The sequence below is a fragment of the Aegilops tauschii genome, chromosome 7 (assembly GCF_002575655.3).
Source record: "Aegilops tauschii subsp. strangulata cultivar AL8/78 chromosome 7, Aet v6.0, whole genome shotgun sequence".
Classification (NCBI taxonomy): Eukaryota; Viridiplantae; Streptophyta; class Magnoliopsida; order Poales; family Poaceae; genus Aegilops; species Aegilops tauschii.
The window spans coordinates 159388465-159460553 of NC_053041.3; the positions used below are offsets into that span (position 1 = coordinate 159388465).

The following is a 72089-nucleotide window of genomic DNA, read 5'->3' on the forward strand; positions in this document are numbered from 1 at the left end:
ACATAGGTGGCTGGCGGGTGTCAGTTTCTCCAACTTTAGTTGAACCGAGTGTGGCTAAGCCCGGTCCTTGCGAAGGTTAAAACAACACCAACTTGACAAACTATCGTTGTGGTTTTGATGCGTAGGTAAGAACGGTTCTTGCTAAGCCCGTAGCAGCCACGTAAAATTTGCAACAACAAAGTAGAGGACGTCAAACTTGTTTTTGCAGGGCATGTTGTGATGTGATATGGTCAAGGCATGATGCTATATTTTATTGTATGAGATGATCATGTTTTGTAACCGAGTTATCGGCAACCGGTAGGAGCCATATGGTTGTCGCTTTATTGTATGCAATGCAATCGCCCTGTAATGCTTTACTTTATCACTAAGCGGCAGCGATAGTCGTAGAAGCATAAGATTGGCGAGACAACAACGATGCTACGATGGAGATCAAGGTGTCGCGCCGGTGACGATGGTAATCAGGACGGTGCTTCGGAGATGGAGATCACAAGCACAAGATGATGATGGCCATATCATATCACTTATATTGATTGCATGTGATTTTTATCTTTTATGCATCTTATCTTGCTTTGATTGACGGTATCATTATAAGATGATCTCTCACTAAATTTCAAGATAAAAGTGTTCTCCCTGAGTATGCACCGTTGCCAAAGTTCGTCGTGCCCAGACACCACGTGATGATCGGGTGTGATAAGCTCTACGTCCATCTACAACGGGTGCAAGCCAGTTTTGCACACGCAGAATACTCAGGTTAAACTTGCCGAGCCTAACATATGCAAATATGGCCTCGGAACACTGAGACCGAAAGGTCGAGCGTGAATCATATAGTAGATATGATAAACATAGTGATGTTCACCATTGAAAGCTACTCCATTTCACGTGATGATCGGTTATGGTTTAGTTGATTTGGATCATGTGATCACTTAGAGGATTAGAGGGATGTCTATCTAAGTGGGAGTTCTTAAGTAATATGATTAATTGAACTTAAATTTATCATGAACTTAGTACCTGATAGTATCTTGCTTGTCTATGTTGATTGTAGATAGATGGCCCGTGGTGTTCCTCCATTGAATTTTAATGCGTTCCTTGAGAAAGCAAAGTTGAAAGATGATGGTAGCAATTACACGGACTGGGTCCGTAACTTGAGGATTATCCTCATTGCTGCACAGAAGAATTACGTCCTGGAAGCACCGCTAGGTGCCAAACCTGCTGCAGGAGCAACACCAGATGTTATGAACGTCTGGCAGAGCAAAGCTGATGACTACTCGATAGTTTAGTGTGCCATGCTTTGCGGCTTAGAACCGGGTCTTCAACGATGTTTTGAATGTCATGGAGCATATGAGATGTTCCAGGAGTTGAAGTTAATATTTCAAGCAAATGCCAGGATTGAGAGATATGAAGTCTCCAATAAGTTCTACAGCTGTAAGATGGAGGAGAATAGTTCTGTCAGTGAGCATATACTCAAATGTCTGGGTATAATAATCACGTGATTCAACTGGGAGTTAATCTTCCGGATGATAGCGTCATTGACAGAATTCTTCAATCACTGCCACCAAGCTACAAAAGCTTCGTGATGAACTATAACATGCAAGGGATGGATAAGACGATTCCCGAGCTCTTCGCAATGCTAAAAGCTGCGGAGGTTGAAATCAAGAAGGAGCATCAAGTGTTGATGGTTAATAAGACCACCAGTTTCAAGAAAAAGGGCAAAGGGAAGAAGAAGGGGAACTTCAAGAAGAACAGCAAGCAAGTTGCTTCTCAAGAGAAGAAACCCAAGTCTGGACCTAAGCCTGAGACTGAGTGCTTCTACTGCAAGCAGACTGGTCACTGGAAGCAGAACTGCCCCAAGTATTTGGCGGATAAGAAGGATGGCAAGGTGAACAAAGGTATATGTGATATACATGTTATTGATGTGTACCTTACCAGAGCTCGCAGTAGCACCTGGGTATTTGATATTGGTTCTGTTGCTAATATTTGCAACTCAAAACAGGGACTACGAATTAAGCGAACACTGGCCAAGGACGAGGTGACGATGCATGTGGGAAACGGTTCCAAAGTCGATGTGATCGCCGTCGGCATGCTACCTCTACATCTACCTTCGGGATTAGTATTAGACCTAAATAATTGTTATTTGGTGCTAGCGTTGAGCATGCACATTATATCTGGATCTTGTTTGATGCGAGACGGTTATTCATTTAAATCATAGAATAATGGTTGTTCTCTTTATATGAGTAATATCTTTTATGGTCATGCACCCTTGACGAGTGGTCTATTTTTGATGAATCTCGATAGTAGTGATACACATATTCATAATGTTGATACCAAAAGATGCAGAGTTGATAATGATAGTGCAACTTATTTGTGGCACTGCCGTTTGGGTCATATTGGTGTAAAGCGCATGAAGAAACTCCATACTGATGGACTTTTGGAATCACTTGATTATGAATCACTTGGTACTTGCGAACCATGCCTCATGGGCAAGATGACTAAAACGCCGTTCTCCGGAACTATGGAGCGAGCAACAGATTTGTTGGAAATAATACATACAGATGTATGTGGTCCGATGAATGTTGAGGCTCGCGGCGGATATCGTTATTTTCTCACCTTCACAGATGATTTAAGCAGATATGGGTATATCTACTTAATGAAACATAAGTCTGAAACATTTGAAAAGTTCAAAGAATTTCAGAGTGAAGTTGAAAATCATCGTAACAAGAAAATAAAGTTTCTACGATCTGATCGTGGAGGAGAATATTTGAGTTACGAGTTTGGTCTACATTTGAAACAATGCGGAATAGTTCCGCAACTCACGCCACCCGGAACACCACAACGTAATGGTGTGTCCGAACGTCATAATCATACTTTACTAGATACGGTGCGATCTATGATGTCTCTTACTGATTTACCGCTATCATTTTGGGGTTATGCTTTAGAGACGGCTGCATTCACGTTAAATAGGGCACCATCGAAATCCGTTGAGACAACGCCTTATGAACTGTGGTTTGGCAAGAAACCAAAGTTGTCGTTTCTTAAAGTTTGGGGCTGCGATGCTTATGTGAAAAAGCTTCAACCTGATATGCTCAAACCCAAATCGGAGAAATGTGTCTTCATAGGATACCCAAAGGAGACTGTTGGGTACACCTTCTATCACAGATCCGAAGGCAAAACATTCGTTGCTAAGAATGGATCCTTTCTAGAGAAGGAGTTTCTCTCGAAAGAAGTGAGTGGGAGGAAAGTAGAACTTGATGAGGTAACCGTACCTGCTCCCTTATTGGAAAGTAGGTCATCACAGAAACCGGTTCTGGTGACGTCTATACCAATTAGTGAGGAAGTTAATGATGATGATCATGAAACTTCAGATCAAGTTGTTACTGAACCTCGTAGGTCAACCAGAGTAAGATCCGCACCAGAGTGGTACGGTAATCCTGTTCTGGAGGTTATGTTACTAGACCATGACGAACCTACGAACTATGAAGAAGCGATGGTGAGCCCAAATTCCGCAAAATGGCTTGAGGCCATGAAATCTGAGATGGGATCCATGTATGAGAACAAAGTGTGGACTTTGGTTGACTTGCCCGATGATCGGCAAGCCATTGAGAATAAATGGGTCTTCAAGAAGAAGACAGACGCTGACGGTAATGTTATTGTCTGTAAAGCTCGACTTGTTGCGAAAGGTTTTCGACAAGTTCAAGGGATCGAGTACGATGAGACCTTCTCACCCGTAGCAATGCTTAAGTCTGTCCGAATCATGTTAGCAATTGCCGCATTTTATGATTATGAAATTTCGCAAATGGATGTAAAAACTGCATTCCTGAATGGATTTCTAGAAGAAGAGTTGTATATGATGCAACCGGAAGGTTTTGTCGATCCAAAGGGAGCTAACAAAGTGTGCAAGCTCCAGCGATCCATTTATGGACTGGTGCAAGCCTCTCGGAGTTGGAATAAACTCTTTGATAATGTGATAAAAGCATTTGGTTTTGTACAGACTTTTGGAGAAACCTGTATTTACAACAAAGTGAGTGGGAGCTCAGTAGCATTTCTGATATTATATATGGCTGGCATATTGCTGATTGGAAATGATATATAATATCTAGATAGCATAAAGGGATACTTGAATAAGAGTTTTTCAATGAAGGACCTCGGTGAAGCTCCTTATATATTGGGCATCAAGATCTATAGAGATAGATCAAGACGCTTAATTGGACTTTCACAAAGCACATACCTTGACAAAGTTTTGAAGAAAACCAAAATGGATCAAGCAAAGAAAGGGTTCTTGCCTGTGTTACAAGGTGTGAAGTTGAGTAAGACTCAATGCCCGACCACTGCAGAAGATAGAGAGAAGATGAAAGATGTTCCCTATGCTTCAGCCATAGGCTCTATCATGTATGCAATGCTGTGTACCAGACCTGATGTGTGCCTTGCTATAAGTTTAGCAGGGAGGTACCAAAGTAATCCAGGAGTGGATCACTGGACAGCGGTCAAGAACATCCTGAAATACCTGAAAAGGACTAAAGATATGTTTCTCATTTATGCAGGTGACAAAGAGCTAGTAGTAAATGGTTACATTGATGCAAGCTTTGACACTGATCCGGACGATTCTAAATCGCGATACGTGTTTACATTGAACGGTGGAGCTGTCAGTTGATGCAGTTCTAAACAAAGCGTCGTAGCGGGATCTACGTGTGAAGCGGAGTACATAGCTGCTTCGGAAGCAGCAAATGAAGGAGTCTGGATGAAGGAGTTCATATCCGATCTAGGTGTCATACCTAGTGCATCGGGTCCAATGAAAATCTTTTGTGACAATACTGGTGCAATTTCCTTGACGAAGAAATCCAGATTTCACAAGAGAACCAAGCACATCAAGAGACGCTTCAACTCCATCCGGGATCTAGTCCAGGTGGGAGACATAGAAATTTGCAAGATACATACGGATCTGAATGTTGCAGACCCGTTGACTAAGCCTCTTCCACGAGCAAAACATGATCAGCACCAAGGCTCCATGGGTGTTAGAATCATTACTGTGTAATCTAGATTATTGACTCTAGTGCAAGTGGGAGACTGAAGGAAATATGCCCTAGAGGCAATAATAAAGTTATTATTTATTTCCTTATATCATGATAAATGTTTATTATTCATGCTAGAATTGTATTAACCGGAAACATAATACTTGTGTGAATACATAGACAAACAGAGTGTCACTAGTATGCCTCTACTTGACTAGCTTGTTAATCAAAGATGGTTATGTTTCCTAGCCATTGACATGAGTTGTCATTTGATTAACGGGATCACATCATTAGGAGAATGATGTGATTGACTTGACCAATTCCATTAGCTTAGCACTCGATCGTTTAGTATGTTGCTATTGCTTTCTACATGACTTATACATGTTCCTATGACTATGAGATTATGCAACTCCCGTTTACCTGAGGAACACTTTGTGTGCTACCAAACGTCACAACATAACTGGGTGATTATAAAGGTGCTCTACAAGTGTCTCCGAAGGTACTTGTTGGGTTGGCGTATTTCGAGATTAGGATTTGTCACTCCGATTGTCGCAGAGGTATCTCTGGGCCCACTCGGTAATGCACATCACTATAAGCCTTGCAAGCATTGCAACTAATGAGTTAGTTGCGGGATGATGTATTACAGAACGAGTAAAGAGACTTGCCGGTAATGAGATTGAACTAGGTATTGAGATACCGACGATCGAATCTCGGGCAAGTAACATACCGATGACAAAGGGAACAACGTATGTTGTTATGCGGTCTGACCGATAAAGATCTTCGTAGAATATGTAGGAGCCAATATGGGCATCCAGGTCCCGCTATTGGTTATTCACCAGAGAGGTGTCTCGGTCATGTCTACATAGTTCTCGAACCCGTAGGGTCCGCACGCTTAACGTTCGTTGACGATATAGTACTATGAGTTATGTATGTTGGTGACCGAATGTTGTTCGGAGTTTTGGCTGAGATCACGGATATGACGAGGAACTCCGGAATGGTCCGGAAGTAAAGATTGATATGTGGATAATAGTGTTTGATCTCCGGAAAGGTTCCAGAATCCATCGGAAGGGGTTCCGGATGATTCCTGAAATGTTTGGGCACAAGAACACTTTATCTGGGCCAAATGGGAAAGCCCACGAGGTTTTTGGAAAGCGCAAAAGGAAGTTTTGCGGAGTCCAGGGGCCCGGGCGTCTGGCCCTGGAGTCCGAGAAGGACTCTTGCCTTTCGGGTGAAACCGACTTTGTGGAGGCTTTTACTCCAAGTTTCGACCCCAAGGCTCAACACATAAATAGAGGGGTAGGGCTAGCACCCAAGACACATCAAGAAACACCAAGCCGTGTGCCGGCAACCCCGTCTCCTGTAGTTTATCCTACGTCATAGTTTTCGTAGTGCTTAGGCGAAGCCCTGCGAAGATTATTCTTCACCAACACCGTCACCACGCCGTCGTGCTGCCGGAACTCATCTACTACTTCGCCCCTCTTGCAGGATCGAGAAGGCGAGGACGTCACCGAGCCGAACGTGTGCAGAACTCGGAGGTGCCGTGCTTTCGGTACTTGGATCGGTCGGATCGTGAAGACGTACGACTACATCAACCGCGTAAATATAACGCTTCCGCTTACGGTCTACGAGGGTACGTAGACAACACTCTCCCCTCTCGTTGCTATGCATCACCATGATCTTGCGTGTGCGTAGGATTTTTTTTGAAATTACTACGTTCCCCAACACTTCCTCCATTGTTGTACCATCATATTCAGGGAACCCATGGCCAGGATAGTTGTCGTCGTCCTCTTCTTCTTCATTGTCTTCCATCATAACCCCTCTTTCTCCGTGCTTAGTCCAAACATTATAGTGGGGCATGAAACCGGACTCAAACAGGTGGAGGTGAAAGGTTCTTGAGTTAGAGTAATTGTGATCATTCTTATAGCCAGCACATGGACAAGGCATAAAACCATCTGCCTGCTTGTTTGCCTCAGCCGCAATCATAAAAGTATGCATGCCATTAATGAACTGGGGAGAGCATCGGTCATCGTACATCCATTGCCGGCTCATCTTCATTACACAACACCGAAAAGATCAAATTAATACAAGTTCATACATAAAGTTCATACAACACTTAAATGCAACATACAGATAACTCTCTAGCCAAAGCATTTAAATGCAACAACAAATGCGATCAAGATTGCAATTAAGGTGACAATTGATCCAACAGCATAATGATACCAAGCCTTACTATCAATGGCATATTTTCTAATCTTTCTAATCTTCAAGCGCATTTTCTCCATCTTGATCTTCTGATCATCGACGACATCGGCAACATGCAACTCCAATTCCATCTTCTCCCCCTCAATTCTTTTCAATTTTTCTTTCAAATACTCGTTTTCTCTTTCAACTAAATTTAACCTCTCGACAATAGGGTCGGTTGGAATTTCCGGTTCACATACCTCCTAGATAAAAATATCTATTCCAACTTGATGGGCATAATTTGTCATGAACATGAAATGCAACAAATAGTTTTAAAATAGAATATACCACATCCGAATTATAACACGGACGAGGGCCGACGGGGACGGATATCAAAACCATGGCACTATGTATAACAAACAACGTACGGGTAAGATAATTATACAAGTAACTATATATCTAAATCACACAAACATGATTTTTTTTATATAAAAAAGATAAGAACAAGAGGCTCACCATAAGGTGGTGCCGGCGACAGGGTGCGGACGATCGACGGTAGTTAGGACGAAGACGGGAAGGCACTAAGTAAACCACACCTACATATGCAAACTAAGAGTTATTTTAAGCTCAAATTGCATATAAATCAAATAAACTACCACATATAATTCCTTCTAAATTACTAAAACCCACAAATTAATGACTATATAAAGCATTGCAAGAGCTAATCTACCAATGAGAGATGAAAGGACAAATTTGCTTACCTTTGTGATCACTTGAATGGATGGGGGCCTTCAAATCTTGACAAAATTTGGGCAAAATGTGTGATGAGCTCGAGGGTAGAGGGGAAGAACAGAAAGGAGAGGGGGAAGGGAAAAAAACAGAGCGAGCTCGGGTGGACGAAGGGTTTATATAGGTCGTCCTTTAGTACCGGTTCGTGGCAAGAACCAGTACTAAAGGTGCTGGAGGGCCCCAGTCTGACAACATCCTGCCAGCACTCTCTTTAGTACCGGTTCGTGGCACGGACCGGTGCTAAAAGCTCGGCACGATCCGGCACTAATGAGAGCGGCCCGCCTAGCCGTTGGAACCGGCACTAATGGTCACATTAGTGCCGGCTCAAGTACAAACCGGTACTAATGAGCTGAACATTTGACCCTTTTTCTACTAGTGTATGTTATGTATATATATATATATACATATACCTCCGTCCAGATTTACTAGTCCCCTCATATTTTGAATAATATAATGACCTTGATTATAACTAATAAAATATATGTTATACGTAGCAACAATATTATCATTGAAAACTACATTCAAATATGAATCCAACAATATAATTGTTTGTGACATGTATTAATAATTTACTAGTCAAATATGGTCAAACTTGAACACAAAATACGACGAGGACTAATAAAGCCAGACAGAGATAGTACATCACATCCATGAATGCATATGTGATGGGCTATGTGCACATTAATTCGAAAGCCTTCTATTGGCGATCCACTATCTGTAGAAGTCATGAGTGACTCGGCGTTCACCTCTCTTGTGGTGATCCCTAGAGTATGACCTCCTATTACTCACGACGCCCGGAGGGAAGGCAGCGATCGCTCTTCCCCCCCTGTGCGCGCCGGCAACGCGGAGAAAGGGGGTCCCAGCTTGATAATGATGGAGCTCCATACCTCGCCTGAGAATGGGCAGCTGTCTCCGGCGTCGTCGAGCATAGTGGGCAGTTTGGGTTGTGCGGGATACCCTGTTTAGCCAGATTATCAGCCGTCATGCACCACCCCCGGGTAGCAAGCCAGAGGAAAGTTTTGGCACGCGGTGCCGCCTTGGCAGACCAGATGAGTTCCTTATCGTTCGTGCGTAGAGCTCCCTCAAATTGGCAACGGTAGGCTGACCTGGCGGTGTAAGTATCGTCTACCGTCCACTTCCAGCGAACCGAGTCACTCGCCTTGTTGGTGAAGTTGATGCCGGAGGCCATCTCGGTGAGGCTGCAGAGCTATTGCAGCATGACAGCAGAGGGGTTGGCCTTCAAGACTCACATCCATCTGTTTTCGGTGAGTGCATCGCGCAAACAAATCCGACGTTTTGTGCAATGGTGGATCACCTCCGGCCATCGGTCGACGGGGCGGAGCCTATTGGACCAATGCGAGTCCCAGAAAGAGGTGAGTCTGCCATCTTCGATTATAATGGTGGTTGAGGATCTGAATAACTCCTCGGCCGCCCTATCTGGCAGAAGAGGTATGCCCTGCCATGGCTTGGTTTGGTCCGTCCATTGCAACCAATGCCAACGGCATCTGAGCACTCTGCCTTGACGTGCTATAAACATGATGCCAAGGCCACCAAACTCCTTGGGGCGACAAACAGATGGCCAGTTCACCAAGCACTTCTTGGCCGCTGCATTTTGATCTTGTGCCCACAGGAACCCACGGAGCAGCTTGTTTATTCTTTTGATCAGCCAGACAGGGGGGTCCAGCGCCATTAGTTGAAACACCACCATGGAGGAAAGCGTCGATCGGACAAGTTCAATCCGGCCCGGCAGGCAATATGCTTTGCTTTCCATCCCCCAGCGTCGATCGGACAAACTCAATCCAGCCCAGTCCAGCGCCAAACTAGATTTCCATATTGATAAGTTATGATGAACTTTTTACGACCTAACTTGTACTCCCCATGGTAATATATGACCCTTTGTGGTCTGTGCTTCCAACAAATTGTGTGACTTGTGCAGCTACTGTTTACAATAAGTTAACTTGTATATTTTTCTCTCTCAAATGGTCCTATTTGTGCAATATGAACGTAGAAGTGGGACTTGCTCATCGAAAGTTCGAAAGTAAGTTTTTGTAAGTTATTGGATCTTGTATATCATATAGCATGCAAGTCAAATATGCATGTGGGCATAGCTAGCTAAATCTAAGCTGGCCGCGTCATGCATAGCATGTTGCTGTGACCAATGGCGGGTAATGGCAAGGGGGAGATGAGGACGGCCGGTAAGTCAGTCAATCGACGAACAATTCAAATTCATTCGGTCATGCATCTTCACGGACTACAACTACTTTGCATCGTTGCTAAGCCACCGGCCGGGCCATCTCGTTTGGCGCTCTCATGGTCGTGCTCTGTTAAGGCGGGTTACCCGGGCCATGTTCGCTAAGCGTCGTTTCATTAAGATTTCCATGTCTTAGGATCTCATTAACCCAGATTCTTTTAGATCACCGAAGGTTATCTTGTTCCATTATCTCTGAAACGACGTGTCCCGTTAATCTGTAGCCCAGTGCCAGCGGGAGACAAACTGTGATGTTATACAACGACAAACGGAGATCATATACCTTAGAGGCTAACTTGTAGCTAGTCTCATATTAGGCCTCTTTCGTTTCATAGAATCAAAATATTGATTATAGGAATATAGAAAAGTCTTCGTAAATGGGATGACATGTATCTCAATTCTTATAAAACAAAAATCATTTGGTACATACGATATGAATATTTTTTAGTACGTCGTAGCTATTTTTTTTCTTTTGAAATGTGAAGGATAGAAACCAATTCACATACAAATAGGAATCCATTCATAGAAAGCAAATGACTCAAAGGAATTTTTTTCTATAGAAATCATATCCTACAAAATTCATGTAAATAAAAGGAGGCCCTACACTGATGTACTTACTCCCTCCGGTCCTTTTTACTCTGCGTTTTAGATTTTTGTCCAGTCAAACATTGTAAACTTTGACCAAATATATATACTATGAAACTACATTTCATAACAAATCTAACAATATTGATTTGCCATTGTAAATGTTGATGCTTTTTTTTATATGTTTGGTCAAAGTGAAGATACTTTGACTTTGGACAAAACTTATATGGGGCTGTTTGGTTTAGAGCCGTGACTTGCCCGACCAAAAAATTGGTCGTTGACTAGCCTGGTGGTGGCGATTGGATCGGATCCAAATAATTGGCATGCCAGCCCCGCCTCAGCCTTCCCTCCTTCTTTTGCGCCAATTAGTTGGCAGAATCGCGGGCGAGGGAATCGTTCGCCAATTTTCTGGCTAGCCAACAGCGCCAACGATTTGGTAGAGCTGAGATGGGCACAAACCAAACAGCCCCTATATGCAAACTAAAAAGGACCGAAGGAAGTACATAAAATAAGAACTTTTTTTAATTAAGCAGCGGCATGTATAGACCGAGGAAAACACACTAGTGTTTCCAAATTAAATTTGATTATACTCATTTGGTTTTTCAGGCAAGGTTCATTTTTTATAAGGATTATATTTTCATTAGAGATAAGTCCACTGTACAGCTTTCAATTTACCAATATGTTTAAGACTCAACCCTGAACTCTGAAACAGTGATTGACTTACTATCCTATAAGTGGACTTGTCTCTTTTCATTCCGCTAAAGATGACTTGATATCCTTGATCAGTTAGGTCTCTGTGCGCAGCACACAATGACACAAGAAAACAGTGCTGCCATACATGCATTTATGTAGCATGTAGCTGCGCCCGTGGACCTTGGCGAAGAAATAATTTACTGAATACCACTGAAAATAATACATCACACTACAGTACATAATATCAGACAGAGATGCAGTGCAGTTGCAACAACTAATTAAGAATCAACTAATGCTAATTGGGGGCGTAGCATTTCTTCCTGATCTCTCCCTCGGCCCCGGTGAGCACGCCGACGTCGCCCATCTTGATCATGGACGCGCTGAAGTCCTTAAAGAACTCGCCGTCGAAATTGCCGGTGGCGATGCGCTGGACGTAGTCCCTGGTGCTGGTGTCGAAGAGGAGCGCCGAGTCGGAGCGGAAGAGGCCCCTCCGCTTGGCGACGTGGCGGTAGTAGCTGGTGTCGAAGGTCTTGAAGCTACCGGGGTCCATCTCCGACAGCATAGTGCGGTCATCAACGCTCTTGCACTTGAGCCTCAGCTTGTCGGCGTACTCGCTGTCCAGAGACGGGTCGACGAGGCCATAGGCACCGTTCTCCCCGGTGCTGTTGTAGAGGCGGTCGGCGAAGGACGGGCAGTGCGCCGTGCCGAGCGTGTGGGCGCCGGAGAGCATGACGAGGTCCTTGAGGTCGAGGCCCTTGGAGGCGAAGATCTTGGCGAGCAGAGGGACGTCGCCGGAGGCCTGGGGCAGCTCGTCGCTGGCCTCCGTGGCGCTGGACACCCTACCGTCTCGCCTGCCCAGCGCCACTGGCCAGAAGGGTCCCTTTGCCAACACGACAGCGTCGCGGGACATGAGGGTGAGCACGTCGGCGCAGGAGACGATGCCCGGACACGCGGCCTCGAGCTTGGCCTTCACCCGCTCCACGGAGCCGAACCCACGCAGGCTCTTGTTGGGCTTGGCGTCCTTCTCCGCCACGTTGCCGTCGGTGGATTCAAGCAGGACAGAGGCGTCACAACCCTGTAATTTAATTTGCGTTGCATGCACGAACATGTAAGCATATATTTCATGTTCAATAGCAGCATAACAGGCTAGGCAAGTTACGTACCCTGACGAAGCAGTCGTGAAAATGGAGACGGAGGAGCGGGCCGGCGAGGCTGGGCGCGGCGGCGATGATCGTGGCCATCTCCTGGCGGACGATCTTCTCGGCGTCCGGGCATGTCTTGCTGTAGAAGCCGATCTCCAGCTGAGCCACCGCTGCCGAGCTAGCTGCTGCGAGAACCAGCAGGGCCAGAGGAGCAGCAAAGACCTGATCGCCATGGACCTTGGCCAAATTAAACGATCAAATTAAGCTGCAGTAATGAGGCTACAGACAAGAATGTAGTTGAGTGATCTACTCCTTGCAACTCCCGGTACTTATAGATGTCCGGTGACGTAGACTTGGGTGCATGGTGTCAGCGTGACAACCTGGTTGCCGCGTATGCATGCATGGGCTAACTTCCGCCTCCATACAACCGCCTCAATTATCTCCAACGTACGCAACCGCGGCTAAGCGAACCAGTCAATTAATGCCGAGGCCAGTTCATGATCAATGTGTCGTCAATGGTAACATGCTACTATGCTAGTATGAATCTATCATCTGTCTCTTCACCGGAAGGGGACGCAATGATCTGATTAGGTTAATGATTTCATCAAGAGAATAATCTCACATGTAATTGGCCAATCATTTGCGTAGGCTGGAGTGTTCTTGACGGGACCACCCTATCCTGTATGCAAAGTAAAGATCCCAGTCGTGCGGTGATCACGTCTGTGTCCCTCCTACTCACGGGGCAGAGCCAGAGCCTCACACCAAAGATCATAAGCTTATTTTCTTGCTACTACCTCGGTCCTGGTTTATAAATGACAAACCATTTCTTCAACAATATTTCCAGACAGAGGCAGGACGTAGCAAAAATAATATCATTGAAAACTATGTTTAAATACGAATCCCACGATATAATTATTGATGACATGCCTAACATTTTGTTAGTTAAATGTATATATGATCAAAATTTTGCACGAAATATGAAGGGGGCCAATAAAGTAGGATGAAGGTAAGTAACTGGTATTTCCCGACAAGTCAAGCAAATTCCAACAAAGCATAACCCTGTGGCCAGGTACTGGTGAGGCATCACAATAACGAACCGGAGTTAATGAACGACGACACGTTGCCTTGACTGGTTCTGATGCCAAGAGGTGGGGTGTCGGGGTGGTCGCCGACGTTCGGCACGGTGAAGTTTAGAGGGACACCGGGGATGATCATGAACCGGCTCATGAAGTGGATTGAGCAGGGTGGGGAGGCGGAGCACCCGCAGCAGCGCCAATGGTGGCAGTGGGCGGGCTTGCGATGGGTATGAGGGAAATTCTTTGTGGGTTTCCATTTTGAAGTCCAAAAGAGTATTCAGGTCGGGCTTCCATTTGTCAGGCTTTCGGGGCAGGCTTTCTCGTGTGCGTAATGCAAAACAATGTTGGGGTCAGGCTTGGGCTTAAGGAAATAGTCATATCCGTCCTGGCCTGACATATGATCAGGTTTATATGATGCATGTAAAAATCTGACATGCATGTGGCTTCCTGTAGAAAAAAAACTCTGCATGCATCCTGGTTAGAGCAACTCTAGCAGATGCGGTACATCCACACCCCCCTCCCCCCCCCCCCTCCCCCGCCGCCCAAAATAACCGCCGATATACGGTACTTGCATGAAAAAACGTCACGAAGAGGTACAGTATATCGGCCTGAATTGTAACTTTTTTGCGGGGAGCTCTAACAATAGGCCCGCAACTACTAAATCCCCCTCACCCCCCTCCCCCCCCCCCCCCCCCCACACCCCCCGCCCCCGCCATTTTGCCGCTCACCGTATCCCTACCCATGACTTGTCATGAGGGAAACTTCCTCTCTTCCGCGCCGCCACTCCATGTCGCCACCATCGCAAATCCATCTGGCCTCGCGCCGTCTCGCCTCGCTGCCCACCCCAATTGTCGCATCAGCCCCGACCAGCGTTTTCCAAGTGTCGACGGTCCAGTAGGCGCCGCCTCGCTCCCCGGCCGCTCCTGCGGCCGTGTTGCCGCCGCCGTGCCTACTCCTTGCACCGCCAGCATGAAGCGGAAGTGGCAGGGCAACCACATCATCCATGGAGCCTGGCCACCACCGCACCAACTTCCGCCGTGGCCCGCTGCCGCCTCGTCCCCCGTCGCTCCCGCGGACATCTCCATCCCCTCCGGGGGACGACCAAAGACGCAAGTGAAAGGCCCCAAGAAGAAGGCAGTGACGGTGCGAGGACGGGCCCCGCCTCCACCCCTTCCAGCCGGCAATGTACCGCGAGATTTGATCATGGCTGGAAGTGCTTTGATCATATTTTTATCTTTTTTGATTGCACATTCGTAGGGATAACCTTGCTACCTCTTGATATTGCGCAATATTTTAGATGTGAACCATTGCGGATGCCTATTTTATATGAATTCCGTGCATCAATATGAATTTTAGATCATGTCAATATTTGTTCGCAAAATATTTGCGGTACCGTGAGGGCTCTGGCACGGAACAAATATTGTAAACTCGTAGTATTTGTTCCTCCAGAATGTTCGCGCAAATATTTTTGCAGGCGCCCATATAACGTTTGTGCAGGTTACGATTATAGCGCATCTGCTAGAGTGCTTTTCTTTACTATGGCCGGCCATGCACGCTGATGTCGGCTCCTGATGGCAACGGGCGAGGAGGCCGGGTCGCCGGGACATAAATCTTCACGCCAAACGACGGATGATTCGTTCATCCGGTCATGCATCTGCACGGACCAGAACTACTTTGCATGACTAAGTAGCAAAGGCACTAAGCAGCACGTACGCACGCCATTGCTGGGGGCCTGAAAGGATGAGTTGCCGTGTCTCCACGTTTCAGTGCGGCATGCGAAGCCTGTTCGAAGAGATCAATCCTTCAGGGATGCAAGCTGCGTGCACAAAGAATGGTTCGGTCTACTTGTGAACACCATTTCTTTATCCAGATGGCCGGAAATTCGTTAGTTGTACACATTTGCTTTCTAGCATTTGCAACAGAGTTTTATATTTATTAAATATATTAAAGGCCTGTTTTTGGATTATTTTGGAGCTTATAGGTGCAAATAAGCTCAAGTTGGAAAGATGTGAAAGTTTCCAATAGATTTATTTTGTAGACCTTGAGATTAAAAATATCGCTCTTCTCAGCAAGTGGGTCTATAAATTACTCACTGAGAATGGAGTATGGCAGAAAATCATTCGCAACAAGTATGTGGGATCCAATGCCATTTCTCAAATTCATTGGAAACCTAGGGATTCACATTTTTGGAGTGGTGTCATGAAGGCCAAGAATTCCTCTTCCAATTTGGGACCTTCTTGGTTAGGGACGGTGCTCAGGTTCGTTTCTGGGAAGATACCTGGCTAGGGAACACTCCCCTAATGGTGCAATATCCGAGCTTGTACCGGATCGTCAGACATAAATTTGTCACGATCAAACAAGTATTAGGACAGGAAAACCCCGATATTTCGTTCCGTAGGGATCTTTTGGGCACTCGTCTGACAGCATGGAATGAATTACTCACTCGCCTGGAGGACATTCAACTGTCAGATGATCCGGACACTTTTCGATGGAATTTGCATCAGAATGGCAAATTTTCGGTCAAATCCATGTATGATGCAATGGTTCATTGTGATGTTCCTGTAGATAACAGAAAATTGTGGAAGCTAAAAATTCCCCTAAGAGTGAAGATTTTCCTCTGGTTTCTTAACAAAGGAGTCATCCTAACTAGAGATAATCTGGCACGACGAAACTGGCATGGTTCCAAGACATGTGTCTTTTGCCAACATGACGAGTCTATCAAACACCTATTTTTTGAGTGCAAGTTCGCTCGGGCAGTTTGGGCTATGGTCCAAGTAGCTTTGAATTTATACCCACCACGTAGTGCACGGAATATGTTCGGCAACTGGTTGCGGGGTATAGATAAACAATTTTCTGCACACATTCTTGTGGGAGCTGCGGCCTTATGCTAGGAAATGTGGCTTACCAAGAATGATGTGGTTTTTAACAATACATGTGTCTCATCTCCTATGCAGGTTATTCATGTTTGTACACGATGGCTCCGTACTTGGTCTATCCTGCAGAAGCCGGAAGACAGGGATATTTTTATGATGGCGTCTACACGGCTGGAGCGTACGGCCAGGGAGGTTTTCTACCCCATGGATGGCGGTGTGATTTACGGATAGGATCTACCGCTCCTTAGGCTGGACATGATTTATTGCTTGGCACTGTATCAAATTATTTTATTTTTAGGGTGCTTTGGATTTTTTGGCTGTGTGCATCTAGCTATGCAGAGGCCGGGCTTTCTTTCGATACGATTGTATCACCTCGATATATCTATTTAATGAAATGTCCTTTATCGAAAAAAAATGACACACAAGTACATAAATATGACACTACTTTGGTGGAAAAAACGGTAGGATCGAATATTTTGGTGGAAAAAACGGTAGGATCGAATATATTCACTGGTAGAAAATGGGCCTTAAGTCCCGGTTCGCAAAGGCCTTTAGTCCCGGCTGTGCAACCGGGACTAAATATGCGCGACTAAAGACCCCCCCTTTAGTCGCGCCTCTTACGAACCTGGACTAAAGGCTTTAGTCCCGGTTCTCGTGGCTAACCGGGACTAAAGGCCTCCTCCGCAGGTTTAGGGTTTTAGCCCCCCTAAACCTGGTTTTTTTGTGAATTTTTTTTTTTATTTTCAAATTTCTGAATTATTTTAACCTCTAATCTCTAATCACCACCCCTCATCACTGCTCAATTTATCCTCTAATCTCTAATCACCCCTCATCATTCCAAATCATCTAACTTCCCGGACGGTCACCCATCCTCTCACTACTGCAGCCTGAGCACGCTTAACTTCCGGGTTCTATTCTCCCTCGTTTCCAAGTCTGCACTTGTAGTTTTCCTGACAATAGTAGGATGTCAATTCTATTAACCCTCAGGAATTTAACTTGAGCATGAAGTGACATATTTCACTGTTTGAGTTTGAAACTATTGTTTTAAAAAACAATAATTATTTAGTAACACTAATATTTCTGAAATAATTAGTTTGACCATTGTTTGACCACTGTTTGACCACAGTTTGACCAGATTTGACCAAAATTTAAAAAAACTGAAATAATTATTTAGTAACACTAATATTCTAGAATAATTAGTTTCACCATTGTTTGACCACAGTTTGACCACAATTTGAAATTTTTTGAATTTTTTGCCTCTCCAGATCTTAAAAGCCCCGTATCTTTTTTTCTGTTAGGTTTTTGAGGATTTTGAAAAATGTTTAATAAGGTTACCCCGGTTAAATTCGGATGTAACTTTTCGAGTAGATGATTTTTCATATAAAAAACTTTTTCATCCGAGTTCGTATGGAAAAGTTATGCCCATTTTAAGAAATTCCAGAGAGATTTTGCAAATAAAGTCGAAATTCATATTTGTTAATTTTCCCAACAACTAGACCACATATCACATGGAAACTTTTTTTTTTTGACATTTCCATCATTTTCTTTTGTTTTTTATAAAACTGAAAAGGCGATGGGGGGGGGGGGGGGTAGAGTTTGAAAATGAGGCCTCAAATCCCATTAGTCGCGGTTAGCCAGACCAACCGGGACTAAAGGTCTTCGGGCCATTAGTCGCGGTTGGCCAGACCAACCGGGACTAAAGGCCTAACCTTTAGTCCCGATTGGTCTGGCCAACCGGGACTAAAGGTCTTCGGGCCATTAGTCCCGGTTGGCCAGGCCAACCGGGACTAAAGCCCCTCCCGTCCGCCAGCTGTCGACCGAGCGCGCTGGGCCTAGATAGTTGGTCGCGGGTCTCCTCCCGAACCGCGACTAAAGACCCCTTTGGTCGCGGTTCGATTATTTTGGGGACTAATGGGGGCGTATGGAAGCCTCTTTTTCTACTAGTGATTGTTAAAAATGTGTAATTCAATATTCATTAAAGTACATAAATATGACCTACTTTCCGCTCGGCAAAGCCTAGAGCATACCAGCGCACCACGTGACACTCTTCGCCAAGTGTCCAAAATCTGACACTAGGCAAATACATGCCGAGTGCAGCTTGCAATGTCACTCGTCGAAGCACATTGCACAAAAGCCTGGTCGGGAACGTGTCATGCATCACCTCTTTGTAGAGTGTCAAGAATACGAAACTGATCAAACATATGCCGATTGCAACCTGCAATGAAACCCGACAAAAGTGTGACATAACGCGCCAGTTGGCGTGACATGTCCACTTGCCAGGTGTCTAGGCCTCGGCGCTCGACAAATCGTGCTATGGTGCACCAATTGTTGCCACATGTCCACTTTGTCGAGTGTAACACTGGACAAAGCAGTGCAAAACTGTATCTTAAGAAAAGGACGGGAGAGAGGCTAACACACTGATGCAACACAAACATACATGTGATCGAAAGTGCCTTTCTGCTCCCGAGCTCATTTGAGCTCGGTGAACAGTAAAATCGAAAAAATGCAAAAAATGCCAAATTTTTTTTGAGAGAAACATTGACAAAAGTTCTAAGTGCCTGCAAAAATTCATCATGAAATCACATTCCTGTAAGGCGTGGCAAAAAAAACAAATTCAGTGCTTCAAAATGCTTTTGAAAGTAGCTTTTTCAGAGTACTTTTTTGTTTTTTTTTGCCATGCCTTCTAGGAATGTGATTTCATGACGAATTTTTGCAAGCACTTAGAACTTTTGTCAATGTTTCTCCAAAAAAATTTGGATTTTTTTGAATTTTTTTTTGATTTAGTTTTGATTTTACTGTTCACCCGAGCTCATTTGAGCTCAGGTGCAGAATCTCCGCGTCCACATGTGATGGCCTTTTGTAGGATGAGGATGGTTGGAGAAAAGGGCGGGGGAGAGGTGGCGAGAAAACATTTGAGAGGAGAAAATTGGTGGTAGAGAAAGGGCGGGAAAGAGAGAGGGAGAGAAAACGTGGGAAAGAGGGGGGGGGGGGGGAGGGAGGGTGGCAATAAGAGAGGATGGGGGGAGGGGAAGTGGCCAAAAATAGTCGAAAAAGCATGGGAAAAAAGGGGGAAAAAGGCAAGCAAAGTTTTCAAGCACACCACAAATGTTGCACATCTTTAAAAAACAAAATTGAAAAAACATTTGCCAAGTGCCGCTTGACAAACACTCGGAAAACAAGGCCATGCCTCCACCTCTCCGTTAACCGTGGCGAGTAGAGACACATGGCACAACCTTTGCCGAGCGCCTGGACCTTTGGCGAGTGTTTTTCCAATGCACTGGTTTAAAGGGTTTGCCGAGTAACCGACATAAAACAATCTGCATACTCGTCAGTTTTGTTAGTGACAGTAATGTCATTGTAGGCTAGTAGTTGCGCGACTGTGTTCAACCAACCGCCTCACACGCACAGGTGATTCCAAGGCGATCTCTCTGCCTCCTCTCTACACCGGCGAGGTTGTGGGTCCTCGGCCCCTTCGGCTGCCGCTCCGGCGCTGCAAGGGACCGGGGACCCTGGCGACTTTGCTTCGGCGACTAGATAGGGTAGGTTTAGTTTTTCTCAGAGACGTTGCATCAGTGATGGGATCAGCGCGCGTCAGAATAAGATGGCTCCGCTTCTTCCCCACTCTGTTGGTGCTTCAATCGGCATCGTCTGAAAGCAGGTAGCCCCTGTGTCTGTCGGACTTAGGTTTCGTCGATGTTAGGTTGTGCTGGCTGGAGTTTGGCGTCCTCTCGGCGACGGGCGACTACGTCAGTTTGTGCAGAGTATGTGGGTGTCTTGGAGTGTGGTGTGCGGATGATGGCTTGTAGCGCTCCTCTTCTTCTCCAACCAAGTTGGATGAAGACGACGACATTGGGATCTGGCAGACTTGGAGATGATCTCGGGCCGATCGTGCCACAAAGACTCGGTTTCAACGTCTTTGACGGGCAATTTAATCGGCTCACAAAGTAGCATGGTCTGCAGTGAAGTTCTTCCAGATTTTGGTGTGGAGGTTGCTTATGTCTTTCTCCGGCGGTGCCACGGCGGCGACGGCTGGCGACGCATGATGAGTAGGTTGGGCACATGGATCTTCGACGGTCAAGATGTAAATTTTATATTTCTGAGCTCTCTTGTGGAAATCTTCAAGACACTTGGCGCTTTGTTTGTCTCTTCCAGTGACCACGCACGTACCCATTGTAATTTGTTTGTTTAATGGACATGTGGTAATTCTCACAAACAAAAGTCTTGACAATTTGAAGATAAAGATATCGATTGAATGATTGTTAAAGAATGTTTTTATACCTCAATGTTATTACTGACGATAATAAATCATACAACTACAATGAACAGTGTCAGACAGACATCCTCGTACTCGTGCAGTTACGACTTACAAGTACAACTACAAGAATCAACGAACTCTAGTTGGGGGCGTAGCATTTCTTCCTGATCTCTCCCTCGGCCCCGGTGAGCACGCCGACGTCTCCCATTTTGATCATGGACTCGCTGAAGTCCCTGAAGAACTCACCGTCGAACTTGCCCGTGGCGATGCGCTGGACGTAGTCCTTGGTGGTGGCGTCGAAGAGGAGCGCCGCATCGGAGCGGAAGAGGCCCCTTCGCTTGGCGACGTGGCGGTAGTAGCTGGTGTCAAAGGTCTTGAAGCTCCCAGGGTCCATCTCCGACAGCATAGTACGGTCGTCAAGGCTCTTGCACTTGAGCCTCAGCTTGTCGGCGTACTCGCTGTCCAGAGACGGGTCGACGAGGCCATAGGCACCGTTCTCGCCGGTGCCGTTGTAGAGCCGGTCGGCGAAGGACGGGCAGTGTGCCGTGCCGAGCGTGTGGGCGCCGGAGAGGACGACGAGGTCCTTGAGGTCGAGGCCCTTGGAAGCGAAGATCTTGGCTAGCAGAGGGACGTCGCCGGAGGTGGGGGGCAGCTCGTTGCTGGCCTCTGTGGCACTGGACACCCTGCCGTCTCTCCTTCCCAACGCCACCGGCCAGAAAGGGCCGTTGGCGAGCACGACGGCGTCGCGGGACATGAGGGTGAGCACGTCGGCGCAGGAGACGATGCCCGGGCACGCGGCCTCGAGCTTGGCCTTCACCCGCTCCACGGAGCTGAACCCTCGTAGGCTCTTGTTTGGTTTGGCGTCCTTCTCCGCCACGTTGTCGTCGGTGGACTCGAGCAGGACTGAGGCGTCACAACCCTGCAATTTATTTTGCGTTGCATGCATGGAAATATAAGTATACACTGATGCAATTTCGCGTCGCATGCATGTTTCTTAGTGTTCGTGTGCATAATGTAGGTTTGTACGTGAGACAGGACAAGTGCTCAACGACGACTTACCCTGACGAAGCAGTCGTGGAAATGGAGCCGGAGCAGCGGGGCGGCGAGGCTGGGCGCGGCGCCGATGATCTTGGCCATCTCCTCGAGGACGATCTTCTCGGCGTCCGGGCATGTCTTGCTGTAGAAGCCGATCTCCAGCTGAGCCACCGCTGCCGAGCTTGCTGCAAGAACCAGGAGGGCCAGAGGGAGCAGCAAAGACCTGATCGCCATGGACCTTAGCTGATAGAATTAAACACGAGTTACTATGTGGCTGCAGACAAGAATGTTTTGGCACTAGTAGTTGAGTGATCTTTGTCCTTTGCAACTCCCTCTACTTATAGATGTCCGGTGACGTAGACTTGGTGCATTGTGTCAGCGTGACAACCTGGTTGCCGCGTATGCACGCATGTACTAACTTCCACCTCCATACAACCGCCTCAATGATCAAACGTACGCAACCGCGGCTAAGCAAACCAGTCAAATAATGCAACAAAAATGGCGATAAAAATTAGATGGCACCGAGGCCAGTTCATGACCAGTGTGTCGTCCATGGTAACATGCCATCAATCTATCATCTGTCTCATCACAGGATAGGAACGAAATGATCTGATTAGGCTCATGATTGCATCAAGAGAATAACCTCACATGTAGTATCAGGTTAATGCTGGAGTGTTTTTGACGGGGCCACCCTATCGTCTATGCAAATTAAAGATCCCAGTCGTGCCGTGGTCGCTTCTGTGCCCCTCCTGGTCGACGTAGCTAGGGCGGCAGAGCCAGCGAGGAACAGCGACGTACTGTCGCAATGACCTGATGGCAACGGGGAAATGAGGCCGGGTCGTCAACCGACGGACATCGATGCGTTCAGTCATGCATCTGCACGGACGAGAACTACTTTGCATGACGAAGTAGCCAAGGCACTAAGCAGCACGTACGCATACCATTGTTCCGGCCGGGGCTGAAAGGATGACATTGCTGTTCCAAGAGATCAACCGCATCCAGCAGCGATGCAAACTGCATGCACGCAGCAGGCTCTCGGAAGAAAGGTTCCGTTTACTTCTGAAAACCATTATGTATCTAGACGGAAGTTCGTTAATTAGCTGCACACTTTTGCTTTTAAGGAATTGCAACACAATTGCATGTCTCACGATCCGGGGGGGGGGGGGGGGGGGGGGGGTTTGTTCTTTTGAGACAATCTCGCAAAGTTTTATTGATCTGTCACGATGCTTACAGAGACAAAAAAATCACCGTGTTTTCCTAACCAGACATGGGGGCCAACGCCTAAATGTAAAGCATGCATCGTTAAACTATGAGCCTCGAAACTCGAGCTCGTAAACTCATGAACAAATTACAAAGAGTAAAAACACTTGAGTGCTCTATTATTTCCCGAATGATTGCTCTATGCCCCTCAGTGCTATGTTGCTTTATGTCGTCAACCACTACCTTACAGTTAGACGCGACATGAATCCTTTGCATATGCAGGTCTTCTGAGAGAGTCAAAACTTGCCTACAAGCATCTCCAACAGGTGTATAAAAGTTTCGCGCGTTAAAATAGTTTTAGCGTGCCACTATAGCAGTTTTAGTGCGCCAGACCCAACATTAGTTTAGCAGATGCCAAAAAACGCGCGCCCAAAATAACACGGAGTGCAAATTGTGAAGCGCGCGCAATCCGGCGCCCCAAATTTGCAGCTTCTTATAGCGCTTTTTAGCACACGCCCAAACCTTTTTTGCGCGTGCACTATCTTACAGCTTCTGCTGAAGCTATCCGGCGTTCAAAAAATCTGAAATTTAGCACGCCGAGCAGTTTTTGTGCGCCTGTTGGAGATGCTCCAACAACAATTGCTTCAAGTGTTGCGAGATCTATAATTCCACTAGTTACAATGAGTGAAGCACCCAAAAATAGGCCATCATGGTCTAGGCCAATCGGAGCTACAGCTCCCAGGCCTACATTCCTCGCTACCACTGCATAAACATTTATCTTGGCCGAGGGACGGAGACCCATCGAAAAAATTGTTCGATCCAGGAGGGGGGACAAGCGGACATTTTAGTTCGCTATATGGTAAACCTCCCCGCGCGAACACCCTCGATACAGGCCCTTTTACACCAGTCTCTGCACCTATAAGATGTCGCAACGACATTCCGGATACACACAGCCAAAGAAAAAGGTAGAAAAGAAAGGAAAAAAACAAAGGTCCTGCCACAACGATTGACTTCTCTCAGCAGCCACACACAAACCACCACCAAATAAAACACCCGTAAAATGCAACGCCTCCAAAAAGAAAACAGTGCACAAGCACCATCGTTGCCTGATCCAAGATCTTAGGATTTCACCCTGGAGAAGTCCGAGCTCTCAAAACAATTTCTTCAGCAAGGCAATTGCGAGACACAACCAATAAAGACCAGACATTAGGTTTTCAATGGCCAGGCATAGGCAATGAATGCCAAACCTTAGGTTTTCACCATTAAAGTCACAGCTCGGTACCCCAGGAGCACCACAAAAAATGAATTCCTCCAGTGTTGTCACCCACACTTCACACTACTGCTCCTGAGAGTTATCAAACACCTGGCTCACTCCATCGCCTCAAAGGCTCTGTCTGTCTAACGGATCCTCTGATCTCAGCCACCATGACCTTCTCCACAGCTGTCTACACCACAGAAATCGAGAAGCCGAGATGTCCCATGGTGTCAACAAACAATAGAGCTTCGTGCCACGTCATCATGGAACCTCTTAGGCTGATATGGCGTGCAGGACCGGATTCTATCCGATCCAGATATCTTGGGCAGGATCTCCAGCAGCAGTCTGGAACACGTCGATGACCAAATCGAGGAAGTCCGATCATGTAGGACGTTCCCATGATGCGAAAAGAGCACAAGACAACCAAAATTATTTTCATGGCGGCAGGCCCCCACGCCGCCACCTGCCTGCTAACATCCATGGCCTGAAGCCTGCCGACCAGAGCCCTAGGCCGCATCAGCCGACGAGGCACACGGCCAACCGCAGCTTTGGGTCGAGCTCCACCAACCCACCTAGATCAGATTGGAGGGATCTACAACCCAAGCCATCGCTGCAAGCTAGGCCACACCACTGGGCGGAGCACCTCGCCACACCCGTCATCGAGCAGCGCTGCCGCCACCACATCAGAGCCGCACCCATGGAAGGCCCCGCAGCCGCCGGCACTACTTGGGCTTCGCCCGGCAAAGACCCTCGGCGGCGGCGAGGGAGAGGTGTTGAAGGGGAGGGACAGTGGGATTAGGGTTCCTCCGAGCCGCCACTACAAGTGACACAGGGGTCAAGTTGGTTCGTCCAAAAATTGGGGGAGAATTTGACTTCCCTGACATCTTCCCCTTCAATTTTAATGGTAGGAGAAAGATTTCCATGTTCATGGTAAAAAAATCACCTATATGTTGAAATAACATGTTTGGTCATTTCCGAGATTCACGTATATTGAAAAACATCATCTTAAAATACAAACAAAAAGTTTCCATATTAAATTGCCTAAAAATGCTAGGTGTGCCATCGTAAAAACACACAAAGGGTTGCCATGGTGTATGTTACGATATTTACAGTGGTACTAAAAATACATTAACCCTGGTTTATTCAATAAATTTGCAATGATGTGCATGATAAAATTGCAATGGTCCAGAGAAATAATTTACTAGAATATAACGTTGTATGATAAAAAATGAAGATAATGACAATATACGAAAATAAGTTTGCCACGGCCGAAAAATATAATTTGCCATGTTACAAAAAATAAAATTGCCATGGTACTAAATTAAATTTATCACCAAGAAAAGTAAGAAAAGAAATAATTTGGCATGGTCCAATAGTATAATTTGCCATGTTAAACATAAAATAGCTATGGCACTAAAATAAATTTTCGATCATGAAAAGTAAGAAAAGAAGAATTTGCCCTGGTCCACAAATATAATTCGCCATGGTACAAAAAAAACTGCCATTGTATAGAATTAATTTGCAATCATGAAAATTAAGAATTTTTTTGCCATGGTACAACAACTAATTTTACCATTTTATTTTACTTTTTACAAAATTTCTAAAGTTTTGCCATGGGGTTTTTCCAAAATTTGTCATGTGCTTTACAACAATTGCCATGTTTTGTGTGAAAACACCTTCTCTTCATTTTGCCATGTACTAGTAATAGCAAGGTAAGAAAATTGCCATGATTTCTCGAATAACATGGCAAAAACATTGTATAAAAAATAAGAAAAGATATACAATGTGCATATGGTTTGTCGTGATTGAAAAAAAACCACAACAAATTTACAAGTTTTATCTCTAAGAGCAATCAGAACAACAAATATTCCATCATCCAAACTAAGCTTGCTCAGATCCTAACCCATTGGGCATTATCGAGCCTCGTGACTCCGGCTGTGCTGATATCTTCGTATTTCATATTGTCATTCTATCTATTTGGTTATTGCTTGATGTGTTGGTTGGTATGAACTATTTGAGCAGCATAGTTACTGATTCTACTGACTAAAGGATTGCTATTTCTCATCTTCTGTGATGGATTGGTTGGCCTCCCAAAACAGATGTCGGATCGCGTGGCAAGCTGTCGACTCCAACATGAGGCTCTCTGTATCCGTTGTTCTCAGGAAGCTGAGAACCTGCATCACCTCGAGAGCGGCGTTTTGGCACCTAGGAGCATATGCTCCTGTTTTTTCAAATGTGTTTGAAATGTATTTTAAAATGTCACAAAATTTTGGCAAAATGTTTTGGGCGTACATCTCGACATTCTACGTACTCACAAAGTTGTTTCGTGGAAAAATAGATAATTTTTGTGTTGCGTGTGAAAAAGATAAAATTTGGTGTTACAAAGGGCTTTTCACTAGACATTTTTTTGTCTTTTTTACACAAACCACAAAAACTGCCGGTTTTATGTGAAACTTGGCGTGCCTGCATAGAATATCAAGATGTACACGCAAATTTTTGTTTGAAATTTTTGACATTTTCAAATAATTTTCCAATAGCAGGAGCATATGCTCCCATGTGCCAGAGTGCATTTTCGCATCACCTCCTCGTTGGATGCGTATTTTTTCGAATATCATGGCAAGGGATTTTATCTTGGAGCCGCATCACCATCCACCCCCTTGACGGTGCAGTTGGCTTCTTCAATTGGTGGTCAGGAGCCACAAACATGCCCCCCCATCCTCACTATTTGGGAAATCTGGAAGCACCGCAATGCTGTCATCTTCGATGGAGTGCATCCTCCCTCAGCCATACTTAGGGGTGGGCATATAACCCGAAAACCGATTTACCGAACCGATAACTTGGACCGAAGCCGAAGTGACTGAAACCGAAACCTTCGGTCCAAAGCTCGGTTAACAATTCTAGAAAACCGAATTAAGTTCGGTGAATTCGGTCTGTACCCTCGGTCCACCGAACAGACCGAAGCACCGACGCCCTACACCTAATTCCTATCCTGAGTCCTACGGTCTACTCTTAGTCTCTTACCTCCTAATTTCCTCAAGTAGGCAAGTCTGCTCGATCTATCCCGTTGCCGCCGCCGTGAGCTTTGCTGTTTGATTCTCCGCCTCCTTGCTTCCCAATCCCCATCCCAATTCCCATCGCATAGCATCCCCAAATTTCCGGCCCTTCCCATCGTTCCCGTCGTGGTATATAAAGGATGTGGCGGCTGCCCCGTCAGCGATTTACTCACCGGAGAAGAGGATCTCCGAACCGTAGTAGGTTCGCCGGAGAGGGATCCATAGGAACACCGCCGGCAGCAGAGTTTGCTGCGCGGCCGTCCTCCTGATTCACCGCACCTGAACAACAACGACGGTTCGACGACTACAGGACGCTCCTGCAACGTATGACCCTATTACCCACTGTAATATCTGTTTCCTGATTTAATTGATTCAAGCTTCATCAATCTGATTGCGTGGTTCTCTTAGAAAACAATACATAGCTGATACCATTCACGTAAGGTCATTTTGTTGCATATTTAGCTGAACTTTCTGTATCTGATCTTCGGAATTTTGTACGAGTGTGAAAGCCTTGCGGCCAAAACTAAAACTACATGGATCTTATGTAGTTCACATTCCTAGTTGTCTTTGATACTGACAGCAAGAACTAGTTGTCGTTTATCAAGTTGGTTGTGTTGCCTTTGTCCCTTCCAATCACTAACTTGCCGATGGTGACACACACACACACACATGAACTGGTTGGTCAAGGGAGAAAAACAGAGCAACGGTTCAGAAAAAGCAGAGGAGCGCACACAGTCTGGTTTCACTCATCTGTTAAGATCTTCAATGGTTATTATTTCCATCTTGGTAAACTGATGAGATTTCTTAGTTAGATATCAACTACAGAACTAGCATGCCATGTATTTGTATTCACTGTATTAATAGGACCTTGCTGTTGTGATTCATGTAATAATTATTTCCATCTTGGTAAACTGATGAGAGATTTCTTAGTTATATATCAACTATAGAACTAGCATGCCATGAATTTGTATTCACTGTATTAATAGGACCTTGCTGTTGTGATTCATGTAATAAATACGGAGTACAAATCACATGTAGATTTTATTTTATTAATTAAAGAACACAAAATTCTTGTGACCATTACTGCTTACTGCCACCCGCTTCAATATTTTCATGAGGGAATCGTTGTTGGTTGATGCAACTTTGTTTGATTGTAGATGTCCTCCGAGCCTCATGAGATCATTATGGCAGACGCTTCTGCGCCCACTTCCACTATGACAGTTGGTTGTACAGTATCTTTGGACAAGGCGAAGGCTAGTGGCAGTGGTGTCGATGGTGAGGTGAAAGCAACACAAACAGAGAAGAGGGATGATGGGAAAGCTGAAGTTGTTGAGGTTGAAAAGAAAGATGGGCGAAGGCAGATGGCTTCGAGATCAGAGATGTGGAACCACTTTGAAAAGGTCATTATTAATGGTGTATTGCAGAAGGGAAAATGCAACTACTGCAAGATTGACATCAACGCTCATCCCGTCATCAATGGTACATCAGCTTTGCGCAAACATTTTAATATTTGCAAGCGTAATCCCCATAGGAATATTGGTGATGATAAGCAAGCTGTGCTGCAAGTTAATCAGGGTGATAGTGTACATTCTTGGAAATTTGATCCTGATGCTATTAGGGCCGCTTTTGCTGAAATGATAATAGAAGATGAGCTCCCATTTGCATTTGGTGAAAAATCTGGGTTTAAAAAGTTCATGTCTAAAGCATGCCCACGTTTCTCAGTTCCATCTAGGAGAACATGCACTAGGGATGTTGTTCGCGCATATTTTGAACACAAGGCTAAACTGAAAATTTTCTTTAAAGAACAATGTGAAAGAGTGTGTCTCACAACTGATGGTTGGACTTCTCAACAAAAAGATAGCCACATGACTGTTACTGCCCACTTCATTTGTAAGGAATGGAAACTCCACAAGAAAGTCATTAGCTTTTTCAAGGTTAAGGGTCATAAAGGAGATGATATTGGGAAACACTTGCAGAAAACTTTGATCGATTGGAGGATAGAGAAGGTCATGACCATTACTGTTGATAATGCTAGTAACAATGATGGTGGTATTGGTTACATGAAAAAGGAACTGAATAAAGCTAAGACTTGCATAGCTGGAGGCAAGTTTCTCCACATGAGGTGTGCTGCCCACATTGTTAACTTAATAGTTACAGATGGTCTAAAAGAAGTTGATACTTCAATCAAGCGTGTGCGTGCAGCTGTTAGATATGTCAGAAATAGCCCAAGTAGGTTGACTAAGTTCAAAGAATGTGCAGACCTTGAGAAGGTTAACACCAAGGCCTTCTTGATTCTTGATGTGAGCACTAGGTGGAACTCGACGTACTATATGTTGAAGGCTGCTGTTAGCTATGAAAAAGTTTTTGCAAGGTATGCAGATGAAGATCCTTACTTTGCAATTGATCTACTTACTGATAAAGGTAAGGAGAAGGGTGTTGGAGTTCCAGATGAGCAGGACTGGGAGAATGTGAAGAAGATGGCAGAATTTCTTGCTCATTTTGCAGATCTAACAACTCGTGTTTCTGCCTCATTGTATGTGACTGCTAATAGCTTTTTCCATGAGATTGGTGAGGTGAATATGTTAGTGAAAAGTTGGATGGAAAGTGGGGATGGTTTGCAAATTGCAATGGCAGAGAGGATGAAGGATAAGTCTGATAAATATTGGGGAAATTGGCATGAGCTCGATACCAGCAAAAAGGGAAAGGAAAAGGAGAACTTCAACTTGCTGATTTTCATTGCAATGGCACTTGATCCAAGGTAAAAAAAATTACAAGTATTATAATCTACCATTCTTCATTAGGTAATGCTTTCTTATGTCGCCACAACACAAATTAAAGTTTAACTTTCTTGTTGTATCGCAGGTACAAGCTTACAGAATACACACAATTTGCCATTTTAGAAGTGTATGGAGAGGAGAAAGGGCCTAAGGTGTGGGCTGCAGTCAGTACGTGTCTTCGAGATTTGTTCGAGGAATATAGGATGATGTATGCTCCAAATGTTGCATCACCTCTAAGTAGTGCTTCTCAGGAAGTTGAATCAACTGGAGGGCGTGCAAGCATGATGAGATCCGTGATTGCCAAAAAAATGAGGCTGAACAGTGGTGGTAGCAGCAGCAGCAAGTCTGAGCTGGACAAGTTTCTTGCTGAGGAGCCTGAAGATGATGGCCCAAAATTTGACATATTAGATTGGTGGAAGGTTAACTCATCTAGGTTTCCTATATTGGCATGCTTGGCACGGGATGTTTTGGCAGTCCCCATCTCGACTGTTGCATCCGAGTCTGCGTTCTCTACTGGTGGGCGTATTCTCGATGAATTCAGATCTTCTCTGACTCCATTCATGGTTGAAGCCCTTGTGTGCACTCAGGATTGGCTTCGATATGGTACTCATGTCAGCATAGTAGAGAACACTGAAGAATTGACCAAGCTTGAACAAGGTAACCTGATTTAATTAATCTTGCATTATGTAATATGTGTTCATTTGCTGTTATATAATGCTTGCTTCCACCATTGTTGTTTTCAGAGTTAATTGCGGAATATAAGGAGAAAGTGAAGCTCCAAAGCAATGCCAAGCCTCCCACCACCGCAAAGCCTACTTAAGGATTGGTGAGCTTCCACTTCTGAGCTATAAGAATTTGCGTTGCTGCTTCAATTCAGATCGATATCGTAATATATTTATGTTTCTATCTATGGACTACTCAACTGAATTATTGTTCATATTCCAGATATTCTTTTTGGTTGGTTGCGGTTCTGAATAAACTACTGCTAGTCGCTGGAGCAGACGAAATAAAGCTTGAAGTTTAGAAGTTCAAAAATTGTAGCTATACTGCTAGTGTACGCTGCCTGTTGCGTTTAATTTAGGTTCTAAATTTAAGTCTTGAGAACTAAGTGTGTGTGTTAGTCAAAATTTACCAGTTGTGTCCTGTTTTGAGACTCAATTCGTGTGTTTGATAAACTACTATTGGATGGTAATGATATGATCATGTCGTATCTGTGCTACGTCTGCAGCGTGCTGTTATATTTGGTCACTTGTTTGCTCTTCCTGATTGTTAAGCAAAGATGGGAAATGGGTTTAGTTTTGGCAAGAAGGAACTGGAGAATCGTGTAGCGTTTCCTGCACTTATTAAATAATCAAGGTTGTTCGGTGTGCAGCGATTCCTGCCATTATTAAATGTTCAGGGCTGATCGGTGTGCAAGTGCAAGTGTGCAACGATTCCTATCATTATTAAATGTTCGGTCAGAACCGATGACCGGACCGAAATCTTAGTGCGGTCATTCATCGGTTTGTGCTCTTTCCGTTGACCGATCGGTCAACGATTTTGGACAACTGAAATTTTTTAAAGACCGAAGCACCGACCCGAACGGTTCGGGGGAACCGAACGCCCAGCCCTAGCCATACTAATCCACCACATGAAGGAAGAGGCGCACAGCTGGGCTCGTGCTGGTGCTAAAGGGTTAGATAGGATTTTACCTGCAACCCTAGCTTTAGTTTGCACCCCTTTCTTCCTCGGCTCAACTCATACTCTTCCTTCTAGGGAAGAGTCTGTCTCTGGGCTCTCTGTGTGTACGTTGGTTGAGAGTTGCACCTTTTACTTTCTATGACCTATCAATATGGAGATATGCACACAACAATATCCTGAAAAAAGTGCTTCCTTTAGTCCATACAAGACTTTATCAACTTTGTACACATGATGTGGTGCATTTTTATCTTCAAAATCTCTAGTGGTTGTCTCGTGTAAACATCATCTTCTAGAACATTATGTAGAAACACAATCTACAAATCTATTGGTATCATGGCTTTGTGACGGACTATCGCCGAGGAGGAGGTGGACAAGCTTTGGAGCAGATCATTACAGTTCGTGAATAAATGATTTTTACTCAGGGGGTGTTTGGTTCATGGACTTTTTAGTCCCAGAGACTAGAAAAAGTCCCTAAAAAATCCCCAGGAACCAAACGGGAGGGACTTTTTCTAGAGGGACTAGAAAAAGACTCTACTAGAGAGTCTTTTTTGATTAGTCCCTGGGACTAGAAAAAGTCCTAGGACTTCTGAACCAAACACCTCCTCAATAATAAGTCACACTACTACAATAAATAGTTCCACACAACCATCATCCAATGCGTCCCCTTACAGTAAAGAATGAACAAACACTAATTGAGCACATGACACTTCTTCCTGATCTCTCCCTCGGCCCCGGTGAGCACGCCAACGTCGCCCATCTTGATCATGGACTCGCTGAAATCCCTGAAGAACTCGCCATCGAACTTGCCCGTGGCGATACGCTGCACGTAGTCCTTGGTGGTGGCGTCGAAGAGGAGAGCCGCGTCGGAGCGGAAGAGACCCCTCCGCTTGGTGACGTGGCGGTAGTAGCTGGTATCAAAGGTCTTGAAGCTACCGGGGTCCATCTCAGACAGCATAGCGCGGTCATCAACGCTCTTGCACTTGAGCCTCAGCTTGTCAGCGTACTCGCTGTCCAGAGACGGGTCGATGAGGCCAGAGGTAGTGTTGTAGAGCCGGTCGGCGAAAGACGGGCAGTGCGCTGTGCCGAGCGTGTGGGCGCCGGAGAGGACGACGAGGTCCTTGAGGTCGAGGCCCTTGGAGGCGAAGATCTTGGCGAGCAGAGGGACGTCGCCGAAGGCTGGGGGCAGCTCGTTGCTGGCCTCCGTGGCACTCGACACCCTACCGTCTCTCCTTCCCAACGCCACCGGCCAGAAGGGGCCCTTGGCCAGCACGACAGCGTCGCGGGACATGAGGGTTAGCACGTCGGCGCAGGAGACGATGCCCGGACACGCGGCCTCGAGCTTGGCCTTCACCCGCTCCACGGAGCCGAACCCTCGCAGGCTCTTGTTCGGCTTGGCGTCCTTCTCCGCCACGTTACCTTCGGTGGATTCGAGCAGGACAGAGGCATCACAACCCTGCAATTTAATTTACGTTGCATGCAGAGACATGTAAGCATACATTTCATGATCAATAGCAGCAGAAATACAAGAACAGGTAAGTTATGTACCCTGACGAAGCAGTCGTGGAAATGGAGACGGAGCAGCGGGCCGGCGAGGCTGGGCGCGGCGGCGATGATCTTGGCCATCTCCTCACGGACGATCTTCTCGGCGTCCGGGCATGTCTTGCTGTAGAAGCCGATCTCCAGCTGAGCCACCGCAGCTGAACTAGCTGCAAGAACCAGCAGGGCCAGAGGGAGCAGCAAAGACCTGATCGCCATGGACCTTAACGAATTACAGGATCAAATTAAGCTCCAATTATGTGGCTACAGACAAGAATGTTTCAAGGATCTATGTCGAGGAAATGGACGGATGGTGTGTAGATGTCCTCGCAACTCCCTGTACTTATATACACGCCGGCTGGTTACGTAGCCATGGGTGCATGCCAACGTGTGACAAATTGACAACCTGTTATGTGTGTACACAAGTACACATGCATGTGCTAACTAACACCTCAATACAACCGCCTTAGCTGATTCAAATGCAGCTAAACGAAGAAGTCAATGCAGAAAAAAAAGGAAGAAAATAGATGTCGCTAAGGCCGTCCACTCGTTCATGATTGCCGTCCATCGTAACACGGCATGTATGTACCATTCGTCTCTGAACTAGCTAGTTTCAACGGATGTGAGGACAATTATCCAGAGGATATTATATGCAACAAGGGAATAACCTTCTGTAGCTCCATGTGCTTGACCAATGATTTGGGTAGATTGTATACTTAATACTGTCTCTACAAGAAATTCCATGGGCGAGACTTGTTGCTTCAATGCGTTCTCGCTTAGTGCGTCATTGGAAGGAACATGATTTTTCACAACAGAAATCGGATGGCCAATAAATCAGTGTAACCATGTACTAACGTGGAAGGGTTTTGCTGACCGGGCAATGTTGCTGTTGATAGTGTTAAGGAACGAATGCAATGAACAGTCTCATTTTATTTTATTGATGATGAGTTTACGTATTTATACTTCCCGAGGTGCGTCAACAAGACGTGACGGTTACAGGAGATGGAAGGGATACGTCAGTGGCAGTGGGAAAGAGGCCAACCGCACGATTTGTTACGATAAGCAATATTACTCCTTAATTAATACTCCCTCTGTAAACTAATATCAATATCAGAGCGTTTAGATCACTACTACTCACTAAAGTAGTGATCTAAACGCTCTTACATCAGTTTACGGAGGAAGTACATGATTAAATAAATTCTAAGACTCCCTCTAATCCAAGCTTGTCGGTGTAAGTATCATCATCTTGAAAAGCTCCTCCAAAAACCCCACTAGAAAAATATGAGGACATACACGTAATATGCCATGAAAAAACTCCTTTCAAAAATCCAGTGAGAAAATAAGAAGAAAATGACATATTAGAATGCTGGTATTACAATCCTCAAAAAAGAGAATGCTTGTATTACTATTGTCTTATTAAATACCATTTATGGGAAACAATTTAAGAAAAACTCATAATGGAAACAAGTGCAATATCAAAGACCATCTACGGGTTATCATTCATGAGTGCACTCCCCTGAACCTTGCAAATAATAATGTCATCGTGTACCAATTTCATTCACATACCTATTTGTAGAATGAAGGACTTGGTAAAGACTTTATGAACAAACCATTGAAATTATCACGTGACTTCATTTGCGAAATATGTATCTCCCCATTTTTCTACAACTCATGGGGATAAAATACCTCTTGTAATATTGCTCTCTATGTAACCCGCCTGCATCTGCGTAATACATACAAAATTTTCTTCATAGATAATGGTGGGTGATTCCTACCAATCAACCCCCCTAAACTTTTAACGAAGTTCATCATTCTGTGAGGCCACACACATTCATGTGATGCTTCATACAAATCAACGATTTTCAGAATTATTAGTGAATGCATGCACTAAAGTATATCTTTTACGACTTCCAAGAAAAGGTTGTACCTCCATTCAAGAAGAAAACAAAATTCAGTTTATGATCTGAGAGGGGATCTGATATATATAACCAACATCACGATATCCAACCATGGCCATATCCTGATTTTTTTCTCAGAAACAACGAAGATCTCTGGTGTTCAGAAGATATCTAAAAATATTCTTCATACAAACCCAATCTCTTTTCTTTGGCGATGCACTGTATGTAGCCAATAAAGCACTGCACATGATATTTCAAGCCTGGCGCACTTTGCTAGATACATTAGTGCTGCAATTGCACCTAGATATGGAAATTCAGTTCTAATATTTCTTCATTATCGCCCTTAGGTCTAGATGGGCCATTATCCCTATCAAGAGATTTGACGATCATTGGCCTATAATATATATATATATGATTTATCCGTACTCAAGTATCTTTTGGATATATGTAGACTGATGAACTAATATTCTCACAGGGATATGCTCAAGTTCAAAAACAAGAGAAGTTTGGTCTCATCCAGATATTTCATCACACGCTCTTGTTGGGGAACGTAGTAATTTCAAAAAAATTCCTACGCACATGCAAGATCATGCTGATGCATAGCAACGAGAGGGGAGAGTGTGTCCACGTACCCTCGTAGACCGAAAGCGGAAGCGTTATGACAACGCGGTTGATGTAGTCGTACGTCTTCACGATCCGACTGATCTAAGTACCGAACGTACGGCACCTCCGAGTTCAGCACACGTTCAGCTCGATGACGTCCCACGAACTCCGATCCAGCAGAGTTTTGCGGGAGAGTTCCGTCAGCACGACGACGTGATGACGGTGTTGATGATGCTACCGACGCAGGACTTCGCCTAAGCACCGCTACGATATTAGCGAGGTGGAATATGATGGAGGGGAGCACCGCACACGGCTGGGAGAGATCAACAGATCAACTTGTGTGTCTTGGGGTCTCCCCCTACCCCCGTATATAAAGGAGCAAGGGAGGAGGAGGCCGGCCCTAGGAGGGGCGCGCCAAGGGAGTAGGATTCCTACTCCTAGTCCAACTAGGAGAAAGGGGGAAAGGTGGGGAGGGAGAAGGAAGGGAGAGGGGGGCCGCGCCCCAAAGCCCTTGTCCAATTCGGACTGGGCTTGGGAGGGGCGCGCGCCACCTCCTGGCTGCTGCCTCTCCTTCCCACTAAGGCCCATTAAGGCCCAATACTTCTTCCCCGTATTCCCGTAACTCCCCGATACTCCGAAAAATACCTGAATCACTCGGAACCTTTCCGATGTCTAAATATAGTCGTCCAATATATCGATCTTTACGTCTCAACCATTTTGAGACTCCTCGTCATGTCTCCGATCTCATCCGGAACTCTGAACTACCTTCGGTATATCAAATCACATAAACTCATAATAACGATCGTCACCGAACTTTAAGCGTGCGGACCCTACGGGTTCAAGAACTATGTAGACATGACCGAGACACGTCTCCGGTCAATAACCAATAGAGGAACCTGGATGCTCATATTGGTTCCCACGTATTCTATGAAGATCTTTATCTGTCAAACCGTATAACAATACATTGTTCCCTTTGTCATCGGTATGTTACTTGCCCGAGATTCGATCGTCGGTATCTCAATACCTAGTTCAATCTCGTTACTGGCAAGTCTCTTTACTCGTTATGTAATGCATCATCCCACAACTAACTCATTAGTCACATTGCTTGCAAGGCTTATAGTGATGTGCATTACCGAGAGGACCCAGAGATACCTCTCCGACAATCGGAGTGACAAATCCTAATCTCGAAATACGCCAACTCAACAAGTACCTTCGGAGACACCTGTAGAGCACCTTTATAATCACCCAGTTACGTTGTGACGTTTGGTAGCACACAAAGTGTTCCTCCGGTAAACGGGAGTTGCATAATCTCATAGTCATAGGAACATGTATGATTCATGAAGAAAGCAATAGCAACATACTAAACGATCAAGAGCTAAGCTAATGGAATGGGTCAAGTCAATCACATCATTCTCTAATGATGTGATCCCGTTAATCAAATGACAACTCATGTCTATGGCTAGGAAACTTAACCATCTTTGATTCAACGAGCTAGTCAAGTAGAGGCATACTAGTGACACTCTATTTGGCTATGTATTGACATGTACTAAGTTTCCGGTTAATACAATTCTAGCATGAATAATAAACATTTATCATGATACAAGGAAATATAAATAACAACTTTATTATTGCCTCTAGGGCATATTTCCTTCAGTCTCCCACTTGCACTAGAGTCAATAATCTAGTTCACATCGCCATGTGATTTAACACCAATAATAGTTCACATCACCATGTGATTAATATCCATAGTTCACATCGCCATGTGGCCAACACTCAAAGGGTTTACTGGAGTTAGTAATCTAGTTCACATCGCCATGTGATTAACACCCAAAGAGTACTAAGGTGTGATCATGTTTTGCTTGTGAGAGAAGTTTAGTCAACGGGTCTGCCAAATTCAGATCCGTACGTATTATGCAAATTTCTATGTCAACAATGCTCTGCACGGAGCTACTCTAGCTAATTGCTCTCACTTTCAATATGTATCTAGATCGAGACTTAGAGTCATCTAGATCTGTGTCAAAGCTTGCATCGACGTAACTCTTTACGACAAACCTTTTGTCACCTCCATAATTGAGAAACATATCCTTATTCCACTAGGGATAATTTTGACCGTTGTCCAGTGATCTACTCCTAGATCACTATTGTACTCCCTTGCCAAACTCAGTGTAGGGTATATAATAGATCTGGTACACAACATGTCATACTTTATAGAACCTATGGCTGAGGCATAGGGAATGACTTTCATTCTCTTACTATCTTCTGCCGTGGTCGGGCTTTGATTCTTACTCAACTTCACACCTTGCAACACATGCAAGAACTCTTTCTTTGACTGTTCCATTTTGAACTACTTCAAAAAACTTTTCAAGGTATGTACTCATTGAAAAAACTTATCAAGCGTCTTGATCTATCTCTATAGATCTTGATGCTCAATATGTAAGCAGCTTTACCGAGGTCTTTCTTTGAAAAACTCCTTTCAAATACTCCTTTATGCTTTCCAGAAAATTCTACATTATTTTCGATCAACAATATGTCATTCACATATATTTATCAGAAATGGTGTAGTGCCCCCACTCACTTTCTGGTAAATACAGGCTTTACCGCAAGTCTGTATAAAACTATATGCTTTGATCAACTCATCAAAGCGTATATTCCAACTCCGAGATGCTTGCACCAGTCCATAGATGGATCGCTGGAGCTTGCACATTTTGTTAGCACCTTTAGGATCGACAAAACCTTCTGGTTGCATCATATACAACTCTTCTTTAAGAAATCCATGAAGGAATGTAGTTTTGACATCCATTTGCCAGATTTCATTAAATGTGGCAATTTGCTAAGATGATTCGAACAGACTGAAGCATCGCTACGAGTGAGAAAATCTCATCGTAGTCAACACCTTGAACTTTGTCAAAACCATTTTCGACAAGTCTAGCTTTGTAGATAGTAACACTACTATCAGCTTCCGTCTTCCTCTTGAAGATCCATTTATTTTCTATGACTTGCCGATCATCGGGCAAGTCAACCAAAGTCCATACTTTGTTCTCATACATGGATCCCATCTCAGATTTCATGGCCTCAAGCCATTTCGCGGAATCTGGGCTCATCATCGCTTCCTCACAGTTCGCAGGTTCGTCATGGTCTAGTAACATGACTTCCAGAACAGGATTACTGTACCACTCTGGTGCGGATCTTACTCTGGTTGACCTACGAGGTTCGGTAGAATCTTGATCTGAAGTTATATGATCATCATCATTAGCTTCCTCACTAATTGGTGTAGGAGTCACAGGAACTGATTTCTGCGATGAGCTACTTTCAAATAAGGGAGCAGGTACAGTTACCTCATCAAGTTCTACTTTCCTCCCACTCACTTCTTTCGAGAGAAACTCCTTCTCTAGAAAGGATCCATTCTTAGCAATGTCTTGCCTTCGGATCTGTGATAGAAGGTGTACCCAACTGTCTCCTTTGGGTATCCTATGAAGACACATTTCTCCGATTTGGGTTTGAGCTTATCAGGATGAAACTTTTTCACATAAGCATCGCAACCCCAAACTTTAAGAAACGACAGCTTAGGTTTCTTGCTAAACCATAGTTCATACGGTGTCGTCTCAACGGATTAGACGGTGCCCTATTTAACGTGAATGCAGCTGTCTCTAATGCATAACCCCAAAACGATAGTGGTAAATTGGTAAGAGACATCATAGATTGCACTATATCCAATAAAGTACGGTTATGACATTCGGACACACCATTATGCTGTGGTGTTCCAGGTGGCATGAGTTTATGAAACTATTCCATATTTTTTTAATTGAAGGCCAAACTCGTAACTCAAATATTCGTCTCCGCGATCAAATTGCAGAAAAACTTTATTTTCTTGTTACAATGATTCTCCACTTCACTCTGAAATTCTTTGAACTTTTCAACTGTTTCAGTTTCATTAAGTCGATATACCCATATCTGCTCAAATCATCTGTGAAGGTCAGAAAATAATGATTCCCGCCGCGAGCCTTAACACTCATCGGACTGCATACATCAGTATGTATTATTTCCAATAAGTCAGTTGCTCGCTCCATTGTTCCGGAGAACGGAGTCTTAGTCATCTTGCCCATGAGGCATGGTTCGCAAGCATCAAGTGATTCCAAAAGCCCATCTGCATGGAGTTTCTTCATGCGCTTTACACCAATATGACCTAAACAGCAGTGCCACAAATAAGTTGCACTATCATTATTAACTTTGCATCTTTTGGTTTCAATATTATGAATATGTGTATCACTACGATCGAGATCCAACAATCCATTTTCATTGGGTGTATGACCATAGAAGGTTTTATTCATGTAAACAGAACAACAATTATTCTCTAACTTAAATGAATAAATGTATTGCAATAAACATGATCAAATCATATTTATGCTCAACGCAAACACCAAATAACACTTATTTAGGTTCAACACTAATCCCGAAAGTATAGGGAGTGCGCGATGATGATCATATCAATCTTGGAACTATTTCCAGCACACATCGTCACCTTGCCCTTAACTAGTTTCTGTTCATTTTGCAACTCCCGTTTCGAGTTACTAGTTTTAGCAACTGAACCAGAATCAAATACCGAGGGGTTGCTATAAACACTAGTAAAGTACACATCAATAACATGTATATCAAATATACCTATGTTCACTTTGCCATCCTTCTTATCCGCCAAATACTTGGGGTAGTTCCGCTTCCAGTGACCAGTCCCTTTGCAGTAGAAGCACTCAGTTTCAGGCTTTAGTCTAGCTTTGGGCTTCTTCACGGAAGTGACAACTTGCTTGCTTCTACATGAAGTTCCCTTTCTTTCCCTTTGCCCTTTTCTTGAAACTAGTGGTCTTGTTAATCAGCAACACTTGATGCTCTTTCTTGATTTCTACCTTCATCGATTTCATCATCATGAAAAGCTCAGGAATCGTTTTCGTCATCCCTTGCATATTATAGTTTATCACGAAGTTCTAGTAACTTGGTGATAGTGACTAGAGAACTCTGTCAATCACTATCTTATCTGGAAGATTAACTCCCACTTGATTCAAGTGATTGTGGTACTCAGACATTCTGAGCACATGCTCACTAGCTGAGCAATTCTCCTCCATCTTGTAGGCAAAGTACTTGTCAAAGGTCTCATACCTTTCGACATGGGCATGAGTCTGAAATACTAATTTCAACACTTGGAACATCTCATATGCTCCGTGGCGTTTCAAAAACGTCTTTGAAGCCCCGATTCTATGCCGTAAAGCATGGTGCACTAAACTATCAAGTAGTCATCATACCGAGCTTTTGTCAAACGTTCATAACGTCTACATCTGCTCCTGCAATAGTTCTATCACCTAGCGGTGCATTAAGGACATAATACTTCTATGCAGCAATGAGGTTAATCCTCAGATCACGGACCAAGTCCGCATCATTGCTACTAACACTTTCAACTTTAGTTTTCTCTAGGAACATATCAAAATAAAACAGGGGAGCTAAACGCGAGCTATTGATCTACAACATAGATATGCTAATACTGCCAGGACTAAGTTCATGATAAATTTAAGTTCAATTAATCATATTACTTAAGAACTCCCACTTAGATAGACATCCCTGCAATCATCTAAGTGATCACGTGATCCAAATCAACTAAACCATAACCGATCATCACGTGAAATGGAGTAGTGTTCAATGGTGAATATCACTATGTTGATCATATCTACTAGATGATTCACACTCGACCTTCCGGTCTCAGTGTTCCGAGGCCATATCTGCATATGCTAGGCTCGTCAAGTTTAACCCGAGTATTCTGCGTGTGCAAAACTGGCTTGCACCCGTTGTAGATGAACATAGAGCTTATCACACCCGATCATCAGGTGATGTCTCGGCACGACGAACTTTGGCAACGGTGCATACTCAGGGAGAACACTTTTATCTTGAAATTTAGTGAGAGATCATCTTATAATGCTACCGTCAATCAAAGCAAAATAAGATGCATAAAAGATAAACATCACATGCAATCAATATAAGTGATATGATATGGCCATCATCATCTTGTGCTTGTGATCTCCATCTCCGAAGCACCGTCATGATCACCATCCTCACCGGCGCGACACCTTGATCTCCATCGTAGCATCATTGTCATCTCGCCAACTATTGCTTCTACGACTATCGCTACCGCTTAGTGATAAAGTAAAGCAATTACAGGGCGATTGCATTGCATATAATAAAGCGACAACCATATGGCTCTTGCCAGTTGCCGATAACTCGGTTACAAAACATGATCATCTCATACAATAAATATAGCATCATGTCTTGACCATATCACATCACAACATGCCCTGCAAAAACAAGTTAGACGTCCTCTACTTTGTTGTTGCAAGTTTTACGTTGCTGCTATGGGCTGAGCAAGAACCGTTCTTACCTACGCATCAAAACCACAACGATAGTTCGTCAAGTTAGTGCTGTTTTAACCTTCTCAAGGACCGGGCGTAGCCACACTCGGTTCAACTAAAGTTGGAGAAACTGACACCCGCCAGCCACCTGTGTGCAAAGCACGTCGGTAGAACCAGTCTCGCGTAAGCGTACGCGTAATGTCGGTCCGGGCCGCTTCATCCAACAATACCGCCGAACCAAAGTGTGACATGCTGGTAAGCAATATGACTTGTATCGCCCACAACTCACTTGTGTTCTACTCGTGCATATAACATGTACGCAATAACCTGGCTCGGATGCCACTGTTGGGGAACGTAGTAATTTCAAAAAAATTCCTACGCACACGCAAGATCATGGTGATGCATAGCAATGAGAGGGGAGAGTGTGTCCACGTACCCTCGTAGACCGAAAGCGGGAGCGTTATGACAACACGGTTCATGTAGTCGTACGTCTTCACGATCCGACCGATCCAAGTACCAAACGTACAGCACCTCCGAGTTCAGCACACGTTCATCTCGATGACGTCCCACGAACTCCGATCCAGCAGAGCTTTGCGGGAGAGTTCCGTCAGCACGACGGTGTGATGACGGTGTTGATGATGCTACCGACGTAGGGCTTCGCCTAAGCACCACTACGATATTACCGAGGTGGAATATGATGGAGGGGGCACCGCACACGGCTGGGAGAGATCAACAGATCAACTTGTGTGTCTTGGGGTGTCCCCGTACCCCCGTAAATAAAGGAGCAAGGGAGGAGGAGGCCGGCCCTAGGAGGGGCGCGCCAAGGGAGTAGGATTCCTACTCCTAGTAGGAGTAGGTTTCCTCCATTCCTAGTCCAACTAGGAGAAGGTGGGAAAGGAGGGGAGGGGAGAAGGAAGGGAGAGGGGGGCCGCGCCCCAAACCTCTTGTCCAATTCGGACTGGGCTTGGGAGGGGCGCACGCCACCTCCTGGCTGCTGTCTCTCCTTCCCACTAAGGCCCATTAAGGCCCAATACTTCTTCCCCGTATTCCCGTAACTCCCCGGTACTCCGAAAAATAACCGAATCACTCGGAACCTTTCCGATGTCCGAATATAGTCGTCCAATATATCGATCTTTACGTCTTGACCATTTCGAGACTCCTCGTGATGTCCCCGATCTCTTCCGGGAGTCCGAACTACCTTAGGTACATCAAATCACATAAACTCATAATAACGATCGTCACCGAACTTTAAGCGTGCGGACCCTACGCGTTCGAGAACTATGTAGACATGACCGAGACACGTCTCCGGTCCATAACCAATAGCGGAACCTGGATGCTCTATTGGTTCCCACATATTCTACGAAGATCTTTATCGGTCAAACCGCATAACAACATACGTTGTTCCCTTTGTCAACGGTATGTTACTTGCCCGAGATTCGATCGTCGGTATCTCAATACCTAGTTCAATCTCGTTACTGGCAAGTCTCTTTACTCGTTATGTAATGCATCATCCCGCAACTAACTCATTAGTCACATTGCTTGCAAGGCTTATAGTGATGTGCATTACTAAGAGGGCCCAGAGATACCTCTCCGACAATAGGAGTGACAAATCCTAATCTCGAAATACGCCAACTCAACAAGTACCTTCGGAGACACCTGTAGAGCACCTTTATAATCACCCAGTTACGTTGTGACGTTTGGTAGCACACAAAGTGTTCCTCCGGTAAACGGAAGTTGCATAATCTCATAGTCATAGGAACATGTATAAGTCATGAAGAAAGCAATAGCAACATACTAAACGATCAAGTGCTAAGCTAACAGAATGGGTCAAGTCAATCACATCATTCTCTAATGATGTGATCTCGTTAATCAAATGACAACTCATGTCTATGGCTAGGAAACTTAACCATCTTTGATTCAACGAGCTAATCAAGTAGAGGCATACTAGTGACACTCTGTTTGGCTATGTATTCACACATGTACTAAGTTTCCGGTTAATACAATTCTAGCATGAATAATAAACATTTATCATGATACAAGGAAATCTATATAACAACTTTATTATTGCCTCTAGGGCATATTTCCTTCAGCTACGCCTTAAAATGATTTCTTTGTCTCATGTATTTCTTGTGTAGTTTCAATGATATTCAAATAATCCACATACACAAAATGGTACAAAGTCCTTCTAGCAAGGGAACTCACTTAGTCGGTTATTTGAGTAACCTTTCTAGCAAAGGAACTCACTCAGTCGGTTATACCACATCCACCCCGACTACTAAGCCATATAGTGACTTTAGATCTTTAAACAATATGTGTTGCAATTTATCATTACAATTTGACATTTCGTTCGCTCGGGAACTATCACAGAGATATCCGAATCAAGTGACTCATACAACTCCACAGTCACGACATCCATATGTTGAATATACATATTCATTATTCGCTTCTAGTGATATCAAATATTAGAATGTTATTCCATTCATAACATGAGAATGTGTTTCATCTTAGACGACGATGGATCTCTATGTGAACCCATGTGCTATACGCCTCACGTCATGCCTCACCACCTCATTGCCTTCATTCCTCTCATGGAAAGAAAGCCCATTCTTCTCCCCCATAGAAAAAATTCAAAAGAGTGGGTATTACTTATCAGGTCTTACATGAGAGCAAGCACAATTCATCCTCAATTGCTACCTTCCTTTGGATGAACCAGAACGGTTAAGATTCTCAACCACGATGGACTTAGGTTCTGATACAATCAAGGGTATTTTGCAATTCTCGAGGGGAAACACATGTTGACACAATGTACTCTTTATGTTACATTATTCTCCCAAATCTATATACATAGTGAAGATTTCATAAATACATTTCAACTCTTCATGATTTCCCACAACAATTTAGTTAAGGTCTTCCGATGTCCCAGCACCAGAATTTGTGTCCACACTCATGCTGGGTCCTAGGTGTCCAACATCCATCAGGTGTCCGTCAACCCCAGATTGAATGTCAACATGAATTTTACCTATAGTTACTATTAGAGGATTGCTCATTACCCTCAGATGCTTCTGTGAAGCATTATCCTCTAGTGTCTAGATTCCTCCCCCTCCTGGGTGGCCGAGTGGACCTATGGGTCACATACACTGTCTCTGCCACATTAAATATAAGAACATTTTATTTATGAGTTGTGACACCTTTATACTCAGTAAATGCATTTGATAGGTTATTTGCTATATATTGCAAATTGATAATCCTCTGAGCCTCTAGTTCAGATTTATTCGGATATGTGGATCTAAGGACTAGATTTATATCCACATATCATTCTATTTACGTGACTCAGTGTGGTTATTATCTCCCCCTAACGCTGGAAAAGTGTTCTTATCAAAATACAACCAGCTTATGGGCCATAAAAGCCCCCCTACTAGGACATCAGGTACTTTACAATTGATAGAGAATTGTACCTCACACCACTACAAAAAATAACCACTTCCGTGATGATACGTGTTTGTCATAGTAAGTCATGTTTTCTGTCATGCATGTACATCCATGATAATTTTATGACAGAATCAAGATAGTCATACCTGTGCTGTCGTAGAAGTGTTCCATGACAATACAAAAACTATCATCACGAAAGTGTCCACTTCCATGACGATAAATGGCGCGTCATGGAAGTGGCTTCGTCAAGGGTAACCGACACGTGACATCCACCATAACGGGTCACCGTTAACCTATTGGGTTCCGGTTTGGATCCGATAACCCGTTAACCGCCCCGACCAATGGGGATTTTCCACGTGTAAAATTCTCATTCGCCATAGTAACCACGTGTCAGTTCCGCGCTGGGACAGGTGTCATCCAGCGAGTGGACGGGACGCGCCTATGGTACGTCGACACGTGGCTCGGCCCAACAGTGGCCCGTTTAGGTCAAAAGGTTGGCCTGTCAAAATAAGCGGGCCGGCCTGTTAGCGGCCTACTGGAATCATGACCATTCACAAGCACGGCCCATACAAGTTACGCATAATCGGCCCATCAAAGGCCCATTCTAGATTCGACAATTTCCAGCCCATCGTCAGTTCCAGCCTGTTAACGGCCCGCTATGTCTTCGGGCCAATTATGGCCCGACCTTCTTTTGGCCTGTTACAGCCCATTATAGATATGGACCAATATGTTGTTGGTACGTCTTTCGGCCTTTTCTCGGCCCATTCTGTAGTTGGGCCAACTTCTAGCCTGTTGTGACTTTCGGCCTTTCCTCGACCCATTTTGTAAATGGGCCAATTCCTAGCCCATTTTGTCTTTTGGCCTATTAACGGCCTGCACAATAGTTGGGCCTTTGACGGTGCCACCTGATTTTGGGTTCATTAGTGGCCCACGTTCCGTAGGGCACACTTTCAGCACGACGGGACTTTCGGCCTGTTAAACGCCTATTTTGTAAATTGGGCCTCTTCTGGGCCAAAACACTTTTGGCCTTTTACTGGCCCGTCATGTAAAAGGGCCGAGACAAAATTAGCAATAAGTTTTTACTGAGCATCAGCAATGCATATGGCTGAAAGATGTATTTACGAGCATCGACCGATGGGACTCTCTCTCTCTCACACACACACACACAAGTGGGACCTGTTGAATTATTTGCTCGCTCGTGACAGCTTTTAATTAGGTTCCACTGTACTCTAACTTTTTTGAAAAATTATTAATTGAGCTCGGTGACTTCAAAAAGTTGTGCAGAATCCTTGTTTGGGCCTTTCCGGCGTCATTGAATGTGGGCTGAGTAGCCATGTAAAGTTGTACTGTAGTACACAAGCCTTGTTTTTGAACATCAGCAATGCAACTCGGACGACAGTTGTACACAATATCCTAAAATAAGCGCAGCCTAGCCTATGTTTCTTTTAATAAAATGCATAGCCCAGTTCCTTTTTTATATAATAAGATTACCAAGCCTAACTTATTTTTTTAATAATATTCGTATTTCAATATTATTTTTATACAAAATGCTCAATCCACACCATCATTGTTTTTTCACCCATCCTAGAAAATGGGTCCATTTCTACTAAAATCAAATGGCTTGTAAATTATCAGAAATGAAAAATGCGCTACATGTACGCAATATTACTTTTGACCCAACTCAGTAAATAGGTGTATTCAAATAAATAATCAAATGCGCTGTAAATTATCATAATTTTTTTGAGAAACAGTTATCATAAAAGTAAATCGGCTATTATTATTTTTATCTAGCCCAGGAAATAGATTATTTTTTGAGTCAAAGCCCAGGAAATAGATGTATTGGCAAACAAAATGAAATTGTCTGTAAAAACTAAATAAATGGGCTACATTCCGCCACAACTTTCGAAGCTGACTTTGCTGGCCCACTAGACGAAGCCTGCGTAACGTGTTGTCCATTTAGTGAACAGAATGATTTAATGGTCTAAAACAAAAAGTCAACAAATTATTCTGACATTTGTAGTCGTTGGATTGACATCCAACGGCGATCATGCTTCTTTAATCTCTGATCTGGTTGCTCTTGCTCCAGCCGCCAAAACCATCGCCGGCTTGAGCGCATGCATCTGCCTCCCGTGGCCGGCTGTGCTGCCACGCAGGCCTCACCGCCCCACCCTACTCCCAACGGTGGCCAGGTTATACTTGTACTCACCCACACCTTCTGTTATTATCCGGCGAAGGCAGCCTCACCCAGCAGCCAAACCAGTTCCTCGTACTCCCCTCCGCCAGGGATTCCAGTGCCGCTTGTTCCATGACTCCAGATCATCCCCATCTTAGGCCTCACCGTCGTCCACCGCCTTGGTGCTCTCGGCGTGGCGTGGTCAACGTTTTCAAGGAACGCCTTCCGTCGGAAGAGGACTGTACATGGAGAGGCTGACAGCTGGGTCCACTACCGCAGCAAGGAGGTGCCTCCTTATTATGCGCAAAATAATGATTCCTCCACCTGACAGTGGGACCTACCGGAAGGGCCTCGAAAAAAACGTTTCCCCACTGATAGTTGGGACCCACCAGCTACATCTTCGTACGCAAGAAAGTGCGTCCATATTACGGGCAAAAAAATTATTCTTCCCCATGACATCTGGGACCAACCAGCTATATCTTCACACGGGAGGAAGTGCCTCCTTATCCACCCTGACAGCTGGGAGCCATTGGGTCGAATCGTACGTCGGGTTGTCTGTCTGGTCGCGAACGTGTACGTACATACTGGTCGATCGGTCTCTCTGCAGCGATGAACCGTGTCCGAGTACGGAGATGCACGTGTCGTAGTAGAGGTGTGGACGTAACATGTCACGCAGTCCCGTCTATATATATTGTGTACACGTACGTACATCCACGCTGCCAGAAATTAAATACGGCTACGTACGTACATAAGGGCGGGGTCTCGAACGCGTACTCGCGCATACGTACGGCTAGGGCTCGTGTACATGAAGAGGCAACGGACGACAGCGACGTCGTCCTATTCATCGGCAGCTAACCGGTTGGGTCGGAATGGAGGAAGCAGCGTCGTCTTCACCGAGAGCCAAATGACTGGGTCGGAACGCGTCCTGTTCATCAAGAGCGAAGCCACTGGGTTAGAACGCGTCCTCTTCATCGGGAGCCAACCGGCTTGGACGGAACAGCCAAAAAGAGGTTTGGCGAACTGCACAACAGAGGAAATGGCCTTCTGTTCGACCTCGTACGGTCGAAACAGGGTCCTATTCATCGGGAAGGGTCTGGCGTACCGCAAAACGGTGGAAACGGACTTCTGTTCGAGCTACTACGGTTGAAACGGGGTCTTGTTTATCGGAGGAGTATGGTGTACCGCAAAACGGAGAAATGGACTTCTCTTCGACTGCCTACAGTCGAAACGGGGTCCTGTTCATCGGGAGGGGTGTGGCGTACCGCAAAACGGGACTCCACGGGCTACTGTTCATCCACCGTCGACTTCCTCCAGCCTCCACCAGCTACTTTTCATCCACCGTCTCCAGCCTCCACCAGACACTTTTCATCCAAGGGCTACTGTTCATCCAGCCTCCACCGGCTTCAGTTCAACTAGCCTCCACAGGGTCCTGTTCATCCACCCCCAACCGGCTGGGGTGTGTGGCGGCCTCCTTGGGCTCCTGTTCATCCAGCAGCAACCGCGTACTTATACCACGGGGCCCTGTTCATCCAGCGGCAACCGCCTACACACGGCCGGGGTCCTGTTCATCCAACCCGCACCGGGAACTGTTCATCCACAGCCAACCCAACCGGCTCGACTCACACCACGTTTCGACTCGTACTACGTATTGCGCGCACGGCAGCAACGGGCATTGTTCATCCAGAGGTGATACGTCTGCAACGTATCTATAATTTTTGATTGTTCCATGCTATTATATATTCTGTTTTGGATGTTTAATGGGATTATTTATACACTTTTATATTATTTTTGGGACTAACCTATTAACCGGAGGCCCAACCCAAATTGTTGTTTTTTGCCTATTTTAGTGTTTCGCAGAAAAAGAATTTCAAACGGAGTCCAAACGGAATGAAACCTTCGGGAACGTGATTTTTGGAACAAACGTGATCCAGAGGACTTGGAGTGGACGTTAAGCAACCGACGAGGAGGCCACGAGGCAGGGGGTGCGCCTACCCCCCTGGGCGTGCCCTCCACCCTTGTGGGCCCCTCGTGGCTCCACCGACCTACTTCTTCCTCCTATATATACCTACGTACCCCCAAACCATCGAAGAGCACCACGAAAACCTAATTCCACCGCCGCAACCTTCTGTACCCGTGAGATCCCATCTTGGGGCCTTTTCCGGCGTCCTGCCGGAGGGGGCATTGATCTCAGAGGGCTTCTACATCAACACCGTAGCCTCTCCGATGATGTGGGAGTAGTTTACCTCAGACCTTCGGGTCCATAGTTATTAGCTAGATGGCTTCTTCTCTCTCTTTGGATCTCAATACAAAGTTCTCGATTCTCTTGGAGGTCTATTTGATGTAACTCTTCTTTTTGCGGTGTGTTTGTCGAGATCTGATGAATTGTGGGTTTATGATCAAGATTATCTATGAACAAGATTTGAATCTTCTCTTAATTCTTTTATGTATGATTGGTTATCTTTGCAAGTCTCTTCGAATTATCAGTTTGGTTTGGCCTACTAGATTGATCTTTCTTGCAATGGGAGAAGTGCTTAACTTTGGGTTCAATCTTGCGGTGGTCGATCCCAGTGACAGTAGGGGAAACGATGATGACCCACAAGTATAGGGGATCTATTGTAGTCCTTTAGATAAGTAAGAGTGTCGAACCCAACGAGGAGCAGAAGGAAATGATAAGCGGATTTCAGTAAGGTATTCTCTGCAAGCACTGAAATTATAGGTAAAGATAGTTTTGTGGTAAGATAAATTGTAACGGGTAGCAAGTAACAAGTGTAAATAAAGTGCAGCAAGGTGGCCCAATCCTTTTTGTAGCAAAGGACAAGCCTGGACAAATTCTTATATAGATAAAAGCCCTCCCGAGGACACATGGGAATTATCGTCAAGCTAGTTTTCATCACGTTCATATGATTCGCGTTCGGTACTTTGATAATTTGATATGTGGGTGGACCGGTGCTTGGGTGCTGCCCTTACTTGGACAAGCATCCCACTTGTGATTAACCCCTATTGCAAGCATCCGCAACTACAAAAGAAGTATGAAGGTAAACCTAACCATAGCATGAAACATATGGATCCAAATCAGCCCCTTACGAAGCAACGCATAAACTAGGGTTTAAGCTTCTGTCACTCTAGCAACCCATCATCTACTTATTACTTCCCAATGCCTTCCTCTAGGCCCAAATAATGGTGAATTGTCATGTAGCTGACGTTCACATAACACCACTACAGGAGAGACAACATACATCTCATCAAAATATCGAACGAATACCAAATTCACATGACTACTAATAGCAAGACTTCTCCCATGTCCTCAGGAAAAACGTAACTACTCACAAAGCATATTCATGTTCATAATCAAAGGAGTATTAATATGCATAATGGATCTGAACATATGACCTTCCACCAAATAAACCAACTAGCATCAACTACAAGGAGTAATCAACAGTACTAGCAACCTACAAGTACCAATCTCAGACTTAGAGACAAGAATTGGATACAAGAGATGAACTAGGGTTTGAGAGGAGATGGTGCTGGTGAAGATGTTGATGGAGATTGTCCCCCTCCCGATGAGAGGAGCGTTGGTGATGACGATGGCGATGATTTCCCCCTCCCGGAGGGAAGTGTCCCCGGCAGAACAGCTCCACCGGAGCCCTAGATTGGTTCCGCCAAGGTTCCGCCTCGTGGCGGCGGAGTCTCATCCCGAAAGCTTTGCTTATGATTTTTCTTCGGACGAAAGACTTCATATAGCAGAAGATGGGCACCGGAGGGCCACCAGGGGGCCCACGAGGCAGGGGGACGCGCCCGGGGGGTAGGGCGCGCCCCCCACCCTCGTGGCCAGGGTGTGGGCTCCCTCTGGTATTTTCTTCGCTCAATATTTTTTATTATTTCCAAAAATAACTTCCGTGGAGTTTTAGGACTTTTGCAGTTGTGCAGAATAGGTCTCTAATATTTGCTCCTTTTCCAGCCCAGAATTCCAGCTGCTGGCATTCTCCCTCTTCATGTAAACCTTTTAAAATAAGAGAGAATAGGCATAAGTATTGTGACATAATGTGTAATAACAGCCCATAATGCAATAAATATCAATATAAAAGCATGATGGAAAATGGACGTATCAAGTCCCCCAAGCTTAGACCTCGCTTGTCCTCAAGCGGAAACCGATAACGATAAATTTGTCCACATGTTTAGAGGTAGAGGTGTCGATAAAATAAAATACAGACATGAGGGCATCATGATCATTCTTAAAATAGCAACATATATGGATATTGTCATATGATTTCTTATGCTCAAGTAATAATCTATTCACAATGCAAAGTATGAATCAGAAACTTCATTGAGAACTAACAAACTATAATCTCAGTCATTGAAGCAATTGCAATTTATCATAACATCAGAAAGAGTCTATGTCAGAGCTTTTCAGCAAGCTCACATACTCAACTATCATTTAGTCTTTCACAATTGCTAACATGCACGCAATACTTGTGGTTACGGAGTTTTAATCGGACATAGAGGAAGATAGGGGCTTATAGTTTCGCCTCCCAACCTTTTACCTCAAGGGTAATGTCAACAACAATAACTCATGCTAACTTACATCCAATTATATATATATATATATATATATATATATATATATATATATATATATATATATATAATGTAAAAAGGAAAGGTGAAGATCACCATGACTCTTGCATAAGGTAGAAGATAAAAGTAAAAGATAGGCCATTCGCAGAGGGAAGCAGAGGTTGCCATGCACTTTTAGGGTTGGATGCACAAAATCTTAATGCGAAAGAACGTCACTTTATATTGCCACTTGTGATATGGACCTTTATTATGCAGTTCGTCGCTTTTATTTCTTCCACATCACAATATCATATAAAGCTTATTTCCTCCACACTAATCAATCATACATATTTAGAGACCAATTTTAATTGCTTGCACCGCTGACAACTTACTTGAAGGATCTTACTCAATCCATAGGTAGGTATGGTGGACTCTCATGGCAAAACCAGGTTTAAGGGTATTTGGAAGCACAAGTAGTATCTCTACTTAGTGCAAAGAATTTGGCTAGCATGAGGGGGAAAGGCAAGCTCAACATGTTGGATCATCCATGACAATATACTTTATTTCAGATATAAGAAAACATAACCCATTACGTTGTCTTCCTTGTCCAACGTCAACTCTTTAGCATGTCATATTTTAATGAGTGCTCACAATCATAAAAGATGTCCAAGATAGTATATTTATATGTGAAACCTCTCTTTCTTTATTACTTCCTATTAATTGCAACGATGACCAAAGCTATGTTCGTCAACTCTCAACAACTTTTAATCATCATACTCTTTCTATGTGAAGTCATTACTCTCCATAAGATCAATACGATCTCTTTGTTTATTTTTATTCTTTCTTTTTCTTTTATTCACTCAAGATCATAGCAAAATAATCAAGCCCTTGACTCAACACTAATCTTTATTATATATTGCTCACGGACTCGATTACATAGAGGGATCATAAAGCAAAACTCAAAACTAGATCATACCAAAAACTTTATTCTACTAGATCAAGATATTACTAAAAGGATCGAACTAAGAAAAACGGTAAAGATAGAGATGTGATGGTGATACGATACCGGGGCACCTCCCCCAAGCTTGGCAGTTGCCAAGGGGAGTGCCCATACCCATGTGATTATATCTCCTTTGCTGGTGAAGAGGTTGTTGATGATGTAGGCTTGTCGTCCATCTGCCAAGACATAGGCTCACCATCATAGAAAGATGATCGAGTCTCCGGGATCCTTAAATCTGCAACCAAACTCATCCTCTTGAATCTATATTCATACTCACAGTTTTGGTTTTGCAGGTCATAGATTTGGGCTTGGAGGTGCTCGATTTTCTCGTGGAGCTTGAAGATGGCCTCCCCAATGTCCTTGGCATCCAGCTTGTGGTTGTTGGTGAACTCCGTGATCATTATGTGATTGGAGTCAAGTCCATGCTCCACCATCTCCTGGCACTTGAAAACTTGTTGCTCCATTGCCTCGAGCCTTGTCTCCACGCTTTCGGTCCTCCTTGGTCCCTCAACATCGCGGATGTGCAGCACCCCCTCATGCATCTCAATGGTTTGAGGGTGTTGCAGCACCTCCGCGAGGTAGGGGTTGATGATCTTCTCGAAGAACTTGTCCTTGGGGGCACTTGGAGACGTCATGATGATCTAGATCTGTCAGAAAAACAGCTCGAAACAAGAACAGAGGATAATTATGTGATACGGTGGTCAAAACCTTCGGGAGATTATATAATGAATTTTTACCGACCATAATACGCATCAAGCAAGAAAACGGAGTCCGGAGAGCGCACGAGGTGCCCACGTGGCAGGGGGACGCGCCCAGGGGGGTAGGGCGCGCCCTCCACCCTCGTGGAGCCCTCGTGTCCTTCCTAGACTGCTTCTTATTTTTCTATTTTTCTAAATATTCCAAAACGGAGAAAAATTGCCATCAGAACTGTTTTGGAGTCGGTTTACTTACCGTACCACATACCTATTCCTTTTCGGAGTCTGAGGCGTTCTGGAAAGTCCCTTATGTATTCCTCCGGGGTTACGGTTTCAATAACATTTGTATCAACATTTATAGGATTACCTGAGATATAGTGTTTGATTCTTTGGCCGTTCACCACCTTCGGATTTGTGCCTTTGAAGTTGTTGATTTTTTATGGCACCGGAACGATAGACCTCCTCGATAACGTAAGGGCCTTCCCATTTAGAGAGAAGTTTTCCTGCAAAAAATCTTAAGCGAGAGTTGTATAGCAACACATAATCACCTACATTAAACGCACGCTTTTGTGTTCTTTTGTCATGCCATCTTTTAACCTTTTCTTTAAACAGTTTGGCATTCTCATAGGCTTGGGTTCTCCATTCATCAAGTGAGCTAATGTCAAATAACCTCTTCTCACCGGCAAGTTTGAAATCATAGTTGAGCTCTTTAATGGCCCAGTATGCCTTATGTTCTAGTTCGAGAGGTAAGTGGCATGCTTTTCCATAAACCATTTTATACGGAGACATACCCATAGGATTTTTATATGCAGTTCTATAGGCCCATAATGCATCATCAAGTTTCTTGGACCAATTCTTTCTAGATCTATTAACAGTCTTTTGCAAAATTAATTTAAGCTCTCTATTGCTCAATTCTACTTGACCACTAGACTGTGGGTGATAAGGAGACGCAATTCTATGATTAACATCATAGTTAGCAAGCATTTTACGAAAAGCACCATGAATAAAATGTGAACCACCATCAGTCATAAATATCTAGGGACTCCAAACCTCAGAAAAATAACTTCTTTAAGCATCTTAATAGAGGTGTTATGATCAGCACTACTAGTTGGAATAGCTTCTACCCACTTAGTAACGTAATCAACATCAACTAAAATATGTGTATATCCATTAGAGGCAGGAAACGGTCCCATATAATCAAAGCCCCAAATATCAAATGGTTCAATAACAAGTGAATAATTCATAGGCATTTCTTGACGTCTACTAATATTACCAATTCTTTGACATTCATCACAAGATAAGACAAACTTACGGGCATCTTTGAAGAGAGTAGGCCAATAAAAAGCAGATTGCAATACCTTACGTGCAGTTCTATCTCCAGCGTGTTGCCCTCCATAAGCTTCGGAGTGACACTTGCGTAGGATCTGTTCCTGTTCATGCTCAGGTACACAACATCTAATAACACCATCTACTCCTTCTTTATAAAGATGTGGGTCATCCCAGAAATAATGTCTTAAATCATTAAAAAACTTTTTCTTTTGCTGGTATGTGAAACTAGGTGGTATAAATTTAGCAACAATGTAATTAGCATAATCAGCATACCATGGAGCAGTACAAGAAGCATTTATGACATTCAGTTGTTCATCAGGAAAGCTATCATCAATAGATAGTGGGTCATCAAGAACATTTTCTAACCTAGACAAGTTGTCTGCAACGGGGTTCTCAGCTCCCTTTCTAACAATAATATGCAAATCAAATTCTTGTAGCAAGAGAACCCATCTAATAAGTCTAGGTTTAGCATCTTTCTTTTCCATAAGATATTTAATAGCAGCATGATCAGTGTGAATAGTTACTTTAGAATCAACAATATAAGGTCTGACCTTATCACAAGCAAATACAACTGCTAAGAATTCTTTTTCAGTAGTAGCATAATTTCTCTGGGCATTGTCTAGAGTTTTACTAGAATATTGAATAACAATTAATTTCTTATCAACTCTTTGCCCTAGAACAGCACCTACAGCATAATCACTAGCATCACACATAATTTCAAAGGGTAAATTCCGATCAGGTGGCTGAACAATAGGTGCAGAAATCAATGCTTTCTTAAGTATTTCAAATGCTTCTACACAATCATCATCGAAGACAAATGGTATATCTTTTTGTAATAGATTAGTCAGAGGCCGAGAAATTTTTGAGAAGTCCTTAATGAACCTCCTATAAAAGCTGGCATGACCAAGGAAACTTCTTATAACTTTGATGTCCTTGGGACACGACATCTTTTCAATAGCATCAACTTTAGATTTATCAACTTCAATGACTCTTTCAGGAATTTTATGCCCCAAGACAATACCTTCATTAACCATAAAGTGACACTTCTCCCAATTCAAGACAAGGTTAGTTTCTTCACATCTCTGCAAAACTCGATCAAGGTTGCTTAAGCAATCATCAAAAGAGGATCCATAAACGGAGAAATCGTCCATGAAAACCTCACAAATCTTTTCACAAAAGTCAGAGAATATAGCCATCATGCATCTTTGAAAGGTAGCAGGTGCATTACATAAACCAAAAGGCTTACGTCTATAAGCAAAAGTACCGAAAGGGCAAGTAAAAGTGGTCTTTGCTTGATCATCAGCTGACACAGGTATTTGAGAGAAACCAGAGTAACCATCTAGAAAGCAAAAATGTGTATGTTTGGATAATCTTTCTAGCATTTGATCAATGAAAGGTAAGGGGTAATGATATTTTTTAGTAGCCTTATTTAATTTGCGGAAATCAATTACCATCCTATAACCTATAATAATTCTTTGCGGAATCAATTTATCTTTATCATTAGGAACAACAGTAATACCTCCCTTTTTAGGGACACAATGGACAGGACTTACCCATTGACTATCAGCAACGGGATAAATTATACCTGCCTCAAGGAGCTTTAGTATTTCCTTTCTTACCACTTCTTTGATCTTAGGATTCAACCGTCGTTGGTGATCAATAACTGGTTTGGCATCTTTCTCCAAATTTATGTTTTGTTGACATAGAGTGGGACTAATGCCCTTAAGATCATCAAGAGTATATCCAATAGCAGCACGGTGCTTCTTCAGAGTTTTCAATAATTTTTCTTCCTCCTTCTGTGAAAGGTTAGCACTAATAATAACAGGATATATCTCCTTTTCATCAAGATAAGCATATTTAAGAGTATCAGGCAATGGTTTAAGCTCAAACACGGGATCACCCTTGGGTGGAGGAGGATCCCCTAGGATTTCAACAGGCAAGTTGTGTTTCAAAATAGGTCCCTGTTTAAAGAACACTTCATCTATTTCCCTTCTTTCATTCATAAACATATCATTTTCATGGTCTAGCAAATATTGCTCTAAAGGATCACTAGGAGGTACGGCAACAGAAGCAAGACCAATAATTTCATCTTTACCAGGCAATTCTTCTTCACGGTGTTGTCTACGAAATTTAGATAAATTAAACTCATGAGACATATCACCTAAACCAATAGTAACAACATCCTTTTCGCAGTCTATCTTAGCATTGACAGTGTTTAAGAAGGGTCTACCAAATATAATGGGACAAAAGCTATCTTGTGGGGAACCAAGAACAAGAAAATCAGCAGGATATTGTGTTTTCCCACACAAGACTTCAACATCTCTAACAATTCCCATTGGTGAAATATCTCTATTGGCAAGCTTAATTGTGACATCAATTTCTTCTAACTCAGTAGGTGCAATATCATGCATAATTTCTTTGTATAAGTCAATAGGTATTGCACTAGCACTAGCACCCATATCACACAAGCCATGATAGCAATGATCTCCTATTTTAACAGAAATAACAGGCATGCCTATTACAGGTCTATGTTTATCTTTAGCACTAGGTTTAGCAATTCTAGAAGTCTCGTCACAGAAATAAATAACATGCCCATCAATATTATCATCCAAGAGATCTTTAACAATAGAAATATTAGGTTCAACTTTGACTTGCTCAGGAGGTGTATAAGTTCTAATATTACTTTTCCGAACCACAGTTGAAGCTTTTGCATCATCCTTTATCCTAACAGGGAAAGGTGGTTTCTCAACATAAGCAGTAGGAACAACACGATCATTATAAGTGATAGTCCTTTCTTCAACTTTAATAGGTTCAACTACTTTTACTTCTATGGGAGGATGATAAACCACTTCTACTTAGGGAGATCAACGTGAGCAGCAAAAGATTCACAAAAAGAAGCTACTATCTCAGAGTCAAGTCCATATTTAGTGCTAAATTTACGGAAAACATCGGTATCCATAAAAGATTTAACACAATCAAACTTAGGTGTTATACCTGACTCCTTACCTTCGTCGAGGTCCCAATCTTCAGAGTTGCGTTTAAGTCTTCATCATAAAAGAACCAGTACACGAAGTATCGAGCATGGTGCGGTTATTGTCAGAAAGCCGAGCATAAAAATTTTGAATAATCATTTCTCTTGAGAGCTCATGATTGGGGCATGAATATAACATTGACTTAAGCCTCCCCCAAGCTTGAGCGATGCTTTCTCCTTCGTGAGGCCAAAAATTATATATGTAATTACGATCACGATGAACAAGATGCATAGGATAAAACTTCTGATGAAATTCCAATTTCAATCGTCCGTAGTTCCATGATCCCATATCATCACATAGCCTATACCAGGTCAATGCATCTCCCTTCAAACATAAAGGGAAGACCTTCTTCTTGATAACATCATCGGGCATACCTGCAAGCTTAAATTATCCACAAACTTCATCCACATAGATTAGGTGCTCATCCGGATGTAATGTTCCGTCTCCTGCAAAAGGATTAGCTAGCAGTTTTTCTATCATCCCCGAAGGAATTTCAAAGTAGACATTTTCATTTTCAGCAGGTTCAGTAGGTTGAGGAGCAACTCTTTGCTCTACTGGTCGGGGTGAAGATACCCCGAACAAGCCCCTTAGAGGATTACTTTCCATAGTAAACAGTGACAGTAAATTTCAGCACACTATATAAATTTTTCCTTACCAAATTCCACCAACCAAAGGCGCTTCACTCCCCGGCAACGGCTCCAGAAAAGAGTCTTGATGACCCACAAGTATAGGGGATCTATCGTAGTCCTTTTGATAAGTAAGAGTGTCGAACCCAACGAGGAGTAGAAGGAAATTATAAGCGGTTTTCAGCAAGGTATTCTCTGCAAGCACTGAAATTATAGGTAACAGATAGTTTTGTGGTAAGATAAATTGTAACGGGTAGCAAGTAACAAGTGTAAATAAAGTGCAGCAAGGTGGCCCAATCCTTTTTGTAGCAAAGGACAAGCCTGGACAAATTCTTATATAGAGAAAAGCGCTCCCGAGGACACATGGGAATTATCGTCAAGCTAGTTTTCATCACGTTCATATGATTCGCGTTCGGTACTTTGATAATTTGATATGTGGGTGGACCGGTGCTTGGGTGCGGCCCTTACTTGGAAAAGCATCCCACTTATGATTAACCCCTATTGCAAGGATCCGCAACTACAAAGGAAGTATTAAGGTAAACCTAACCATAGCATGAAACATATGGATCCAAATCAGCCCCTTACGAAGCAACACATAAACTAGGGTTTAAGCTTCTGTCACTCTAGCAACCCATCATCTACTTATTACTTCCCAATGCCTTCCTCTAGGCCCAAATAATGGTGAAGTTTCATCTAGTCGACGTTCACATAACACCACTAGAGGAGAGACAACATACATCTCATCAAAATATTGAACGAATACCAAATTCACATGACTACTAATAGCAAGACTTCTCCCATGTCCTCAGGAACAAACGTAACTACTCACAAAGCATATTCATGTTCATAATCAGACGAGTATTAATATGCATAATGGATCTGAACATATGATCTTCCACCAAATAAACCAACTAGCATCAACTACAAGGAGTAATCAACACTACTAGCAACCTACAAGTACCAATCTCAGACTTAGAGACAAGAATTGGATACAAGAGATGAACTAGGGTTTGAGAGGAGATGGTGCTGGTGAAGATGTTGATGGAGATTGGCCCATCCCGATGAGAGGAGCGTTGGTGATGACGATGGCGATGATTTCCCCCCCCGGAGGGAAGTGTCACCGGCAGAACAGCTCCGCCGGAGCCCTAGATTGGTTCCGCCAATGTTCCGCCTCGTGGCGGCGGAGTCTCGTCCCGAAAGCTTTCTTATGATTTTTCTTCGGACGAAAGACTTCATATAGCAGAAGATGGGCACCAGAGGGCTACCAGGGGGCCCACAAGGCAGGGGGGCGCGCCCAGGGGGGTAGGGCGCGCCCCCACCCTCGTGGCCAGGGTGTGGGCCCCCTCTGATATTTTCTTCACTCAGTATTTTTTATTATTTCCAAAAATAACTTCCGTGGAGTTTCAGGACTTTTGGAGTTGTGCAGAATAGGTCTCTAATATTTGCTCCTTTTCCAGCCCAGAATTCCAGCTGGCGGCATTCTCCCTCTTCATGTAAACCTTGTAAAATAAGAGAGAATAGGCATAAGTATTGTGACATAATGTGTAATAACAGCCCATAATGCAATAAATATCAATATAAAAGCATGATGCAAAATGGACGTATCAAACGACACGTATTGTATTGTTGCCATCGAGGATAAAAAGATGGGGTTTATATCATATTGCATGAGTTTATCCCTCTACATCATGTCATCTTGCTTAAAGCGTTACTCCGTTCTTATGAACTTAATACTCTAGATGCATGCTGGATAGCGGTCGATGTGTGGAGTAATAGTAGTAGATGCAGGCAGGAGTCGGTCTACTTGTCACGGACGTGATGCCTATATACATGATCATACCTAGATATTCTCATAACTATGCTCAATTCTATCAATTGCTCGACAGTAATTTGTTCACCCACCGTAATACTTATGCTATCTTGAGAGAAGCCACTAGTGAAACCTATGGCCCCCGGGTCTATTCTCCATCATATTAATCTTCCGTCAACAAGCTATTTCTTTTACCGTTTATTTTGCTTTCTTTACTTTTAGTCTTTACCATAAAAATACCAAAAATATTATCTTATCATCTCTATCAGATCTCACTTTTGCAAGTGGTCGTGAAGGGATTGACAACCCCTTTATCGCGTTGGTTGCAAGGTTCTTATTTTTTTGTGTAGGTGCGTGGGACTTGAGTGTGGCCTCCTACTGGATTGATACCTTGGTTCTCAAAAACTGAGGGAAATACTTACGCTACTTTACTGGATTACCCTTTCCTCTTCAAGGGAAAACCAACGCAATGCTCAAGAAGTAGCAAGACGCAACCCAACCGGCAAGCTACGTCTCGCACGGGGGTTCAATCGGCTTCAGTAAGCATGCATCAGCAACGATCGATCGGGTTTAGTTAGCAGCGAAGGAGTCTCGGTCGGGTTCAGTTTGGAGCGAAAGGATCGATCGATCGGCTTCAGTACGTAGCAGCAGGAGATCGCTCGGGTTCAGTTATAGCGACACGGCTCGTACCACGCGCGCGTACGAGAGAAACGCGCAAACCACACTGCATCGCTCGGCCTCGACCACCCACCGTAACTGGGAACTCCCCGATATTTTCCTCACCCTCGCTTCTACCATGATTTTCTCTGTCATGGACGGCCCAAAGAATGTCATGCAGGTGCGTCTCCGGCCCACCCAGGACGAAAAGCCCATTTTCTGTCATGATTTTTTGTCATAGAAGTAGGAGCCCACCACATCTATGATGATACCGGGTTTTGTCACAATTATCGTCATAGAAGTGTCATAAGCATGATAGGATTTTTTTCGTTCGGGCCAAAATGTCACGAATGTGTCTCTTTTTTGTAGTGCATAGATCCCCATTTCCATGCGGTCCCATAGGTGTGTGTTCTGGTGGTGTAGCCATTACATATCCAATGCATCTGAATGATCACAAATGGGAAATACTTGTTGGTTTCCACGTACTAACTGCAATTGGGGGGGGGGCATGATATGCAGTTTGTCGAATTTGTTTCATTTATTCAATATGTCAAAATTGCATGTCCCCTACAAGATGTTGAGAGATTATAATTATGTAGGAGCTATCTTAGTACCAACTTTATCCTTTTGGTAAGTGATTCCGCAAATCATTTTGGGTATGTACAAAACACTCCACAACTATGCCTCAATCTAGGAAATAATCATCATATTTGTGTGAACTAAATTTCGCAACGTTGTTGGTTTTGATGGAATTTATCCCATGCTCAGGATGATTTGCTCTCAAATTAATGATTTGAGCAATCAATTTTGCAAAATCATGGTTCCTTTTAGAAGTAAGAACACACTGTACCATCTCACCAATGCATCGGAAAGCACTCTGAACTATCTGAATAATCCAGAGAACGGTTGATTTGGATCACATGTACTCTTGTCAAAGGAAATCTAGTGGCTCGTCCTTTATCTTGAGATAAGATGACCTTGTGATTAATTTATTAGTTTGCACATACCATGCATACATAATCCAATGAATTTGGAAAGTTCTCATAGTTAGGTTGTGTCCAATGGAACCATCAATAATTTTTTCATCATCCTAATACCACGATGACCATGCCATATATTGAACTTATCAAGATTCTGGAAAAATTTCTGTAAGCCATTCTCTTCTTTATCTTAAGGTCATCAATTTTAGGGAACATTGTTGCTTCTACAAACCTCTATACTGGCGGGGGGGCTTAGTAATCTGGTATGGTGACTAAAACATGAACAATGATGGCAAGTTTAGGGCATATCTACATGGATCACCAAGCGGACCTCATAGAATGTCCACCGACACGTCCAGATGTGTCTGCGGACAGCGTGACCATCGAGTCGTCTCCCAGAAATCTGGACCATGTATGACGGACAATGCACCAAGCGTAATGTGAGGAGAAAGAGATGAGTGGGAGATGTGGTGCAACTAAGAATGAATGGGTTTTCGTTTGGACTCACCTAGACCTTCCCCAAGTTTTGCGACGATTTGTGGGGTTTTCCATGTCCGGACCAGTCCACAAACATTTAATAAATAGCATTGTGGGCCTAAAGTGTATGGACTGTACACATTTCAATGATGAACCACGTTGGTGACATCCTTTGTGGCTCACTTTCATGGTTTGCTATTTCAAGAACTAAACTATAAATCGAGGCAAGTTAACAGAGGAAGATATATAGTGCACTTGGGCATTTGGTGCTACTGGTACACCTGTTCTCTAAAATATTTTTAATATACATCAAAAATAAGTGTTACAAGGATGTGAGTACAATATATGTCTATCGTGGTATACAAATTGAGACCCAAATTCAAAAGAAACATTTAGAAACAAAAAGACAAACCATGATATGAATAGTAGCTACTGCAAACTAGGCCTTGAATTTTTCATTTATGTTTACCATACTATGTTTCCAATTTGCATCTAAAATTTTGTGGTATGATTGATTCTTGTTACTACTAGAACATAATTCTTTTTCCAAAATTTTATAACATTTGTAAATAGGATTCTTTAAAACAGGAGCACCGGTAGCACCAAATGGTTGGGTGCACTCCATATTTCTTGAGTTCAAGATCCCACATAAGTTTTCTATGTTATATAGCATGATGTTTTTGTAAGTGTTATCTACTTTGTTGTATATTCGAGGAGTGATTTTAGATTAATTTTACATATGCAGTTGAGCTATACTCTTGGATTACTTCTTGTTGCTGGTGTACTTCTATTATACCTTGATATCTTTGGGTACGTATTTGGAAGTCCTAACCAAAGCATGTATTTCAGGGAAAGCCGACAAGGAATTCCTTTAATAACCGACAGTTCTGATTGTTTAGAACAACTCGGATGAATTTAGTAGCTCCTTTTAGGAGGCCTTCAATGACCATAGATCGAACCTATACTATTAGATACGATTGAGCATTTCAAGGCGTAGCATTGTAACTACTATGTAGACTTTTTTTATGAGGGATCAAATCCCTCTCTTCTCGTTTTTATTAATTCATCAACATTAAGGATCACAATGTATCAAATCAAATAAAAAATTATTGCAGCAACAATATCTTACGTTATCTGGTTGCATACAATCATAGTCAATTCAATGAAATTATTTGATTTTAAAGGTGATCTCGTATAATTTCACACATAAGGGGCCATTTCTTCGTTTCGTCCGGTCATTAATAACTTGGTTGTTTTTAGATAATAGTAGATAGAAAGAACGCTCGTAAGGATTCCTATTTCGAAATAGTTATATAAGCATTTAATATAACAGATGTTAAAAATCAGATGTTCCGTCAGAACGCTTGTTTCACTGAACGCCTTGTGGCATGTCCAACCTCCACGCACGAATCTTAGCGTGTTCACTGGAAGGACCATTGGGAGGGAATGCGTTAACATAACACAACCGTTTGTTTGTTTGATGCTTCCGAAGGAATGACCTTGGTGACGGAAGTTTGTTTTCATATAATAGCATCATAGCAATTTTGTTTGTGAAACATGGCAGTTCTTCTGAAGCAAAAATTTCTGAAGACACGCGTCGCAATTCTCCTCTTAGCAGAATGACAAATCATGTATTTTTTGTGGCAATTTTCTCCTGCTCTAGGATGTCAGTTTTTTCATGTGCAAATCTTTGGTATGTAGGGCAATTGCTGCATGACAAATTCCTGACAAATCTTTTTGCTAGCACGGCAATTTTTCCTTTTCAACATGGCAAATCTCTATATTATAGCATCGCAAATGTATCCTTTTAAAGGAAATATATTAATATCGCCAAGATACCAATTACACCCAGCCTCTACACCAACAAAATGTCTCAAAAAACATCCAGGATGCACGTAGCCCGAAAAGCAAACAAAAAAGAAAGAAAAAACCAAAGGCCTCGCCGCAGTGATATGTTCCTTAGCAGCAGCACACAAACCACCATAAAAAACAACACCCGGAAAACATAAAAGGCCTCGAAAAGCGATGCCTTCAAGAAGAAAACAATGCACAAGCATCGCCGTCGCCCGATCCAAGATCTTAGGTTTTAGGTTTTCACCATGGAGAAAGTCCGGGCTCTCAAAACAATACCCGCCAGGCACAACCAATGAAGGTTGGACCTTAGGTTTTCACCCTGAAAGTCACGATTCAACACCCGAGGAGTACCACCAAAAATGAAGTCTTCCAGTGTTGCTGACCCCACTTGTAACTATTGCTTCTGAAAGTTATCAAACACCTGGCTCACTCAATCACCTCCAACGCCCTCTCCACCTTATCAAACACCCAATTTTAGCCACCATGGCTTCTCCACCGATGTCTATGCCATGGAAATCAAGATACTGGCATGTCCCATAGTGTCAACAAACAACAAGAGCTTCATGCCGCGCCCACATGGAGCCACGTAGGCCGATATCCGACCCAAATATCCTGGGGCAAGATATCCGGCAATAGTTCCGGAACACGTTGACGGCCAGATCGTGCCATGATGCAATAAGAGCAGTAAAACCGCCACCACACCGCTGCCTCCACCACGTCGACGCCATCGCCACTATGGCGGAGGACACCGGTCCGCGCTGCCCATAGTCTGCACCGCCGGCTGAAGACGAATGCCAGATAGGGGCGGATCCCGATCCGCCGCCACCACCTCGCCTGCACTATCTACCACCTCGAAGCCAGTCATGCGCCGCTGGTCCCAACCGCCGCCGCCATGGGGATCCGTCATTGCACCACCGCGATCCTCGCCATCGCGGTGTCCCATCCAGCCTCACCACCCCGTGGCGGAGGCCCTGCGCGAGAAGGCGAAACGCCCCGCCGCTGCCGACATCGGCCAGGCTTTGCCCAGCCGCGTCCTCTGGTGGCGGCGAGGGAGGAGGGAGGGAGAGGAGGGTGCTGGCGGCGGCGGCGGGAGCGCCCTCCCCGTCGCCCACAGGAGCGACGTGGGAGGGTACGTGGCCCATGGCAAATGTATCTCTCATAGTATTGACAATTCCTGAGCGTTTGCGGGGAGTAGTTTTTTTGAGGGAACACTCCCCATGGAGCCATTTGCTCAAACGAACCTCTTCTAGAGAGCATTCATTCGCTCGGGTGATCTTGCTAAGGAAACGTTAGCTGTTACTGGCGTTCTTTAATATTTGGTCCGGAGGCATAGTCGGACACTTGGATTCAACACAACAGAGATCACAACACGACTGAGATCTTTACTTTGCACAATGCAAGATAGGGCAGTCCCATCAAAAACACTACGGCCTGCGCAAATGATTGACCAAATACATGTGAAGTTATTCTCTTGGTGCAATCATTAACCTAATCAGATCATTGCGTTCCCTTCCGGAGAAGAGACAGATGATAGATTGATGGCATGTTACCATGGACGACACACTGGTCATGAACTGGCCTCGGCGCCATCTATTTTTCCTTCATTATTTGACTGGTTCGCTTAGCGGCGCGCGGTTGCGTACGTTTGATAATTGAGGCGGTTGTATGGAGGTGGAAGTTAGCACATGCGTGCATACGCAGCAACCAGTTGTCACGCTGACACCATCCACTCAAATCTACGTAACCGGCCATCTATAAGTATACAGGGAGTTGCAAGGACAGAGATCACTCAAGTAGTACCAAAACATTCTTATCTGCAGCCACATAGTAATTGATTCAATCGTGTAATTTGGTTAAGCTCCATGGCGATCAGGTCTTCGCTGCTCCCTCTGGCCCTGCTGGTTCTCGCAGCAGCTAGCTCGGCAGCGGTGGCTCAGTTGGAGATCGGCTTCTACAGCAAGACATGCCCGGACGCCGAGAAGATCGTCGGCGAGGAGATGGCCAAGATCATCGCCGCCGCGCCCAGCCTCGCCGGCCCGCTTCTACGCCTCCATTTCCACGACTGCTTCGTCAGGGTAAGTCGTCGTTGAGCACTTGCTTGTCCTGTCTCACGTACAAACCTACATATTGCACACGAATACTAAGAAACATGCATGCAATGCGAACTTGCAGGGTTGTGACGCCTCCGTCCTGCTCGAATCCACCGATGGCAACGTGGCAGAGAAGGACGCCAAACCGAACAAGAGCCTACGAGGGTTCGGCTCTGTGGAGCGGGTGAAGGCCAAGCTCGAAGCCGCGTGCCCGGGCATCGTCTCCTGCGCTGACGTGCTCACCCTCATGTCCCGCGACGCTGTCGTGCTGGCTAAGGGCCCCTTCTGGCCGGTGGCGCTGGGAAGGCGAGATGGCAGGATGTCCAGCGCCACGGAGGCCAGCAACGAGCTGCCCCCGGCCTCCGGCGACGTCCCTCTACTCGCCAAGATCTTCGCCTCCAAGGGCCTCGACCTCAAGGATCTCGTTGTCCTCTCGGGCGCCCACACGCTCGGCACGGCGCACTGCCCGTCTTTCGCCGACCGGCTCTACAACACCACCGGCGAGAACGGTGCCTATGGCGTCGTCGACCCGTCTCTGGACAGCGAGTACGCCGACAAGCTAAGGCTCAAGTGCAAGAGCGTTGATGACCGTACTATGCTGTCGGAGATGGACCCCGGGAGCTTCAAGACCTTCGACACCAGCTACTACCGCCACGTCGCCAAGCGGAGGGGCCTCTTCCGCTCCGACTCCGCGCTCCTCTTGGACGCCACCACCATGGACTATGTCCAGCGTATCGCCACCGGCAAGTTCGACAGCGAGTTCTTCAGGGACTTCAGCGAGTCCATGATCAAGATGGGCGATGTCGGCGTGCTCACAGGGGCCGGGGGAGAGATCAGGAAGAAGTGCTACGCTCCGAACTAGGGTTCGTTGTTTCTTAGTTGTTGTAAGGGCAACACATGCATGTCGCTCTGGTATTATCTACTGTAGTGTGATATATTCTTGTCAATGTTACCTAGTAGTAAATTATTTCTTGTCGAAAGAATATGGCGCACCTACATGCTACGTAAACGCATGTCTGGCAGCAGTGTTTTCTTGTGTCGCTGTGTGCTGTGAAATACCCTAACTTATCATGGATAGCAAGTTATCTTTAGCAGAACGAGAAGAGATAAGTCCACTTTTCAACTCAACTTAACACCAGGTTTCGAAACCAGTTAGTCATGCAATGACTATCATCTTCCTCTACTATTTATCCATTCCCCACCCGCCCTGCATAAGACGAGCGCCACCGTACCCCACCCTTCCATCTAGCTTCCTCTTCCTAACCCCACCCTTCCATCTAGCTTCCTCTTCCTACGGGAAGGGTAGATGACTAGCCCAGCAGTCAGTGGCGGAGCCAGAACTTTTGTGGAGCCTGGGCAAATTTAGCCAAGTGTATGATCTAGAAATAAAATCTGGGTATTCGTGTACACAACATATAATATAGCACCAAAGGTCCGAAGCTGAAGTCCACATCAATAATCAAATGAAAAAATTGACATAATAGTCACACAAAATGTAAATTTAATGTGAACTAATATATATCCATTTCATAGACCAAACAATGTTGAGACTTGACAACAAAAGATATATAACCAGCCTTGCATAGAGGCAAACTCGCCATGTTGCCAATTAACAAAAGTAAAGCTATCCATACCAGATGTCACTGTATGTCATTGTGCACTTTCTTCCACCATATCAAAAGCATCTCTCACTTGTTCATAGCACAGAACTCCTTGCATCAACATGTATCGTATTATAAAATATTCAGTTTGAAGGTAAGAAATATTGCATGAATTCCACTGTCTGCAAGTTGTCATCTTCTTACATACTTTGATTTTGTAGTTTACAGTACCCAACAAACAAATACAATTTTCTCTAGTCATGAATCCATTAACATTATCACCCCCAACGATTTTTTTCCTAAATTTTAAGCCCTAACCCCTAAGCCCGACCTTGAACTCTCACACCATTAGTTGCATATCACACACCATAGCCTCCATATATATAATTAGTGGGGGTGTGTATGTATTAGATCCGTACCTCGCATCAATACTTACTTCCCTAACCCAAACCAATTATTCAGACTTCAGAGATGAGGGATCCTTGGCCCTAATTTCGACAGAGATTTCTTACCGCGGGAAGCCGAAGCCGGATAAGAGGAAGGAGGGATTGAGTGACGACCGAAGGAGTAGACTGCCTGGGAGCCTCGCATCTCTCGCCGCCGTCCGTGTGTCTAGCGGCCTAGGGCTCAGCCTCAAGGCCAGCCGCCAGCGCCCCTCTGTCGCCCAGTCCCTGCGCTGGCGTGTGAGAAACGAAGAGACAGGAGGAGGGAGTTGGAGGCTTGGAGCGATCGATCCGTCTCGTTGTTTCTTCTTTTGGCCTGGGCTGCAGCCACTACCGGAAAACGGTCCTACGCCGACGGCCAAAACTATGCCGACGGCAGCCGTCGGCCTACTTGGAGCTATGCCGACAGCCTAGTCCTGGCCGTCGGCTTATCCTTGCCGTCGGGCTACCCCCATCTACGCCGACGGCAGCCGTCGGCACAGAACGGCCGTCGACCTAGATGCAGACACCCGACAGCAGCCGTCGGCATAAGCCAGCCGTCGGCATACCTATGGGCCCGGCGACCCCGCCCATGACCAGCGGCTAACGCCGTCAAACCTATGCCGACGGTCGGGACGGGCGGCCGTCGGCATATCTCCGCACGCCACGTCACCGATCCGCGGCGTAGATATGCCGACGGCAGCCGTCGGCATAGGCGCCACGTCACCGATCCGTAGCACGGCGCCCACCTAAACCCTACCGTCTCTATGCCGACGGCAATGCCGTCGGCATAGTTATTTTTTTTACATGTGTTTTTTTACATATGTTTTTCTGCTTTTTTACATATGTTTTTATGTTTTTTTATGTATTATATGAATATATATGTAGTTTGTAATTTTTTCCATAGATTATGAATATATATATAGTTTGTATTTTTTCGAGCACATTAATAATGTGCCATCATGTTCTTTTGAATATAGGTCCTTATATTTTATTAAAATAAAAACAGTTATGACGACAGAAGTATTGTGGCGGTTGCAAACGCCCGGCACCCGTCTCCGGAGTGTGACCCCCTCACGTCCGCGGTGTGCCCCCTTCACGGACGGTGCCGCCGTCGGCATCTGGAGGGCGGAAACAGCCGCATCGGGTCTATACGGAGGGGATGTTGCTCCCAAGTGTTTCTATGGGATGACCTACCACAACCGGGTGGTGTTGTGGCATGTCCGAAGAGGCGGCACGCATCTCCGGGGCGTGGCCCCCCTAACGGACGGCGCCACCGCCGGCACCTAGAGGGGGGAAACGGACGCATCGGGTCTACACAAAGGGGATGTAGCTGTCGGTTTGGCCCGGATGTTGCTCCCAGGTGTCCCTCTGGGCTGACCTGACACAACCGGGTGGAGAGGTCCACTGTTCAAAGCCCGTCCGTGGAAAGTCAAAGGGCTAGATCTCGTGGTCAACCGCTCCAGGGTTAGGCGGGACGGGGGCCCTGGGGGGTAGCAATGCCACCGGAGCGTCGCACCGGCCCCTCATACATGCGGGGTGGTGTTGTGGCATGTCCGAAGAGGCGGCATGCGTCTCCAGGACGTGGCCCCCCTCACGGACGGCGCCGTCGCCGGCACCTGGAGGGGGGAAACGGACGCGTCGGGTCTACACGGAGGGGATATAGCTGTGGGTTTGGCCTGGATGTTGCTCCCAGGTGTCCCTCTGTGCTGACCTAACACAACCGGGTGGAGAGGTCCACTGGTCAAAGCCCGCCCGTCGGAAGTCAAAGGGCTAGATCTCGTGGTCAACCGCTCCAGGGTTAGGCAGGACGGGGCCCTGGGGGTAGCAATGCCACTGGAGCGTCGCACCGACCCCTCATACATGCGGGGTGGTGTTGTGGCATGTCCGAAGAGGCGGCACGCGTCTCCGGGGTGTGGCCCCCCTCACGGACGGCGATGACACAGTAGTAGTCGTTCTGCGGTAACGGTGCGGTGTGAATATTATTAAATATTCGGATCGCGATAAAATCATGAGTTTTTTACACGACGTGGGCACATGTGCTATAGGAACGATGACAATTATTCATTATTTTTGGTCATGGAGAAGTATCCGAACAATTCCTTCTACGCGGATAGCCCTTCGCATGTCTACAACTGTGACCGGCGGCCTCCGTGGGCTAGCATGCCGCCAATCTTGCGTACGCGGCTTCTCACAAGTCTGAAGGTGTTGTGGCGGTTGCAAACGCCCGGCACGCGTCTCCGCGGCGCGGCCTCCCAGCTCACGGACGGCACCTGGAGGGGGAAACGGACGCGTCGGGTCTACACAGAGGGGATGTAGCTGTGGGTTTGGCCCGGATGTTGCTCCCAGGTGTCCCTCTGTGCTGACTTGAGACAACCGGGTGGAGAGGTCCACTGGTCAAAGCCCGTCCGTGGGAAGTTAAAGGGCTAGATCTCGTGGTCAACCGCTCCAGGGTTAGGCGGGACGGGGGCCCTGGGGGAAGCAATGTCACCGGAGCGTCGCACCGGCCCCTTGTACATGCGGGGTGGTGTTGTGGCATGTCCGAAGAGGCGGCACGCGTCTCCAGGACGTGGCCCTCCTCACGGACGGCGCCGTCACCGGCACCTGGGGGGGAAACAGACGCGTCGGGTCTACACGGAGGGGATGTAGCTGTGGGTTTGGCCCGGATGTTGCTCCCAGGTGTCCCTCTATGCTGACTTGACACAACCGGGTGGAGAGGTCTACTGCTCAAAGCCCGCCCGTGGGAAGTCAAAGGGCTAGATCTCGTGGTCAACCGCTCCAGGTTTAGGCGGGACGGGGGCCCTGGGGGGGGGGGGGGGTAGCAATGCCAACGGAGCGTCGCACCGGCCCCTCATACATGGGGGGTGGTGTTGTGGCATGTCCGAAGAGGCGGCACACGTCTCCGGGGTGTGGCCCCCCTCACGGACGGCGATGACATAGTAGACGTTCTGCGGTAACGGTGTGGCATGAATATTATTAAATACTCAGATCGCAATAAAATTATGAGTTTTTTACACGACGTGGGCACATGTGCTATAGGAACGATGGTAATTTTTCATAATTTTTGGTGATGGAGAAGTATCCGAACAATT

General features: G+C 44.8%; 3 protein-coding genes and 1 pseudogene across 3 annotated transcripts; 1 reads left to right on the top strand and 3 right to left on the bottom strand.

The window, feature by feature from the left end:
• Positions 1–11680: 11680 nt before the first annotated feature.
• Positions 11681–12874, bottom strand: LOC109779110 (peroxidase 1-like; annotated as a pseudogene).
• A 7965-nt stretch (positions 12875–20839) lies between these two features.
• LOC109779111 (peroxidase 1-like) lies at positions 20840–22175 on the bottom strand. Its single transcript, XM_020337714.2, has 2 exons — positions 21905–22175; positions 20840–21764 (listed from the first exon to the last, which is right to left on the bottom strand). Exons 1-2 carry the CDS (start codon positions 22112–22114, stop codon positions 20985–20987), a joined length of 990 nt encoding a protein of 329 aa, XP_020193303.1. The 5' UTR covers positions 22115–22175; the 3' UTR covers positions 20840–20984.
• Positions 22176–32173: 9998 nt separating this feature from the next.
• On the bottom strand, positions 32174–33683 carry LOC109779112 (peroxidase 1). Its single transcript, XM_020337715.4, has 2 exons — positions 33391–33683; positions 32174–33298 (listed from the first exon to the last, which is right to left on the bottom strand). The coding sequence occupies exons 1-2, from the start codon at positions 33598–33600 to the stop codon at positions 32534–32536; spliced, it is 975 nt and encodes a 324-aa protein (XP_020193304.1). The 5' UTR covers positions 33601–33683; the 3' UTR covers positions 32174–32533.
• Positions 33684–66683: 33000 nt separating this feature from the next.
• On the top strand, positions 66684–68019 carry LOC109779097 (peroxidase 1-like). The gene is made up of 2 exons (XM_020337704.3): positions 66684–66959; positions 67057–68019. Exons 1-2 carry the CDS (start codon positions 66747–66749, stop codon positions 67834–67836), a joined length of 993 nt encoding a protein of 330 aa, XP_020193293.1. The 5' UTR covers positions 66684–66746; the 3' UTR covers positions 67837–68019.
• The last annotated feature ends 4070 nt before the right edge of the window (positions 68020–72089 follow it).

Coding starts and splice junctions, on each gene's coding strand:
- LOC109779111 (XM_020337714.2), bottom strand. CDS start 22,114: ATGGCGATCAGGTCTTTGCTGCTCCCTCTGGCCCTCCTGGTTCTTGCA. Junction 21,765..21,904: donor TCCACGACTGCTTCGTCAGG/GTAAGTCGTCGT, acceptor AATAAATTGCAG/GGTTGTGACGCCTCAGTCCT.
- LOC109779112 (XM_020337715.4), bottom strand. CDS start 33,600: ATGGCGATCAGGTCTTTGCTGCTCCCTCTGGCCCTGCTGGTTCTTGCA. Junction 33,299..33,390: donor TCCACGACTGCTTCGTCAGG/GTACATAACTTA, acceptor ATTAAATTGCAG/GGTTGTGATGCCTCTGTCCT.
- LOC109779097 (XM_020337704.3), top strand. CDS start 66,747: ATGGCGATCAGGTCTTCGCTGCTCCCTCTGGCCCTGCTGGTTCTCGCA. Junction 66,960..67,056: donor TCCACGACTGCTTCGTCAGG/GTAAGTCGTCGT, acceptor GCGAACTTGCAG/GGTTGTGACGCCTCCGTCCT.